The sequence below is a fragment of the Zingiber officinale genome, chromosome 4A (assembly GCF_018446385.1).
Source record: "Zingiber officinale cultivar Zhangliang chromosome 4A, Zo_v1.1, whole genome shotgun sequence".
NCBI classification, from domain to species: domain Eukaryota; kingdom Viridiplantae; phylum Streptophyta; class Magnoliopsida; order Zingiberales; family Zingiberaceae; genus Zingiber; species Zingiber officinale.
In genome coordinates this window covers 22,025,530-22,097,618 of record NC_055992.1, presented here as the reverse complement: position 1 = coordinate 22,097,618, position 72,089 = coordinate 22,025,530, and the positions used below count along the sequence as shown (strand labels likewise).

Sequence of the window (72,089 nt, the reverse complement as noted above, 5' to 3'; positions counted from 1 at the left end):
GAGAAGAGGAGGCCGTGGAGAAGCTAGCGGGCGTGGTGCCGGTGCCAGTAGCTGCGATGATGGAGGGCTCGGCCTGGCGGAGGAGCCACTCGATGGTCTGGCCGTCGGATTTGTGGCCGAGCTCGCGGGTGAGCTGGAAGACGCGGGCAGCGCAGATGATGGGCATGCGGATGCGGCGGCCACGCCCGTCCACCTTGCTGTGGCGGTCCTTGGCTGGGGGTTTCTTGAGCACCAGCGAGCCGTTCCCGGCTACGGGCGGCCGCGATGGCTTGTGCTGGCCCTCGAGGGCGGCGCCGCCGCCGTCGTCAGGGTTGCTCATGGCCTCGGAAGGAATAGAGAAAGGAAAGAATTAATATCGTTGTGTTTGTTTCGTTTCGGAAAAGAGGAACGGAACGGGTAGCGGAAGCGAAGGAGGAGTGGGAGGGAGGAGAGGAGAGTAATGATTGAGGAGGAGGAAGAAGAGCGAGAGGCAGGAGAAGGTGGAGACAGAGAGGAAGAGAAGATGCACATGGGGAGGTGGGGACCACAAGGCGCGCGCTTTTTTTGGTTTTTTAATTTTTTATTTCTTTTTCTCTCTGTGTTTTTTTCCTCCTGCCGCTCTCCCCTGTTTCCTTCGACACTCGGACTCCCTCGGCGGCTCGGCCACGGCCACAACCACGGCCTCGGCCGTCTCCTGCTTCCTCGAACACCGCCAGAAGAAGGAAGAGGGTCACAGTAGCTTAGCTCTTTTTACGCGATAACATTTATTTACCCTCCTACAGACCCCACCATTTGGATAATTTGGCCGTTACCATTTGCAATTTACTTTTCTTTACTGATAGGAGTATATATATATATATATATATATATATATATATATATATATATATATATATATATATATATATATAATTTGATGAGTAAACATAAAATAGAGTTTAAAGTTTTAGACCATTATAGTGATTTAGATAAATTATTTTGATGATTCTTCCGATCTGTAGTTGCTTAAGTTAGATAAATCCAGTGAGTCTCGTTCTCTACTTAAGTTGGATGATTAATTATCTCCAGTAATGGAGACGGTAAATATATGATATCGCTGATGTAATGTCAGGTTTATTTATTAGAAATTGATGATCTGAAATTTATCTTAAGATATATCTATTGTCTGTGTACCTACATGTACCTTCCTCCATATACATGTGGCCGACACTAGGGAACCGCTAAGGTAGCGGATCTACCTCAAGTTAGATGATTAATTTAATTAGTTTTATTGATTAAGCCTAATGAAATTTATTTATCGATCATCAGAGTAAATTAGAAAATGCGTACGATGTACAACTCAAAAATCCAACATCTTTCGATTGTGTGTCCCATTTAAAGAAAAAATTCCTATAAATATATCGTAACTAATGATCGAACTGCGGATACTTAGATAACCATCTAAATATTCTATCACAATATTATAATCCCAAGATGATTCCATAGAGCTGAGCCGAGAGCTGGATCAATTACCCAAAACTAATCAATAAGGCTAATTATATTTATCATTAACTTTATAAGGAAAAAGTACATAAAAGAAAATTAGATATACGTGTATAAAATTTTAAATATCTATTTAGTTAGATATAATAGGATTTTCAAAGTGAACATTTTACATTTCTTTTTGATCGATATAAAAACATTTACTTATAATAGATAATTAGATAAGGGGTATTTTGTATTAAAAGAAAACAATAAAGGGATATCCTTCACGAAAATTTAAAATCAGGTGCATCGATCATTATTCATGTCTGTTTAAAAAAAAATCAATTTAAATGTGCTCTTCAAATAAAGTAATCAAAATATTTATGTATATTGATATTGTCTAGAATATGAGTCAGTCGAAGATTGACTGAGATATTATTGGTGTTGACGAAAAGGTGACTTGGACACTCCTACATATGTGCCTGGGAAAACGGACCTCCGCGTGGGACTGACTAGCGACAGTGACTAAGCCGGTGGTACTTAGGCTCTGCACACACGTAGATAAGCACATAGAACATTAGAGACCAGAAACCAAGGAAAATGTCCCTGGCCCAGGCCCTCCGACGCTCAAGTAAGGTACTTTTTCCCCAGAAGAACAGTGTACGAAGGAAAAAAGAACTATAGAAGATAAGTGTGAATGTGCGAAAGAGCATACCTGCTCAAGGGAGAGGACCTCCCTTTTTATATGACCGTGAGTACCTCTGTAGCTTGACCGATGTCAGAAAATGTCGGGTGTCAGGGCCTATCGGGTGATGGAGGGCGCGTGACACCCTCCTATGGACTGAAAGAAGGTTTCATTCGCGGATGACAACAGACCCTTGGAATATTCCCTGACATATGGTAGTTATTCTCTTACAGGCGGTTACGATTCCCTGACATTGTTGTCGCCTAGTGCCTTCTGTCTCGCCCGGGTTTAGCTATGGGCAGCTCAGGATGACTTTTACGGTGTAGCGCCTTGCCCGAGTCTTGATGAGGGAGACGAGCTACGACCCGAGCCCCCTCCTTCACGCTTGGAGTACTTGAATGTCGGTCGGGAGCTGTCTTACTGAAAGTACCAGGCCTGTCTATGTAGATCGGGTTGAGGAAACTAGACCAGTTGGGGAAGGTCAGGCCTTACTCCAGGCTAGGTCTCATGTCTCTGATTTGGAATCCTGACATGTCAGTACCCGACCGGGAATTATGCGGCTGATGATGTCAAGCAGTCTACCTCCTTATTTCCCCTAACTACTAGCTGCCACATTCCCTTAATTTATGACTACCATGTCCTCTTGACTTCTGGCTGTCACGTCCTCTTGACTTATGACTGTCTGGCCTTATCAGACCTCACCTTTATGCACTGTATCATAAGTCTCCCCTCCAAATCTAGTTAAAGGAGACTTAGGTCTGACTGACTAGACCTAATCTCTTGGTTCATTTGCTTCGTCATTATGACTATAAATGTTGCTCCTTCTCCCAAAACCTTGGTAGTGTAACCTGTTTACTTGCTTAATCACCCGCGGGAGAAGGGTCACTTTAATTTCGACAGAAGTTGATCTCTCCCCCTTTCCTCCTCTTCAAAAGGGGTTAATCTTCATCCATAGAGTCGTACTTTCTTTCCACTGATGCCCCTTAATCATGAATTTAAATTCTGAGTCTAATGAACTGCAGCGCCTCCGTCAACAATTAGATCAGATGACTCAACTACTTACCCAAAGGGGTACAGCCTTAGCCGAGATGACACAGGATAGGGATCTTCAATCTTCATTTCGTCGAGAAATTGAGGAACTTTGGCTAGTTGCTAAATCTCGGGCTCGAGTTGAAGTAGATCTGAAACATAAAGCTTGTGCAGACCTGGAGAGTCAAGCCCAATTCCTGATCTACCTAAAGAGAAATATACAGCTTCCATATCCCTTCTTCAAGAAGAAGCCCAGATCAAACATGAAACCATTTCTCAACAACGATGTATCATTCAGTCGACTAAGGCTGAGCTAGCATAGGCTCGAGTCCATATCGAGAAAGCGAGTCAAATAGAACTCTTATACCCGAGGTGCCAGCTCGCAGCTGGTTAAATGCCCTCTATGCCTTTATGGATGTAAGAATGAGATTGTAAGGGGCATCAAGTGAATGTAGCTTTGATCGAATTTCAATCTTTATTTGTGTCTCTTTGCTCCTTTCCCACTGAAACTTTTCTGCTTCATACCATATTGTCATCGAAAGGTCGTTAGTGAAGGCCTTTTTGGTTTAGAACCCCCGAGGAGACGAGAGCTTGGAAGAAAGCTGGCCACTAGGCCGTTGAGTTTGGAGCGAGAGTCTGGAGCTCGACCGGGAGGTCGTTGGTCGTGAAAGCATGCTCACTTATACTCACGCTGGGGCGAGAGTCTGGAGCTCAACCAAGAGGTCGTTGGTCGTGAGAGCATGCTCACTTATAACTCGTACTGAGGTGAGAGTCTGGAGCCCGACCGAGAGGTCATTGGTCGTGAGAGGATGCTCACTTATAACTAGTGCTAGGGCAAAAGTTTAGAACCCGACTGAGAGGTCGTTGGTCGTGAGAGCATGCTCACTTATAATTCGCACTGAGGCCAGAGTCTGGAGCCCGACCGAGAGGTTGTTGGTCGTGAGAGCATGCTCACTTATAACTCGTGTCGGGGCAAGAGTCTGGAGCTTGACCGAGAGATCGTTGGTCATGAGAACATGCTCACTTATAACTCGCACTAACGCGAGAGTCTCGAGGTTGACCGAGAGGTCGTTCGTCGTGAGAGCATGCTCACTTATAACTCGCGCTGGGACAAGAGTCTGGAGCTTGACCAAGTGGTCGTTGGTCGTGAGAGCATGCTCACTTATAATTCGGGCTGGGGCGAGAGTCTGGAGCTTGACTGAGAGGTCGTTGGCCGTGAAAGCATGATCACTTATAACTCACACTGGGGCGAGAGTCTCGAAGTCGACCAGGAATTGGTCTGGAAGCCCGATTGAGAATTGGTCTTGAAGCTCGATTGAGAATTGGTTTGGAAGCCCGACCGAGAATTGGTTTGGAAGCCTGACCAGGAATTGGTTTGGATGCCTGCTCGAGAATTGGTCTAGAAGGGAAGTAGTTATGGATTAAAAGAGTTGTGCCCGGGGACTTAGCCTAATCCGCCTGCGATCATGAAGCGTATTGCATAAGTCAATAGTTAAATTTGAATCTTACTCAGATTCCGAAGATAAGGCGCCAATCTTGATCAACGCTTCACGCCACCTTCTTCTCCATTTCCCGAGATGGAATTTTTGGTCCTATAGGCATGATCTTCAGGAGGTAGGGGTGCCACTGTTTGCATATCACCTCCATGATTTTCCTATCCTTTTCATCATAAATGTCATTTTATAGGGAGCTGACATGTGCCATACAAACTTTCCTTGTTATAATGTCTAACGCATGTTTTCTGCATGCGACCCCAGGGTGCCTCTTTCTCTTGATCTGATGGTCATCGTGTGCTCCACCGTTTCGATTGTCTGACCCAAATCCCAATGCCCCTTAAGGGTTTTAGTTTAAAAACTCTAAAGGCCTCCAATAGTTGTTTATCAACGCTTCATCTTCCTTCATCCTTTCTTCCTCTCCTTGCTTCTGCTTTCAGCTCATTCGCTTTTCCTTTCATGTAAGTGCTTCTCATTTCTCATCTTCTACCCCTTCATTTGTTGATTCGATAATGGCCAGAGAGATGACGGTACCATGGTATGCATATTTTCATTCGGATTTGGATAGGAGTGACCTTAGGTCTGTACAATCTAGTTTGCAACTTTCCGAAGCATATACGCTCCCTTATCTCCCTCCCACCAGCTTTGTGATCTTCTTTAAAGATAAACTTCTCGGAGGTCTCTAATTTCCTATCCCCTCTTTCTTCTCTTCCTTGAGTCAGTACTTTGGTATCCCCTTGTCCCAGTTCTCCCCTAATGCCTTCCGCGCCATGTGCAGAATGGTGATCTTATATCATCTGTATGAGATCCCTTTGACTCCTGAACTCTTTCACCATTTCTATTCCCTTAAGCGCTAGGAGCCGGGTGTCTTCATGGTGCAATCCAAGACTGGGTATAGTTTTTTTGAGAGCATGCCTTCTTTGAATAAAGGCTGAAAGTCCCATTTTTTCTATGTCCAATTGTCTGAGGTCATGACCTGGCCTATTAAATGTCACCTCAATCTCCCTTCTTCCCTCGAGTTGAGAGAGCATCAGCACCAGTCCGCTTGTTTGACTGCCTTTGAAAGGCTGGATGGAGTGTAATTGTGACTCTCTTCTTTGCTATGGGAGAGAATGCTATATACTTTCGGGTTAAGCCCCATCCAGATGTCTCTAAGCACACCTTTTGGTAAAATCACTAGACTTTCCTTGCATATCTCCACTAACTGAGGTATTTTTCTTTGTCTGCAGAAGTCATCATGTTTCATGCCTTTGCCCTCGATTCCTCCACGATGCCTAGTGTGATCTTGTGGAAGCGAGGTAGGGAGATCATGGCTGGCCAGGAGGTTCCCTAGGCCAACGCCTCAGCAGGGGCTATTTCTCAATAGTCAGGAGACCCTAAGGCCCCCGAAGTTGAATCACTCCTCGATGAGGTAGCTGTTAGTGAGAGGGATCCCTCTCCATCTCCCGAGCAGCGCCTACGCCTTCAACGCAAAAGACGACGTGTGACCCCATCAGTCCAATCTTCACCTCAAAGGCTGCCCTTATCGCGGGCATCCTCCAAGGCCAAACTCCAGCTCGGGTGAGCACTACCCTTGCAACAGAGGCTACGGACTCTTCTCTTGTTCCAGTCCCCATCCAGGAGCAGGCAGCCACCTGAGCGGGAGGCCAGCCTGGGAGTGCTACGCCTTCAGCAACTTCATCCTTGGGCCAACAACTAACTTCCGCTCCTGCCTCCTCTTCTCACCCCAAGGAACGCCTCAAAGGGCGATATGCCTTCACCTCTTTATTCCAATTGTCATCCCTGCAGGTGTTGGGCTACATCTCTTTTGCCAACACCTCTCCCAACTGCGGCCAAGTGTAACTTCACAGTGCCCTGGTTTATTCATGGAAAAGTGCGGCCGACCAGATTTTGAAATGCCCCCAACTAGACTTGGACGACGAGTTCTCCCAACGACTAGTGTCAGTACGTTTTATTTTCTTCCCTTTCGCATCCTTGAAATACTGCTAATCCTGCCCGCGCTTTCTACATACCTATGTCACGGGGTTGAGCCTATCCCAATTCGTGGATGGTCTTCTCCGGGAGAACGAGTCCTTGAGGGATCGCATTCAGGAGATGGTGCCTCCTATGACCGCCAACTGTGCTTTTGACCTGACAACCACCGATAGCCTGATCCAATCTCATTTGCAGACGGTAGAGAAGCAAACCCAAATTGCCAGGAGCATGGCGCACACAGAGTCAGAGAAGATACAGTCCTTGCAAACCATCCTAAAGACCAGCGAGTCCAAGCTCAAGTCTGAGGGCTCGCAACTGCGGGAGCTCCAAGAGGCATACGCCTCTTTGAAGACAGACCTGACTGGTAAAATGGCAGATCTATCTACTAGCATTGATCGGGAGGTTTCCCTTCAAAAGCAATTTGATACGGCTCAGGCTGCTTTCAAATCTGCACAGACGGAGTTTTCAGCGGCTAGGACGGAGATACTTGTTGGAACAATCCCGATGGTCCGCGGGACTTTGTGTTTTGGTGTTTGGGCAAAATGTTTAAATTAGGTTCACCCTTGTATTTGATATATGTACTTGAGTTGTGCAGGACTGCAGGATACACACATGACTCAGGTTGACGGCTTCGGGTCCGGTGAAGGATGGAGCATCCGAGGGACCGTTGACAAGGCAGCAAGGACAAGGGACGAGGGAAGCGACTTCGAGGCATACGCGAAGGATAGCATTGGGGATGAGCCGCGGGCTTGAATGCATCCGAGGGACGAGAGCCAAAGGAAGTAGGCTTGAAGGCAAAAGGTCAAAGCTGCAAATGAAGCATCAAGTGAGTCATAAGGGTGAGGGTACGAGTGTACGAGAGATTGTACTCGGAGTAAAATCCTAATTTTAGGGTTTTACTGTAGTATTACTGTAGCGTTACTGTAGAAGTACTGTAGCAGTCGATTGCATGTTTTAGCAGTCGACTGGTGCAGTCGACTGGGGCAGTCGACTGGCAGCGAACAGAATGTCTTTGTTCGCTCGGTTAGTGTGGAATCGAGCAGTTGGGATGTAACGGTCGAATTTTCACAGAGGGCAGTCGACTGCATGTTTTAGCAGTCGACTGGTAGGCGGGGTTTTCCAACCCGTGGCCTATATAACCAAGCCTTGGGAGCTTGGTTGAGTTTGACAAAATAGAGGTGGTTAACCTCTATTAGTAGTCTACTTGTGCCCTAGCTTGTAAAGAGTCCTTGGTGAGAGTTGTGGTGAGGTTTCTCCACCCACAAGGAGGTTTGAGCTAGCCGGAGGTCTTCCGGGGAGTAATCCACTGACGGATAGGGATCGTCCTGTTAGAATTTTTCGGGCCACGAAAACCGCTTTTCGCGTCGCGGAAACCCCGAAACACCCTAGCCAAGGATCTCGTGCAAAGAAAAATCCGATTCGAAAAATTCCACGTATTTATATCATGCTTAATACCCGAATATGTTAGATCTACTCCTAGATCTATAGTTTAAAGAAAAACTACCTTTGATGCGTGCCCTTCGCTTATCCCGCTCGACTAAGGTTGAAGTTGGATCTAGAGGGCACAAAATAGAGCCCCTCTATATGTGTCCACACAAGCAATTAGGTGGAGAAGATGACCGAAACAAGGTGTGCTAGCACCTATGTGGTTTTCGGCCAAGAAGAGGAGGAAGAGAGGGAGAAGTTGCCGAGAGCACCAAGGAAGAAGAAGAATCAAAAATTAAATTCAAAATTCAATCAATCCACCATATCATGTGGCCGGCCACATAAATGTCATTAAGTGGGCAATTAATGCTCTTAATTGCCCCCTTAATGTGGCCGGCCACTCATGGGTAACCTCCCATGAGGTGGCAAGCATGAGGTGGCATGGTGATGTGTAGCATCCCCATTGGTTCTCCCATGCCACCTCATCAAATGTGGTGGCATCCAAGTCAAGTCAATATTGACTTTCAACCTTCCTAATTTGGCCAAAGTCAAACATGACCAAATTAACTCCCTTAATTGATTTATCCAACATTTGGATCATACTTGAGTCTAACTCATAGTCAAGTCAAACTTGTGGATTTAGGTCAAGTCAAACTTGCCTTTTATAGACTTTCCATATTTAGCCAAGTCAAACTTGACTTCATCTTTCCTCTTGGTTCATCATATGAACTAGTCTCCATCTATTGCTCTATGTGTGTGACCCTATAGGTTCTTGTCAACGTTGGCAATGTCCCTAAATCCAATTAGGGACATAAGCAATAAGAGGTATCTAGCAACACATCATTGCTACCCAAGTTACAAGAATGTTGAGATCCAACATCACCAATATGACTAATAATTGTGACTCTCACAATATGTGACATTGTCCTTCTATCCTTGATATCTAGATTGATCTTATATGAGGCATAGACCGTGTCATCCTCCAATCAATCTAAGTGTCTTGAACTCCAAGTAGACTCACTATAATCAAATAAGCACAATATCACATATTGCCTTATTTGGGCATGGCCATGCACTTAGTGATCTCACTCTATCAAGACTATGATATCACTCCCGTAATATAGGAGGATAGATCCCATCTACATCACTCACATCCCTTCGCATAATTTGTTACATACCCAGTAATCGCCTTTATAGTCCACCCATTCACGGGTGACGTTTGACGAAACCAAAGTACATAACTCCTTATGTAGGAACCATGGTGACTTCAGGTCTAAGGACTAAAGTCATACTAATAGTCACTTGAGAAAGTATATGACACTCATATAACGATCCATGATACTTTCTCATGGCGGGTCATTCAGTATACATTCTCCAATGTATACCCATGTGTCAACTTGATATCTCATATCCATGACTTGTGAGATCAAGTCATCATGTTGACCTACATGCTAGTCTCAATGCATTAACATTGTCCTTCTATGTTAATACTTGACTAGGAATAATTAAGTGTAGTGTTCTCTATATCATCTCACTATCGATTTAACTAATCGATTGATATAGATATGAACCTACTACCCTAGGACATTATTATACTTATTTATATAGCACAAATACACACAAGTATAATAATCACAATGCCTTTATTTATATATCAGAAATATATGTACAAGAATATGATACAAAGAGTCCAAAAAGTAACCATCACATGATTGGCTCTAGGGCTCTCACTAACAATCTCCCACTAGCACTAGTGTCAATCGCTGTAGTATCTAATACCCAATGACCTAGTGTGACCATCATGCTTAATCTGTGCCAAAGCCTTGGTCAAGGGATCTGCGACGTTAGCCTCTGTGGGTACTCTGCAAATCTTCACATCTCCTCGATCGATGATCTCTCGAATGAGATGGAAGCGCCGTAGTATATGCTTTGTCCGCTGGTGTGAGCGAGGTTCCTTAGCTGCGCAATAGCTCCATTGTTGTCGCAGTAGAGCTCTACGGGATCGATATGCTAGGAACCACCCCAAGCTCGAAATGAACTTGGGATCCAAAGCGCCTCCTTCTCGCCTCGATGCGAAAGAATATACTCAACCTCCGTTGTAGAACACTGCAATCGTGTCCCGCTCAACTCTTCCACTCACGGCTCCACCATTCAAGCGTAACACGAACCTCGATCGCGATCCGTAATCATCCAGTCGGTTTGGAAGCTAGCATCGTAACCCTTTACAACTAGATGCTCATCACCTCCAAATATCAAGAAATAATCCTTAGTCCTTCTCAAGTACTTAAGGATATTCTTGACCGCAATCCAGTGATGCTCACCTGGATCTGACTGGTATCTGCTCGTCATGCTCAAAGCATACGAGAAATCAGGACGAGTACATAACATGGCGTACATGATAGATCCTATGGCCGAGGCATAGGGGATCTTATCCATGCGGTCCCTCTCCTCTCTAGAAGAGGGACTTTGAGTCTTCAAAAGACTCACACCATGTGACATCGGCAGATTTCCCTTCTTGGAATTCTGCACGGCAAACCGAAGTAATACCGTGTCAATGTATGTATTCTGACTTAGGCCAAGCAATCTCTTAGATCTATCTCTATAGATCTTAATGCCTAGAATGCAGGCTGCTTCACCTAAGTCCTTCATTGAGAAACAATTCCCTAGCCAAGTCTTCACAGACTGTAGCGAGGAAATGTCGTTCCCAATGAGAAGTATGTCATCCACATACAATACGAGGAAGACAACTGTGCTCCCACTAACCCTCTTGTAGACACAGGGTTCATCTTCATTCTTGATGAAACCAAACTGTTTGATTGCATCATCGAATCGAAGATTTCAGCTCCGAGAGGCTTGCTTCAGACCATAAATGGCCCTATGCAGCTTGCATACTCTGCTAGTATGCTGTGGATCTACAAAACCCTCAGGCTGTGTCATGTACACATCCTCGAGGAGGTTTCCATTCAGAAACGCTGTCTTGACATCCATCTGTCAGATCTCATAATCATGGTAGGCTGCAATAGCAAGCATAATCCGAATGGACTTAAACATCGCTACTGGAGAGAAGGTTTTATCATAGTCAATACCATGAATCTGCTTGAAACCTTTAGCTACCAGTCTACCTTTATAGGTATGAGTAAGTCCGTCCATGTTAGTCTTTCTCTTAAAGACCCACTTACACCCAATAGGTTTGACCCCTTCAGGTGGATCAACCAAGGTCCAAACTTGGTTGGTGTACATGGAATCCATTTCAGATCTCATGGCTTCTAGCCATGACTCAGAATCTGGGCTCATCACAGCTTCCTGATAGGTGGTAGGCTCATTCTCAATGAGCATAACGTCATCCTGGTCAGGCAAGATAAATGAGTATCTCTCGGTGACGACGTACCAGACCTGCGAAGAGGTAGGTCTACATGAACAGGTTGTTGTTCCACAACTTCTTGTGCAACAATCTCATCATCCACAACTCTTTGTGGTTCCTGTTCAGTATCCATCAATGGCTCAGTGTTTTGGTCGTTGTCTTGAACTTCTTCAAGATCAAACGAACTTCCACTAGCCTTTCTAGAAACAAAGTCCCTTTCTAGAAAGACCCCAGTCTTAGCAACAAACACTTTGTGCTGACTAGGAATGTAGAAGTAATATCCCTTAGTTTCCTTGGGATATCCTATAAAATAACACTTATCGGATTTGGGTCCCAGTTTATCCGAGACTTGACGTCAAACGTAAGCCTCACAACCCCAAATCCTCATAAAAGACTCCTGGACATCTCTCCCAGTCTATGTCATATATGGTGTCTTTATCACAGCTTTGGATGGAACATGGTTAAGTGTGAATGCTGCTGTGTCTAGAGCATATCCCCAAAAGGATATAGGAAGATCTGTGTGACTCATCATAGATCGTATCATATCTAATAAGGTACGATTCCTCCTTTCGGATACACCATTCCACTATGGTGTTCCAGGAGGAGTGAGTTGGGATAGAATCCCACACTCGCTAGATAGTCACTAAACTCATGGCTTAAGTATTCTCCACCTCGATCTGATCGAAGTATCTTAATACTTTTGCCGAGCTGGTTTTGTACTTCATTTCTGAATTCCTTGAACTTTTCAAAGGATTCAGACTTATGTGTCATCAAGTACACATAACCATATCTACTGAAGTCGTCAGTAAATGTGATAAAGTACCTATAACCACCCCGAGCAGCGATATTGAAAGGGCCACATACATCACTATGTATGAGTCCTAGCAAGTCTGTCGCTCTCTCGCTATGTCCACTAAAGGGAGTCTTGGTCATCTTGCCTAGAAGGCATGACTCACATGTCTCATATGATTCAAAATCAAATGAGTCCAGCAAACCATCCTTATGGAGCTGGGACAAGCGACTCTCGTTTATGTGGCCTAGGCGGCAATGCCAGAGATAGGTTGGGTTCAACTCATTTGATCTCAACCTCTTGGTACTCACGTTATAGATAGGGCTCTCTAAATCTAGAATATAGAGGCCATTCATCAGATGTGCACTACAATAGAACATATCTTTCAAATAAACAGAACAACATTTGTCCTTTATTATGAATGAAAAACCTTTATTATCTAAACAGGAAACTGAAATAATATTCTTTGTTAGTGCAGGGACATAACAACAATTATCTAGTTCCAATACAAGCCCAGCGGGCAAAGATAGAAAATATGTTCCTACAGCAACAGCAGCAACCCTTGCTCCATTGTCTACTCGTAGGTCCACCTCGCCCTTTGCCAATGCCCTGCTACTTCTCAGCGCCTGCACATTAGTACAAATGTGAGATGCACATCCAGTATCTAATACCCATGATGTAGAAATAGAAAGGTTGACTTCTATAACATTTATACCTGAAGTAGAAGCCTCGCTTCTTTTCTTCTTAAGATCCTCCAGGTAGATCTTGCAGTTCCTCTTCCAGTGCCCTGTCTGACCACAGTGGAAGCAGGTAGCATCCTTTTGCACCCCGCCCTTGGGTTTGAGTGCTGAAGAGCTGGCTTTGCCCTTGGTCTGGGTCTTACCCTTACCCTTGGGCTTCCACTTGCCCTTACCCTTGCCCTTTTGTACCATCAAGACGGTACTGGTCTTGGTAGTGGTGAGATTGGGCTCAGCAGTTCTCAACATGTTGAGCATCTCGGGCAGTGGTTTGTCTAATTCGTTCATGTTATAGTTCATGACGAATTGACGGTAACTTGCCGGCAACGATTGCAGGATCAAGTCAGTGGCCAGCTCTTGGCCCAATGGGAACCCCAACCTCTCTAGGTTCTCGAAGTACCCAATCATCTTGAGTACGTGAGTTCCTACAGGGGTTCCCTCTTTCATCTTACATGAAAAGAGGGCCCGAGTCACTTCAAACCTCTCATGCTTGCCCTTGATATAATTGCTTAAGATGGCCAATCATATCAAAGGCATTCATGTTCTCGTGTTGCTTCTGAAGCTCAGAGGACATGCAGCATAGCATTAGGCACGACACGTCTAACGCATCATCTTGATGCTTCTGATGAGCATCCTTAATGCTACGAGCGGCAGAGGCTGGTGGTGCTTCAGGAACTGCTTGCTCCAGAACGTACAGCTTACGTTCCTGCATGAGGACTATCCTCAGGTTCCTGTACCAGTCCAGGAAGTTAGCTCCTGTGAGCTTGTCCTTCTCAAGGACAGATCGTAGGGAGAGAGTGTTCGCGTTTGGTGACATGGCAATCTACAACATATTAAACATGCAGAAAATCAATATCATATTCTATCATCTAATTAGGCCTTTAATTAAATGATGCTCCCACTGAATTTTGTGGGACAAGATCCACATCATACTACATCTTGAGTCAGCTTTGGCTGAATCGCCCAAGACCTAGTATGATCGGTAGGTAGCTAATTACCAATTACATCTCCATGCAACTCTTGTTTATAGGATCAAGATTTAACTTTTACAAATAATCTTGAGTTAGCTTTGGCTAAATCGCCCAAGATTATTTATAAACGTGATCTTGTCCTACCTTTCCAACTATTGGAATACGCCTATAGCTTCACTCGATCCAATTGAGCTTTGCTAGCTACTCAATCTAATTGAGCTCAATCTAACCCGAGCGTGATAGGCGGGACCAAGGTTGTCCCTCCGCATCCTACCAAGATTAAATGCGTTGCTCTGCTTTGGCAGATACGACAATCGCATATGATCGAGGTAGTGATGGGTATCATGGCCCGGTAGGCGTTTACGAGTTGATTTCAATTTAGATCTAATCTAATCGACGATGTGCATCATATTTAGGCGTAAATTAAATCTAATTTAAATCCTAAATGTGTATTGTGCACATCAAGATGTGGTTCCCACATCACATGTGCATCACATACACTCATGCAAATTCTATTCTACACAAACATGCATCACATACACATAAGCAAAAATAAAATATATACATTTAAATTATGTGATTGGTCATGGCCCTACTAGGATCCTCTCTAGCCAAAGAGAAGATCCAATGGTCATCCTAGGGTCTAGGTGGCAGCTTCTCCAAGCTCCTCCTTCCGATCCCCATGTGTTGCCGGCATGCTCCCGCGAGTCCGTCTTCTCCGGAATTTCGTCATCTTCAAATTTTGTACATTACAAAATTTATACTCGAGTTACATTCGAGTCTTAAAACTAATTTTTACAGAAATAAAATAATGGAAAAAGGCAACACGCAGGTCGCATCCACAATACAGCACACATAACACATGACGGCACGCAGGCCGTATTATGAATTACACGCATAATTTTTCATAAAAATTCTGGGACTTGGGCCATGACCAACACATACTGTACATAATTCAGAATTGTGTATTTTTTTTTTATTTAAAATTTTTCTACTGATTTTTCTGAATTTTTTTTGAGTCCCTTCTCCACGGCGGTCCCGCTAAGCGGGTTTCGGGCGTAATCGCGGGACAAGGCCCCTTGCGGGGTTAGGGGCAGCGCCCCTATTCGCGAAATAACCTTCGCGAGTGTCCTCTTGCGATTATACAGCGCCCTTACCTGCTGTCCCAAAATCTATTTGGGTGAAACTTGCCGTTTCGGAGAAATTTTTCTCGGTGACAAAAGTGTACAAGTGCTTCGCACTCGTTCTTTCGCCTCTACGAGAAAAATACCCAAAAATTCCTAAAATTTAGAAAAATCACAGAAACTTAAAAGCATCTAAATTTTGTATCTAATACAGAAAAAAAATAAATACGTGCTTCGCACGATGGCTCTGATACCACTGTTAGAATTTTTCGGGCCACGAAAACCACTTTTCGCGTCGCGGAAACCCCGAAACACCCTAGCCAAGGATCTCATGCAAAGAAAAATCCGATTCAAAAAATTCCACGTATTTATATCATGCTTAATACCCGAATATGTTAGATCTACTCCTAGATCTATAGTTTAAAGAAAAACTACCTTTGATGCGTGCCCTTCGCTTATCCCGCTCGACTAAGGTTGAAGTTGGATCTAGAGGGCACAAAGTAGAGCCCCTCTATATGTGTCCACACAAGCAATTAGGTGGAGAAGATGATCGAAACAAGGTGTGCTAGCACCTATGTGGTTTTCGGCCAAGAAGAGGAGGAAGAGAGGGAGAAGTTGCCGAGAGCACCAAGGAAGAAGAAGAATCAAAAAATTAAATTCAAAAATTCAATCAATCCACCATATCATGTGGCCGGCCACATAAATGTCATTAAGTGGGCAATTAATGCTCTTAATTGCCCCCTTAATGTGGCCGGCCACTCATGGGTAACCTCCCATGAGGTGGCAAGCATGAGGTGGCATGGTGATGTGTAGCATCCCCATTGGTTCTCCCATGCCACCTCATCAAATGTGGTGGCATCCAAGTCAAGTCAATATTGACTTTCAACCTTCCTAATTTGGCCAAAGTCAAACATGACCAAATTAACTCCCTTAATTGATTTATCCAACATTTGGATCATACTTGAGTCTAACTCATAGTCAAGTCAAACTTGTGGATTTAGGTCAAGTCAAACTTGCCTTTTATAGACTTTCCATATTTAGCCAAGTCAAACTTGACTTCATCTTTCCTCTTGGTTCATCATATGAACTAGTCTCCATCTATTGCTCTATGTGTGTGACCCTATAGGTTCTTGTCAACGTTGGCAATGTCCCTAAATCCAATTAGGGACATAAGCAATAAGAGGTATCTAGCAACACATCATTGCTACCCAAGTTACAAGAATGTTGAGATCCAACATCACCAATATGACTAATAATTGTGACTCTCACAATATGTGACATTGTCCTTCTATCCTTGATATCTAGATTGATCTTATATGAGGCATAGACCGTGTCATCCTCCAATCAATCTAAGTGTCTTGAACTCCAAGTAGACTTCACTATAATCAAATAAGCACAATATCACATATTGCCTTATTTGGGCATGGCCATGCACTTAGTGATCTCACTCTATCAAGACTATGATATCACTCCTGTAATATAGGAGGGATAGATCCCATCTACATCACTCACATCCCTCCGCATAATTTGTTACATACCCAGAATCGCCTTTATAGTCCACCCAGTTGACGTTTGATGAAACCAAAGTACATAACTCCTTATGTAGGGAACCATGGTGACTTCAGGTCTAAGGACTAAAGTCATACTAATAGTCACTTGAGAAAGTATATGACACTCATATAACGATCCATGATACTTTCTCATGGCGGGTCATTCAGTATACATTCTCCAATGTATACCCATGTGTCAACTTGATATCTCATATCCATGACTTGTGAGATCAAGTCATCATGTTGACCTACATGCTAGTCTCAATGCATTAACATTGTCCTTCTATGTTAATACTTGACTAGGAATAATTAAGTGTAGTGTTCTCTATATCATCTCACTATCGATTTAACTAATCGATTGATATAGATATGAACCTACTACCCTAGGACATTATTATACTTATTTATATAGCACAAATACACACAAGTATAATAATCATAATGCCTTTATTTATATATCAGAAATATATGTACAAGAATATGATACAAAGAGTCCAAAAAGTAACCATCACATGATTGGCTCTAGGGCTCTCACTAACACGTCCACCTTACGGACACGCCGTGGAGTAGGAGCAAGTTATCTCCGAACCACGTAAACGAACGTGTCAATTGGTTTGCTTGTCTTTCTCATTCTTAGTCTTTAGCTTTCGTATTTGTATTTGTATTGTTTGTATTCCGCTGTGCTAACAAATACGTAGGAAGCGAGTATTTGGGGGTGCCGTCTATCCAACCCCCCTTCAAGCCGGTCACCGATCCCCCAACAAGTGGTATCAGAGCAAGGCCGCTCTCCATTGGACTAACCGCCAAGGAAGAAAAGATGATCGACTTAATTGAACCGCTAAAGCTTGAAGGTAGGGGCTTGTGGGACATCACGTATTGGATGATGAAGATGGAGGTCTTCTTCAATACGGATTGGGACATCATGATGGTGGTAAAGGAACCGTTCGAAGTCCCGAAGGACAAGAAGGGAAAGAAGCTCCGACCACGACATTGGACAGAGGATCAAACCACACGATCAAAGGCAAACGACAAGGTAATATCTATATTAATTGATATTTTGCCTAATGACGTAATGAGCCTTGTAGGTAAATACGAGAATGCTCATGATTTGTGGAGCAAGATAAAGAAGGCTCAATGGGAAGAACCTATGCCTACACAAGAAGAAGAAAAATCCGAAGAAATGGATGAAGAAGCTCAAGTAGAGAAGGATCAATCGGATGTGGAGACCAATTCAACATCAAAAGAAGAAGAGGAAGTGAATTTGGTCACATTTGAGGAAAAGGATGAAGAAAGGTCATCCACAAGTGTGGATGAGGAAGATATAACATCTACATCCTCAAAGGTTGAAGAAGAATCCAAGACAAGCGAAGAAGAAGAAGAAGAAGTCTTGGAAATCAACCTAGCAAGCACCTCCACCGAAGTGAAGTCAAAAGACCATATAATATGCTTCGGGTGCAATGAGAAGGGACACTATAAGAATAGATGTCCTATGGGTAAGAAGAAGGTAAATCCTAAACTCAATCAAGTTATTTTAAACTCTAATGTGGGTTGTAGGAATGAAGAAGTCCAAAAGAAGAAGATGTGCATCATATGCCTCACGTGTGGAGAGAAGGGTCACTACCACACCAAATGCCCCAAAAAGGGGGAAATCAAGAAGCTTGCAAAATTGAAGAAATGGGAGAAAGAGAAGAAGAAGAAAAGCTCAAGTCAAGGGGGAGCTTCAAGGGTAAGGGAGGTATACCCTAACTTGAAGGTTAATTCAAATTTAAATTCTTATACTCCCATGCATGCTAGAAATAAGTGTTATTATTTGCCCATGCATAACTTCAGTTTTAGATATCATGATAGAAGTAGGGTTAAGGTAGACCATAACCCTAGGAGACCAATGCATGATAAATCTAGAAATGAAAGACCTAAGGAGACCCAAGGCATTAATCCCAAGAAGGGGAGACATATGCCTAGGAAGGGTAGGTCTAGGAATGTCCATTGTGGACATGTTGATTCTAGGTTTAGGAACCTAGAAAGGGAAAATCAAGTTTTGAAGGCAAAGCTTGATAAGTTGGAGAGAACCCTAGAAAGATTCAATATTGGATCTAAGGGTTTATGTATGGTGTTGGGTAGCCAAAGACCCAGCAATGATAGATCGAGTTTGGGATACCGATCTAATGTCTCCAATGCTAAGGGAAAGTCTTATGCTAGGGTTGCATATGACTATAGGAAGGAGAAGTCAATAAATGACAAGAAAAAGTCATTTAAAGGTAAGGAGAAATTAACCAAGGACAAAGTGTCCAAGGTTAAGAAAGTTAGATTTGTAGGCCAAGTGTCACCGGAGGTGCACCGGAATGGCCTAGCCATTGTGGATGAGTCACCTAGGGAGGTGGCTAAGGCTAAGAGCTCTAGGGGGAGCTCAAAGAATCAATTTGGGACCCATGGCCAATGGATCTCAAGTGGGTTTTACTTGGGAGTCTAGGTTAGGTCATGGAATGTGCCAAGTGGTTTGGAGACGGACTTGAGTCTCAAACCTAGGGAATTGACACACATGAGTTGTGTTTCATGCTTGAAAATATGACATTGGGGTTATATAGCATGATAATTGGTTTTGGATGTATAGATGCCATATAAACCAATGCTAGGGATGCATTGTGGGTTAGTATGGGCAAATACATCAAGAGGAAGCCAAAACTAGGACTTTAGGTCAAGGTTCAATTGAACTTTTTAGCTAGTTTTGTGTTTTGTGTCAATCTTGGGATTGATGATAGATATATTTTTATATATATTTTTCCCAAGTAGATATTGATATAATAGACTTCTCTACAAAATTTGGAGATTTTTGGAGGTCTGTGGAATTTCTGGCACATTTCTGAAGTTGGCCAGAAAAGGTTGATTTTTTCATGAATAGTGTACCAGTCGACTGGTAACACTGTTCACGAGCACAGAATGTCTCTGTAAGCTCGTTTTCATGAGGGCAGTCGACTGATACTTCTTGCAGTCGACTGATACCAATCTGAAAGTATTTTCAGAACTGGTTTTTGATCGGGTCAGCTCATATAGATGTATGAGATCCATGGGGGATACATACATGAGTTTAGGGTCATTTGGATGATAAGTTTTCAATAATTGGGATATTGTTGGAGAACTTTTTGGATGTTAGGCAAAGGGGGAGAAGTAAGGTTTAGTTTGGAAAACCTGAAAGTACCTTTGTGTAGGGGGAGCCTTGGGATAGGTTCTTAAAAAGCCCGTTGTAAAAATCCTAGCTCATGGGGAGCGCAGTTGTAGGGGGAGTCTTGGGATAGGTTCAAATGCATGATGCATTGTTACGGCGGTTGCCAAGTGTGTAGCCTTGGCAACGTAAGTCCATTCGGCAGTGTAAGTCCAAGTGTGTAGCCTTGGCAACGTAAGTCCATTCGGCAGTGTAAGTCCAAGTGTATAGCCTTGGCAACGTAAGTCCATTTGTTTTAACATGTTTATTTGCTATATGTTTTCCCTAACTTAAACGTATTGTCAAACACCAAAAGGGGGAGATTGTTGGAGCAATCCCGATGGTCCTCGGGACTATGTGTTTTGGTGTTTGGGCAAAAGGTTTAAGTTAGGTTCACCCTTGTATTTGATATGTGTACTTGAGTTGTGCAGGACTGCAGGATACACATGTAACTCAGGTTGACGGCTTCGGGTCCAGTGAAGGATGGAGCATCCGAGGGACCGTTGACAAGGCAGCAAGGACAAGGGACGAGGGAAGCGACTTCGAGGCATACGCGAAGGATGACATTGGGGATGAGCCGCAGGCTTGAATGCATCCGAGGGACGAGAGCCAAAGGAAGTAGGCTTGAAGGCAAAAAGTCAAAGCTGCAAAGGAAGCATCAAGTGAGTCATAAGGGTGAGGGTACGAGTGTACGAGAGATTGTACTCGGAGTAAAATCCTAATTTTAGGGTTTTACTGTAGCGTTACTGTAGTAGTACTGTAGCAGTCGACTGCATGTTTTAGCAGTCGACTAGTGCAGTCGACTGGCAGCGAACAGAATGTCTCTGTTCGCTCGGTTAGTGTGGAATCGAGCCGTTGGGATGTAACGGTCGAATTTCCACAGAGGGCAGTCGACTGCATGTTTTAGCAGTCGACTGGTAGGCAGGGTTTTCCAACACGTGGCCTATATAACCAAGCCTTGGGAGCTTGGTTGAGTTTGATGAAATAGAGGTGGTTAACCCCTATTAGTAGTCTACTTGTGCCCTAGCTTGTAAAGAGTCCTTGGTGAGAGTTGTGGAGAGGTTTCTCCACCCACAAGGAGGTTTGAGCTAGCCGGAGGTCTTCCGGGGAGTAATCCACCGACGGATAGGGATCGTCCACCTTACGGACACGCCGTGGAGTAGGAGCAAGTTATCTCCGAACCACGTAAACGAACGGTTCAATTGGTTTGCTTGTCTTTCTCATTCTTATTCTTTAGCTTTCGTATTTGTATTTGTATTTGTATTTGTATTGTTTGTATTCCGCTGTGCTAACAAATACGTAGGAAGCGAGTATTTGGGGGTGTCGTCTATCCAACCCCCCTTCAAGCCGATCACCGATCCCCCAACAATACTGTCCTCCCGTTAGGAGTTAGCCAAGGCACGGGCCGACGCAGATGAAGCTAGGGGAGAGATGAAGGATTATCAGAAGGGCAAGAGCTCTCGTCTAGTAGCTCACAAGGCCTCCTTCCTGGCCTCCAAAGAGTTTGGAGTGAAGATAGGCAATCTCATCGACCATGCTTTGTTATGGCTGTGCAAGGGTTTTGCTGCAGCTACAAGAGAAAGGCTTGCTCCGGTTGATTCCCCTTGAGAACTTCCTGGACCGGACCCGTCTCCTGAATGAGCTTCCCGACGAAGGCTTCCCTTTGGTTGAATAACTTGTGTTCTACTGTAACTACCTTTATTTTGTTTCTGAATGATGTAAAGCTTCAAACTTCTCTGCGACCTTAATCTTGAAATTTCGTTAAGAAGTTGTGTACAGTTTACGTGGATGGACTTGTTATCAGTATGACATGAGACGCCAGAGTGTCTAAAGGAGTCCGTCCAAGACCTTAAGGCATTTTACTTTATAGGAGTAAGTAACTTGTCAAGTGTCTGACCCCTTCGTGAATGCCTAGTCTGTTTGCCACCTAGGTAGGCATCAAGAAGGGTTTCTTTACCTGACTGGGTGTCTATCCCGACTAGCCTCTTTAGTCTCCTAAACATGCTACACGATTTAGCTATTTGATAAGTTGCAAGCCACAATGACCCCAGGGTTGCTTTACTGGCCCCAGTGGGAATTATTGTAGCCTCGCCTATCTCGATGCTATAGAAGCTCCCCATTCCCTTTTACCACGTGTCCCTCGACCTCACTTTTTCTGACACGACCTTTTTGCATGATTTTCTAAGGCGATCCCATGGCTAGCGTTGCTTCCACGCTCATGGCTGACTCCAGCTACCTCATTTACAGATCGTGTAATTGGCACTGATGTCGAGACGTCCTTCAAAACATCTCCTCACGCTACTATAAATAGCCTGCTTCTTCCATTTGGACTTCTTCGCTGATAGCTGAAGTCGCCTTCCCTTCTCCTCTTCCTTCCGTGCCTTTTATGGTCTTTTGCTTGTAGCCTTGACCTTCTCATGGATTCTCCCCTACCTAGGTATGCACCGGGAGTCTCCACCTTCAGTGGTGTAGATCTGGACAATCTCCACTTTGTCTATGAGGTATCCACAGCCATGCACATCATCATACCTCCTGAGATTCATCAACTCTTCCATCCACCTCAGGGATGCGTGACTTTTTTCAAAGAACAGGTTGCGGTCGGTCTTTGTTTCCCTATCCACCCCTTCTTTTCCAATGTAAGTCGCTACTTTCATATTTCGCTTTGTCAACTCACCCCCAACTCCATTCGGATCCTGTGTAGGTCCGTGCTTATCTGTGACTTGCGCGATATACATTGGACTCCTCGCCTATTTCACTATTTCTTCATTCCTCGGTGTCATAGTGAGGGCATTTTTCGCTTCCAAGCTCGTACCCAGACCAATCTTTTTGCTCCCTTACCTCCCTCAGGAGCAGAGTGGAAAAATAAATATTTCTTCCTTCGCTTCCCCTCTGCTGTAGAGTGGCCTACTGAGTCATGCCTCTCTGTCCCCTTAGCGCCTCCTATGGGATACTATCACTCAAACCCTACTTTTGTGGAGGCGTCGTCGTAGCTAGAGGGTTGGTACTTCGATCTGAGCATCTTGTTAATGGAGGATGTGTTGTATTTATTTAGGCTGAGTCTCGTTCCTTTAGAGTTATCGCACTCCCTTGGTAAGCATTATTGTCACCTTAACTTTCTCTCACCTTTCGCGCTAACTCTCATTCTGCTGCAGTCGACACACTCGCCCGTTTATATTTGATCAGGTCGCTCCCCTTAAGCGCTTTGGAGATAAATCATCGAGGGTGCATAATCTTGGGTAGGAGGAACCTTCCACATTCTACTTCAGTCGTTCCTGGGGTGGATGCCACTACTGTCTATTGTTCTGTTGCCTTTCAAGCGATGCCTCATGTATACTCTACTCCAGGTCCTATGAGGTGGACTCATCCTGCTCCTCCCACTCATCACTCCCAAACCTCAGAAGGGGGGTCCAACTCAGACAATCAGTCACTCTTGCATCGATCAAGGCGCAGATCTACTGGATCCCGTCTGGTAGCCAAGGCACATGTCATGAACTCCCGACCCCCGATAACGCCATCTTCTAATCCCGATCCACAACACCGAGGCAACCTTGTTATTCTTCCAGAACCCCGATTAGGAACTGATCGAGGGAAGACCTCGGTCGTTAAGGAAGAGAGATCCAGAGTGGCAATCTACACCGGCTGCCCCGATTGGGCCTTCTTCTCCCCAACCGTCCTCTTCTACTCAACCTGGCCCCTTCGCCTAACCTGGGCATACTTCCTCTCAACCTGACCCCAACGGTACCCTCCCAGATCATCTCGGTCCTGGCGCTTCCGCTTCTGTGTTATTATGCCTTCTGAGTGGGGTTTGCGTCGCAACCCCACCACCCAGGCTAGCTCTATCCTACTGCGAGGACAACTAGTGGTTCATTGGGAGCAGACTATGAAGCAAATGGATGTCCTCTCACTGCCTGCCCAGGTGGATCTATTCTCTGAAAGTGCCAGGGTGGTACGTCTTCGCTTTCTTTTACTGCTCCTCTCTTCCTATCCTGACTACCTCTTTATATGAATAGATATTTGCCAAGTCGATGTGCTTGAGTCAGACGTTCTCGTATATAAATCGGCTGAATAAGATCTTAAAGGATTGTGTTGTTGACCTGGAGTCTCAACTTTCTGACCCCTCTTCGGTCGTGTCCCAACTAAAGGCAGAGGTGGAGACCTTAAGAAAGGTAAATGCATCCCATGAACATAACCCAGGTCGAGCCCAACTGAAGACTGATTGACTCCGGGATGATAAGAAGAGACTAGAAGCTCTCCACCAGTCATCTAAAGCTAAGTATCAAGAAGAGCTTACCCTCAAGGAGAAAGCACAGTCAAAGCTGGCTCAACAAACTGCAACCTTAGAGGACTTCAGACTCATCCACAAGCAAAAGATGGACCACTTGACCAAGGAACTTAACTCTAAGGATGTGATCCTCATAGACCATAGAAGGGATCAGCAATCTTAGGCTATAGAGCTGGACTCCTTGCGAGCAGAGTTGTCTCAAGGCCGATCAGCATTGTCTCAGTCAGCTCAGGCCTTTGAAACTTACAAGGCGGGAGAGAACGAGCGTCGGTTGACTGATCGGGCAGAGTACTTGCGCTCTCTGGAGTTTGTCTCTCAGGTAGGAGATCGCTTCATCCGATCACTGACCTATGGAGCAGTAGGAGCAGTCTAACAACTTCAAGAGGGAGGGTATCTATCGTTTGATCCTCCCGAGAATTTCCTGGATCATCATCAGATCATTAGAAAAATGTCTGATGATGCTTTTTCTGAATTCAAATGACTATTTGCCTTAACACATTGTATGTATAAAAACTTGTCTGAGATTTTTAGTTCTCGCTTTGCATTGGGTTTTTTTGGATATGTGTGTATAAGGGTCTATAAGTATAAGTGGGGCAGAGCTCATTAGGTCATGAGCCCAAAGAGCTTGTTGTGAGAGACCTTTTAGATCTTCGCCTGCCTTGGATGAGGTAGCCAGAGCTTTGCTTGAGGTTGGTAATAGGACTTAACTAAGGCCTTCGTTTGGGACTTGAAGACTGTTAGGACCTTGACGTCCGCTAGAGGGGGGGTGAATAGCGTCTCACCCAAAACTTTACTTCCTATAATGTTAGTGCACAGCGGAATACAAAAACAAACTAACAAATACGAAAGTTAACCTAAACAAGAAAGAAGAAGACAACAAACCAAACACAAACCCTAACACAAGGTGTTTACGTGGTTCGGAGATAACTTGCTCCTACTCCACGGCGTGTCCGTAAGGTGGACGATCCCTCAATCCGTCGGTGGATTAGTCCCCGGCAAACTCCGGCTAGCTCAACCTCCTTGTGGGTGGAGAAACCTCACCACAACTCCAACCAAGATCACTTGGACACAAGAGATCCTTGAGCACTTTGGTGACTACTAATTAGGCTTTAACCAAGTCTAATTTCGTCACCTTGGCCGGCCATCCCAAGCTCCTTCTTATAGAGCTTGGAACAAATCAGTAAGCTGATTTGCCCGTTACCAGTCGACTGGTCCTTGCACCAGTCGACTGGTGTCAGCCCAACGGCTCTCTCAACGGCTATCTACAGTGCACCAGTCGACTGCTACAGTCACCAGTCGACTGCTACAGTAACGCTACAGTAACGCTACAGTAACCCTAATTCTAGGATTTTACCTCGAGTACATTTACTCAACACTCGTTCTCGCCCGACAAACCTAGACCTAGCCTTCTAACTTCCTCCATCAGCCTTGCGTCCCTCGGATACCTCCCCATCCTTCACGTCTTGCCTTCTGGAGCTTCCATCGGCCTTGTCATTATTGTCGGGTCTTCCTTTTCCAAGAGATCGCGCCTCCGGGACTTCATCCATTGCCAAGTCACACTTGGACTTACGTTGCCAAGACTACATGCTTGGACTTACACCGCCAAGACTCATCCTTGGACTTTCCTCCTTTGCCAAGATCACACTTGGACTTACGTTGCCAAGACTACATGCTTGGACTTACACCGCCAAGACTCACCCTTGGACTTTCCTTGTTGTACCTGTATCCTGCACACTCACAATGCATATCAAATACAACAATAAACATAACTTAAACCTTTGCCCAAACATCAAAACTTAGGGCACCTAGATTGCTCCAACAAAGACTTCATACGTGCCTTCTTGAAAGCTTAATCCAGGTCAGGCTCACCTGACCAGGGTTTTTGCTCATATGCTTGTAGTGTCCATTTCCAGGTCTTAGATTTTTCTATTTTTCTATCAAACAACCACTGTTACAAGGAATAATATCCCCAGACACGAAAGGGCTGGAGGTAATTAGCACTCTAGGGGTGATCCAAGCTTTTACCTTGAGCGTCCTGTAGATAGTAGGCACCGGATGCCAATTTCTTAATGACCTTGTAAGGATCGTCCCATTGGGTTGCTAACTTGATTACCTCTCCGACTGGTTTGATCCTTTTCCATATTAAATACCCTTCTTCGAAGAAGCGGGGGATTGCCTTCTTGTCATAGGTCTGTCGCATCCTTTGCCAGTATGCGGTTAACTGGCAGCCGTCCTTTTATGAGTTTCATTGATTAGATCCAACTCTAGAAGTCGTCGCTCAGCATTCTTAGGGTTATACAGTAATCACTGATTGGACGGGACTCCAACCTCGATCGGCACGACTGCTTCATTTCTATAGATGAGATGGAAGGGAGTGAGTCCCATACTTTCTCGTGGGGTTGTACGGTATGCCTAATGAATGTTGAGGAGCTCTTCAACCCAATCGCCACCCATATAGTCCAACTTAACCTTTAATCCTCGAACAATCTCCTTGTTGGTGACCTCAGTCTTCCCATTTCTTTGTGGGTAGGCCACGAACGTAAAAACCTGAGCGATGCCAAATCCTCGGTACCATTCTTGAATCTTGCATCCTTGGAATTGTCGACCATTATCCGAGACCAATTTGTGGGGGATTCTGAATCAACACAAGATGTTCTTCCATAGGAACTGGATGACAGCTCCCTCTGTTATCCTAGCCAGGGCTTCTGCCTCCACCCACTTGAAGAAGTAATCCACCGCCACAAGTAGAAAGCGTTTCTGCCCAGGAGCCATAGGGAAATTGTTGGTTTCTACTCGAAAAGTCTAACGGTTCCTCTGTACAAAAATTTTTGTACAAAGGTCTGAACCTTTTTCTAGCTACCATGTGTTCTTTTAAATTAAACTTGGATCGCATGCGGAACTTTACACGTTTGATCCTAAGTTTAACTTATTTGTTCTTTTAGGTTTAGACTTGGATCTCCTGCGGAACTTAACACGTTTGATCCAAATCTACCTATGTTATTAATTCCATTAAATATTAATTTCCAAAATTGGCTTCCAAGACTGCATGGCGAGGCACATGGCCTTCTTGGATATGGGAGCAACCACCACCGCCTAGACAAAGCCTTTTAAGGAAAGCTAATATTTAATTTCCTTAAATAACTCTAGGTTAACCAAAAGGAACAATCGAATCACAAGGAAAAGAAAAATAAAAGGACACCACATCGAAAACTAATTCGAAAAATTAGAATCGCATGCCTCTTGTATTTGGTATTTTTACAAAGAAATAAAACTAGTATGATGCGGAAATTAAATACTAGTATACCTTTTCTTTTGCAAGCAAAAATCTCTAAATCTGCTACCGTATTCCTCTTCTAACCTCGGACGTTGTGTGCGCAACGATCTTCCGAGATGAGAAATCACCAAAACACCTTCTTCTCCTCCTTGTAAGGTTCGGCCACAACATGAACACCTCCAAGGATGAAGAGATTCAACCACCACCAATACTCCAAGGGATGCTAGAAAAGAGGCTTCTTTTCTCTCCTTCTTCTCCTTCTTAGATCCGGCCACAAAAGCTATCTCCACCAAGAGAAGGTTTTGGCCACACAAAGGAGAGAAGAAGAAAAGGAGGGGCCGACCACACCCAAGGAGAAAAGAGAGGAAAAATAGAATAGAGTCGTTCACCATGAAGGCACCTCTACCCCCTCTTTTATAATCCTTGGTCTTGGCAAATAAGGAAATTTAAATAAAAATTTCCTTAAGTCCTTTGCCATGAAAAAGAAAAATTATTTTAATTAAAACAATTTTCTTTTTTCAATTACAATGGTCGGCCACCTCTTTCCCCAAAACAAGGAGAGTTTTAATTAAAACAAAAATTAAAACTTCCTTAATTATTTTCGGAAATTTATAAATTTCTCCAATAATTTTTATCCCTTCATGATTGGTTAATAAAAAGAAAATTTTATAAATTAAAATCTTTCTTTTAAACATGTGGATAATTTTCAAAAAGGAAAGTTATCTCTAAAAATTAAAATCTCCTTTCAATCTACAAATAAGGAAAGATATTAAATCTTTTTTTAATCTTTTGTAGAAACTAATAAAAGATAATTTTTAATTTTTAAACTTTCTTTTAAATCATGAACATGATTAAAAGGAAAGTTTTTACCAAAATTAAAATCAACTTTTAATCTACAAATAAGGAAAGATATTTAGCTCTTCTCTTAATCTTTTGTAGAATCTTATAAAAGGAAATATTTAAAATTTTAAACTCTCTTTTAAATCATGTTATCCACATAAGAAAAATTTTTAAATTAAGATTCCTTTTTATTTTAATAGGGTCGGCCACCTAAGCTTGAGTTCAAGCTAGGGCCGACCACATGAATTCACCCATGAACCTACCCATGGCCGGCCCTAGCTTGCTCTCCAAGCTAGCTTGGCCGACCCCTATAGGATGGGTAAGAAGGTGGGTATAGTACTCTATAATTAAGAGGCTACGATAGGGACCGAGAGGAGGAATTGGTTTTGGTCTCCCGATAAAATTAAGCATCCCGTGTTCGCTCCGAACACACAACTTAATTTTATCAATAATAATTCATTCCACTAGAGAACTATTATTGAACTACCGCACCAATCCCAAATTACATTTTTGGGCTCCTTCTTATTATGAGTGTGTTAGTCTCCCTGTGTTTAAGATGTTAAATGCCCACTAATTAAGTGAGTTACTGACAACTCATTTAATTAATATCTTAGTCAAAGAGTAATATCACTCAACCTTATCGTCATGTCGGACTAAGTCCACCTGCATGGTTTAACATAACAATCCTTATAAGCTCCTCTTGGGGGCATTCTCAACCTAGATTACTAGGACACAGTTTCCTTCTATAATCAACAACACACACTATAAGTGATATCATTTCCCAACTTATCGGGCTTATTGATTTATCGAACTAAATCTCACCCATTGATAAATTAAAGAAATAAATATCAAATATATGTGCTTGTTATTATATTAGGATTAAGAGTACACACTTCCATAATAACTGAGGTCTTTGTTCCTTTATAAAGTCAGTATAAAAGAAACGACCTCTAATGGTCCTACTCAATATACTCTAAGTGTACTAGTGTAATTATATAGTTAAGATAAACTAATACCTAATTACACTACGACCTTCCAATGGTTTGTTCCTTTCCATCTTGGTCGTGAGCTACTGTTTATAATTTATAAGGTACTGATAACATGATCCTCTGTGTGTGACACCACACACCATGTTATCTACAATATAAATTAATTGAACAACTACATTTATCATAAATGTAGACATTTGACCAATGTGATTCTTATTTCTAGATAAATGTTTATACCAAAAGCTAGACTTTTAGTATACATCCTAACAGAAAGGTTCCACGATGTCCATGCCTCATTGGCCGAAGGGGCATGAGATTATGGAGGTTCTCAAAATCTTAGTTTGCTGATGGGTTAGGTTCTGATGTTTTACCAAGAGAGATAGGTGGTTACTAACTGTTGAGCATCTCTTTGCAGGGTGGGCTAAAAATACCCGGCCAGAAGTATCTTGTGAGTCAACGTCCTTTCTCTTGCGTGGTTATAGCAACATCCTTATTGAACCTCTTACAGGGCGTATTCTACCTCATCCGGGTCTAAGCATTTAAGCAGTGGTTGAGAGAATGCCCTCTTGTACAATTGATCCTCGATCAGTGTATACGCATGCGCTCTTTTTCTTATCGATCTGGATTCTTCCACCTCGGCAGGTAAGATGCCTCGTTGAAGATAAATGATTATTGGTGCACTCCAGTCAATTGACTCATCCATGTTATTCTACAGGTCAATATGAGCTATTAGGAAGCTCTGAGATATTGACCTATCCAATACCCAAGTGGTCAAAGAGCTGGCCATTTTGGCTAGTTCATCTGTCCTTTGGTTGTCTACTCGGGGAACCTTGGTCACTGTGACTTTCTTGGATCTCTCCTTCATTTTCTCATATGCTTCTTTGTATAGCTGCAGCTTCTCATTGTTAACTTCAAAATTTCCAGCCATTTGTTGAGCTACCAGCTGAGAATCTGAATAAATGACCACCCATGTGGCCCCGATGTGCCAATCTGCCTGTAACCTGGCTAGTAGTGCCTCATACTCCGCCTCATTATTAGTAGCTCTGAAAGTTAGCCTAATGGCTAGTTGTATGATATCTTCTTGAGGGGATATCAGGAGTATCCCTACTCCGCTTCCTTGTTGAGTGGACGATCCGTCTACATATACCTTCCATGTTTCTTCAGCGTCAGGCTGATGGATCTCCATGAGAAAATCTGTCAGGGCTTATGCTTTAATCGCCGTTCAGGGTTGATATTGTATATCATATTCTCCTAGCTCAGTCACCCATTTGATGAGACGACCAGCTATCTCCATGTTAGTAAGAGCTCTCCCCATGGTCCTATTGGTCAAGACTGTAATTGAGTGTGCCAAGAAGTAAGGTCTTAACGTGAGTCATGAGGACCAATCCATAAATAAAATTTTCCAAGGTCGTGTATCAAGACTTGATCCCTTTCAATAGATGGTTGAAGAAGTACACTAGCTGATGTATATCATCCTACTCTTTTACTAACACTGCCCCATGACCACAGGGAAAACTGACAGATATACCCAGAGCGGTTCTTTAGCATTAGGCTTAAACAATGAGGGGAAGGTCTCCAGATGTTGTTTTAATTCCTCAAAAGCTTTGCTGCGCTCGTCATCCCACTGAAACTTAGCAACTCTTCTGAGTACCTTGAAGAAAGGGAGCACCCAGTCTGCAGATTGAGATATGAACCTGGACATCACAGTTATTTTCCCTACCAGCTTCTGGGCTTCTTTCAAACTCTGAGGCTCCTACATGTCGCGGAGGGTTTGAACCTTCTCTAGGTTGGCTTCGATTCCTCGCTCAATAAAGAGATACCCCAGGAATTTTCCCCCTCGAGCTCTAAATAAGCACTTCAATGGATTTAATTTCAACCCATAGTGTCGCAGCATGCCGCAAGTTTCCTCTATATCATAAATCAAATTTATTGCCAAGGTGGATTTGACGAGGATGTCATCTACGTAGACCTCTACGTTCCACCTTATCTGCTCTCGAAAGATTTTATCCATCATCCAGTAATAAGTAGCTCCCGCATTACGTAGATAGAATGACATAACTATATAACAGAAAGTATCGTCGGCTGTGATGAAGCTAACATTCTCCTGATCCTCCTTGGCGAGAGGAATTTGGTGGTATCCTTGATAGGCATCCAGCATGTAGATCCTCTTGCAGCCCAAGGTTGAATCCACCATTTGGTTGATCCTTGGTAGCGGGTAGCAGTCCTTAGGGCTAGCTCGGTTGAGGTCTCTCAAGTCGATGCAGACTCTCTACTTATTATTAGACTTGGACACCAGGACCACATTAGAGAGCCAGGATGGGAACTGTATCTCTTTAACGTGTCATGCTTTCAAGAGCTAGTCCACTGCAACTCGGATGATCTTATTTTATTCGATCGAGAAGTTTCTCTTCTTCTGCTTGACCGACCAAGAATCAGGTAGGAGGTGTAGCTTGTGCTCAGCTACCTCGGGCTTGACTACCGGTAGCTCCTTAGGGGACCAGGTGAAGACGTCTCCATTGCGTGTCAGACATTTGACCAGATATGTCTTGATCTCAATCGGCAGATCGCCTGATATGCGAGTGATGCTCTCCAGATGCTTTGGATAGAGAAGGACCTCCTCCCAAGGGATAAGTTCCTTTGCTATAAGTAGAGGCTCCTCTTGGATGATGTGGATTCCGCCATCCTAGTGAGCCTTACGGGCCTCCACTTTCACCATGTCAATATAACACTTGCGAGAGACTAATTGCTCACCTCTGACTTCCCCAACTTAGTCTCCCACAGGGAATTTAATCTTTTGATGGAAGGTGGAGACTGCCGCCCGGAACTCGTCCAATGTTGGTCTTCCCAGGATGATGTTGTAAGAGGATGGTGAATCCACCATGATGAAAGTGCTCCTCCGCATCCTAACCAGGGGCTCGCTACTCAGATATATGACTAGCTTGATTTGATCCATTGGTCTTACCTCATTGCCCGTGAACCCGTCCAATGAAATGGCTATGGGCTAGAGCTCACTGGCGTCGATTTGCATGCCCTCAAACATATTCTTAAACAACATGTTGATAGAGCTTCCGATATCAACGAAAACCCTAGCTACACGGTTGTTGGCTATGACGGCTTTGATTGTCAGGGCATCATCGTGCGGGAGCTCCAGTCCCTCCATGTCTTGCGGCTCGAAACTGATTATGGGTTCGACAACTTGTTTCTGGCTGCATCCTATAGCATGTATTTCCAAGCGGCATTCATGAGATTTCCGAACCCTAGTGGAATCTCCATTTGTGAGCCTTCCGGAGATCATGCTGATCTCTTGGATGGTGGCATTTCTCCTGTTCTCCTCCTCTAGGGATTCCCCTAGCTTCTTGCCCCGGCCTAGCTACTGGCTTCCCTGACCTATATTTTCGGGTAGGGATTTACCTGACTGACCTGCTGTAGTAGGTTGGCTAGCTAACAGCCTCTGAACCTTGGGCGTGATCTCAGGTGGTGGCATGCCTAGTTCAACTGCTCGCCGAGAGTCACGGGCAAACTGGACGTAATCCCTAGTGGCATGGGTGTGGGACCTATAGTAAGTGCAATATCGGGGCCCCCACTGATCGAGTCTTGGGGCTTGGACAACTTCTACTCGTTAAGCCGCCCTGGAGTCCTGACCGGGTGGGAATCCTGGTCGGGCATCCTTGAAGCGGGGAAAAGGCTGAGTTAGAGGTTGGGGCGGCCTTTTCTCTGGCTTTTTGGAAAGAGCAGGCGCCTTGTATGCTTTCCGCTTAGCTGCCTATGCTTCTTCTATATTGATATAGCTAGCGGTCTTCCCTAGCATCTCATTAAAGTTCTTCACAGACTCTTGGATGAAGGATCGGAAGAACTCTCCTTCTACCAAACCATGGGAGAAGGCGCTCATCAGTATCTCCGAGGTAGCGGACGGGACGTCTTGGGCTACCTGGTTGAAGCGTTTGATATAGCTTCTCAAGGGCTCGACAGACCCTGACTTGAGGGCAAAGACACAATTGTCTGTCTTCTGATACTTCCTACGACTAGCGAAATGGCACAGGAAAACGGTCTTGAAGTCTTGGAAGCATGTAATGGATCCGTTCGACAATCCATCGAACCATTTTTGTGTCGAGCCGGAAAGAGTGTTTAAGAACACTCGGCACTTGATGGCATCACTGTATTGGTGCAGTATCGCAACGTTCTAAAATTTTCAGAGGTGATTCTCCGGGTCCTTGCTACCATTATACTCTCCAATAACTGGGTGCTTGTATCCTTTCGGTAGCTTCTCCTCGAGTACCCTTAGAGAGAAGGACATTTGCTCCTCAGGCTCCTCCCGGAGGACTATGGCTTTCCCCTTTTTTGAATCTCTAGGCGGGTAGCTCTCGGGCATGGAGGTCTGTGGTTACTCTTTCTTATTATAACAGTCCAGACTCTTATTGTAGTAGTTCGGGAAGGGCTCCCGATAAAAGGCTTGAGGGAAATCCTTGGGCAGTTTTCTTTTAGATCCCCTATCTGAGACACGGGTTGGGTCCTTAGAAATTGCGGGCATCTTGTGTGGATGTGAAGAAGTGATATATTTTTCGGAAGCCGCTCGCCTGTTGGCCTCCTTGAATAGCTCATACTCTCATATTGTCATGGTGACGTTGATTCTTCTGGTCTCCTCCATCGTCACATTCCACAACAGGTGAAGGAGATTCCCACAGACGACGCCAAATTGATCCTGTTCAGAATCTGAGTCAGACGAATGTCGGCTGAGATGTCACTGGCGTTGACGGAGAGGCGACTTGGACACCCTTACGTATATGCCTGGGAAAACGGATCCTCGCGTGGGACTGACAGGCGGCGGTGACTAACCCGATAGTACTTAGGCTCTGCGTACACTCAGACAAGCACACAGAACGTTAGACACTAGAAACCAGGGAAAAAATCCCTAGTGCAAGCCCTCCTACGATCAAGTCAAGTACTTTTTCCCCAGAAGAACAATATACGAAGGAAAAAGAATTGTAGAAGATAAGTGCGAATGTGCGATAGAGCGTACCTGCTCAAGGGAGAGGGCCTCCCATTTTATATGATCGTGTGTACCTTTGGAGTTTGACCGATGTCAGAGAATGTCGGGTGTCAGGGCCTGTTGGGTCATGAAGGACGTGTGACACCCTCCTATGGATTGAAAGAAGGTTACATTCGCGGATGACAGCAGACCCTTGGAATATTTCCTAACATATAGCAGCTATTCTCTAGCAGGCGATTACGATTCCCTAACATTGTTATCGCCTAGTGCCTTCTGTCCCACCCGGGTTTAGCTATTGACAGCTTGAGATGACTATTACAGTGTAGCGCTTGACCTGAGTCTTGATGAGGGAGACGAGCTGCGGCTCGGGTCCCCTCCTTCACGCTTGGAGTACTGGAAGGTCGGCCGAAAGCTGTCTTACTGAAAGTACCAGGCCTGTCTATGCAGATCAGGTTGAGGGAACCATACCGGTCGGGAAAGGTCAGACCTTACCCTAGGCTAGGTCTCATGTCTCTAATCTGGGATCCTGACTTGTCAGTACCTGACCGGGAATTATCCGGCTAATGATGTCAAGCGGTCTACCTCTTTCTTTCCCCTAACTGCTGTCTGCCGCGTCCCTTGATTTCTGATTACCACGTCCTCTTGGCTTCTGACTGTCATGTACCCTTAACTTCAGATTGTCTGTCCTTATTAGACTCCACCTTTATGCACCGTATCATATATATTATTTTATTATATTCGTCTGATAATTTAGAGCATCTAAATTTATTTATTTATGATATCAAATTATACTTTTAACAAAATATACATATTTGATTTCGTCCTAGAAATTAGATCATTTAAATTTATTTATTTGTGATATCAAATTATATTTTAATAGAATACTTTATTACTATAAACCATAACAACTAAATATTTATCTAAATACCTATTCGATTGATATTTTTATCTATATTTAAATAATTTTTTATATTTTTTAATTATTTTTTATCTTCTTAAAACTAAGATTGATTATTCAGTTAAAATTGAATTGAATTGAAATAATCGAAACCGAATAAATTGATTTTTTTTAACTAATCAAACTTATCAAATTTTTAAATAAAAATTAAACAAATGGAGCAGATAAAATATTGATTAATTAGATTTAAAACAGAATTAATATAACTGAAATTTTCTAATTATTGTCTAAAAATTTATCAAAATTATAGTGGTATTAGATTTCAAAATTCATTATCATAGTTATGTTGGTTTTGATGTGAGTAGATTATATACATTTTTATGCATAGTTCAACACACATCTACTTATATTTTATGAGCATAATATATATTTATTGTATCATATTTTATTATAATATCGTACTTCTATTATATTCTATTTGGAGATATGCTCTTTGCTTGTTTTGATTGACAGGACATCGTTTGGAGCGAAAATGGAACAAAAATACACATTGGAGCAAACATTGAGAAGATCAATCTCAGATCGCATGAAACCACATGGCCATGTGGTCTTGCCCATGGCAAATCAAGCTCTGGTCGTGTGAACTCACACGGTCGTGCTATAGTCCAAAAGAGAAGAAGACCATGACTGTGTGAATCCAGGTGGCTGTGTGGACTTTCCAGAGCAGAAGCAGACCACGACAGTGTGAATCTACACGACCGTGTGACTTCCCAAAGGAGAAGAAGAATACAGTCGTGTGACTCCACACAACCATGCAACCTATTCAGAGACCAAGCAAGACACGACCGTGTGAAATCACATGACAGTGTCACCTGATTCGAGGCTAAATAAAAGTTGGCCATGTGGATTCCACACTGCCGTGACATGGGTGGTGTCAGGCCCGTGCCCTGCCCTATTTAAAGGAGTTTTCTCTTCTTTTTGGGAGATCTTTGGCTTGGGGTTCATCTCCATTCTTTGGAGAAGAGTTTTCCCCCTTGGGAGAACCCTAGATCTTTCATCTTCGTCGATCTGTCCACCTCCAAAGCAAGGGAACACCTCCAAGGATGTCACGCTTCAAGGATAAGCATTTTCTTCTCTCTCTATCTCTATGTATTAAGTTATAGATGCTATATTTATCGTCACTTGGTTGTTTCTCCTTTGTTATGGAGTATATTCTCTAGATCTAGGATGTATGAAGTAGTTGTGATGTGTTGTGATGTATGAACTATATATTTGGACATTTTCCTGTGCTATGAAGTATTTATAACATGTTCTATGTGGATTGTGTCTTGTATATGTTTGACGAAATGTGTATGAGGTCAATTCATGTAAGATGTGAGGGATTTGTCTCTATGTTAAGGTTGCTACTAGACTAGATAACTAGGGGATCTTTAGTGACAGAGGATACCTATTCAACCAGACATATTATGCCCTTAGTGACAGAGGACAACGATACTTACCCACTTTCTAGAGTCAAAAGATCTTAACATAGGGACTAATCCTTGTTAGGGCATTCTAATTGGAGTCGATACTTCAGTGCTACCATTAGGAAGTACATTAGATAACTCTAGTGATTGTATGATCGGGGGGCCCTGTGATAGAGGATAACTTTTAATCAGACTTTCTAGAGTTGCTTTTTTATTTAATAGCATTAGAACTTTGGTAGACTATCTAGTTCGACTTTCGCGGGGTTGTACCAGATTCTAGTTAGAAGCTCTACATAAGTATAAGCATGTAATTAGGTAGATGAACAATGCATAGGGATATTAACTAGCATTATAATAAAATCGAAATCCTACAATCTATCATCCATCCCATTCCAAGATCATCCCTTCTTCTCTCTCTCTTTCTTCTTAGTCTGTCTTTTACTCTCTCTTTTCCATCCTACCTTTCATTTGTCTAGGGAATTCATTGTGTGAAATCAATTAGTATTTAATCAACAATCCCTATGAGTTCGATATCTTTTATACTACGAACGATGTAATCGTGCACTTATAGTTCGTAACAATTTTTGAAATCCAACATCATAGCGGTGATGATTTTCAAAATATAACACCACTATCATTTATGATAAATTTTGTATCAATTCATTATTATTTTGATTTATTTGGTTTAATCGAATAAGAGATTTTAAAATTGAATATGAATTAAATTAACCGATATAATCATTTTTTTTAAAAAAAATCAAAATTCTAAAATAATCTAATCGAATTTTTAAATTCCGTCGATTTATTCAATTTAACTAAATTTTTGTACACCCCTAGTTAAAGGTATCTCTTGGAGTTTCTCTCTCAATAAGCTCAACTCTAATTTTCTTTTTGATATTTTCAATTTTTATACTATTTATTTATTTATTTTTTTATGTTTCCTCATCCAATTTATTTTTTTTATCTCTATGATTCCTATCTTTAGTTAGGTGCTTACTTTATATCTCAACATTCAACTCATGTATTATAGTAAATCTAATTATCATTTTCTAAAATTTATTATAAAATTTAGAGATTTTTTTATAATCACAAAGAATATTTAATGCCTTTCTTCATTTTAATAATCCGATTTGTAACCATATTTTTATAAAAATAATCTTACATATTTAAAACTCTAAGCTTAAAAAAAAAACTTATTATCTCTTAACTTGACAATCATTTTATTACATCTATTACTACTAGACCTTAAATTCTTTATATTCAATCTCGACACTTTCAACTCTATTACCATCCGAATATTAAAAATGTAAACACAATATTGGTAACATCATTATGTTTATGAAAATTTAAACATTTGAAACTCTAGTAACTATTTTTCAATTGCCATCTGCCTTTTGTCTGTAAACTTGGAAGATAAACCAAATACTCTGAGAAGCAGCTAGCGTAAAAGACATTTAACAAAGGGGACCAAGTGCATCGTGCCAACTGAAAAATGTGAAAATGCTCCCCGTTGTCAATTAGCAATAAACAATTTAATACACTACACTGGCTCTCGATCTGTCTATTTATTGAAAATTTTCTATTTTAAAAATTTTATTTTTAGGGGAAAAAATTCAGTTTTTTTATTAAAAAAACTATAGCAACTATTAGAAATAAATTATAGCACCTAAAAATGCTTTCAATTAATATAGGTAGTTGTGGCTGGTAGGATGAGTAGCTCATCACCATCAAGAAATTGTAATTATTGATTGAGAACCACAGCATTAAGGATTGAATGAGGCTTCATGAAAATGAAAAAAAGTATAGTAAATATGATAATTGATCTTAAAATTCATATGAAATTTGTAATAATTAATTGATATTCTAAATATTTTGGAGTTAATGAGATTGGTTGTATCAAGAGAAGAATTATTTTGTGAGGATTCATTGTCTTCAGTGACTTTATTGAACAAAGCAATCATCATGGAGGGGGCTGTAATTTCCTCTCGTGAAATGTGAGAATTGTTTTACGATTAAAATCTTTATCTTATATCAATACTGAAATATTGATAAATAATTATTGTATAAGAGGTTTTTTCTACCTCACCTAGCCGACACCAGATCCTCCTATCTATAAAAAAAAAAAGTAGACTAGGAAATAGATCACTTATAATTATGATCGGATCATGATCGCAATCCGATCAAAATTGATTACGATCTCTCCGTAGATTCACTATCCCCTAGATTATAATTTGGATTGGGATGGATAGCTGGGGACTACCTGTGGTGGGCAAGTGGCTAAGCTGTCGGGTGCCAAGCGAGGGGCGGCCTCCGGCCATCTGCCTAGATCCAAACTATAACCTAGGAGGACGGTAAATTTAGAGAAGAATCATTATTAATTATGGTTAGATTGTGATCATGATCCAATCATTATTATAAATGATTCATCCCTGATTATGAACCAGGGATCCAGCTAACTAGATTGAGGAAAAGTGTAGAAATTTCGATGAGGTTGTAGGATCATGGAGTAGCAGCATTAAAGACAAAGTTAAAGTACGTGCATATATAGGATTGTAAAAAATTAAAAGTGTATGCAAGATTTATTGCACCTTCCAATGTTGACGTTAACTTTATTAATTAACCAACAAAACAAACTGATAACTACATATGATGGCAATTTAGCTTTAAGAGTTCAACTAAATCTTGGTTTGGGGAGTGGTCAGAGGAGATTGAGCTGAGAGGAACTCAGTGGAATTGTGAACAAGCCAACACAAGCATCAAACTGCCAATTGATATCTTAAATTAGCTCACATCTCATTTATTCAGCTTACATTAATTCAAATACGCCGTGATACACTGATGCTTCTCATTCTGATTGAGACACGGGAGTTAAAATATACATCTTGCAAGAATGGCCGCTGACTTGGGCTCTCAATTTACCCACAAATTCCCTCTCCAGTGTTATATGCTGCATTAAAAGAGAACAAGAACAAATTAATAAACACATGAACTCAGCAGTGAGCAGAGTGCTAGTTCTGCAGCAGTAATACCTTCCACAGATTTCTTGCTTGCACATAAGTATTGGGTGGAATGCCAATGTCATCCCAGTGGGCCGTGATTTGGGCCGCGAAAACGGACCGGTTCAGTAGCACTACAACTGTTCTATATCCAGATAAAGGCCCGGCCCAAACCTGTGAATGAATCAATTTTATTTAAAAAAAATAAACAACAACAACTAGAAAACAGTGTGGCTAACTAACCTCAGCACTGCCCATCATCCTGACCTTCTTAGCTTGAACACCCAGAGGATCTGAAGGGGAGACACCATTCATTATTTTGTAAATACAGTTAGTTAATCAGAAACAGAGAATAAAGGGGGGACTGCACCTTGGTTAACAGCAATCACTTCCTTGTTTCCAAGAATGGCCATGGTTTCCTGTGTCATATTTCTAACATCACAGCCAATGAGGAGAGGAGCCTGCAAGGCAAGCATCACATAATTCTCAAGTATTTCAGATGAATGCATGGTAATTAAGCTGGGAGTGGCTACCTTGGAGATAGCCCAGATGCTGAAATGCACAATGTATTCATCATTAGTCATCCCACCATTTCCAACTTCGAGCATATCAGGATCTAATAATTAATAGAGATATAAAGATGCAGTGTGGGTATATATATACATACTGAATAGTTAATTAAAGATGCACTAACCATTCCAGCCACCAGGCCTTGCATACTCAGCATAAACTTCATTCTGATCAGCCCTTGAGACCATACTGCACGACCATATATAAATTCTCCTCTTCACAATCAAGGTAATCAATTCAAAACTTTTCTTTTCTATTGTAGTTCTAAACTGTAATGTGCTTGAATTTTTTATAACTACACTGCACCAGACAATTTAATTAAAGTGTTAAACCTTTCCCATGAATCATTAATGTCATCAGTAGTTCTCCAGCTATTCCCTAGTTTGCTTCCCCAGGTAGCTGGGTGCATGTCTCCCCTGAATTTCATAAACAAATGACGAGAAATAGGTAATTAATAAAAGAAGAAGAAGATGATGACGACGACGAAGAAGAAGAAGAAGAAGAAGTGTTTCGCTTACCATTCACAAAGGGAGATAAAAATTAGTCGATCAGTGCTCATTATAGCTTGAGTCATTTGTGGATACCTATATGAACAAGATTCCAAGTTTAATTACTTACTTTAACCATGCTCATTCAACCAATGACCTTTACAAATCTACCTCTCCATGGGTTTCAAATCTCCATTGTTGCAGTTGTCATACTTGAGGTAATCTATTCCCTGACCCGGAAGATACTATTTAGTGAAAATTGCTTTTCCATTATGCAATATTATAAAAAAAAGAAATATCAAGTCCAAGATACACATATTGCCAAAACAGCTTACCCATGCAGCAAAAGTTTCAGCATCTTTCTTCTCATACCCCAGTGAACCAGGCATCTCTGAGCTACACGTTCGGTATCTGTAGAAACCACAAAGCTGAGTAAATGTGTTGGCTTTTTACAGAAACGAATAATACTCCATCATACTCACCCTGCATCTGAGTAAATGCCAAGCTTAAGCCCCTTGCTGTGCACATAATCTGCAAGAGCTTTGATTCCTGATGGAAATGTTCTTCCGTTGGCCACTAGGTATCCCTGAACACATTACAGAGTTACAGTTCATGCTTATTGTGGATTCTGTAGACAAAAACTAAAGAAAGGCATCAGTATAATGAACCTGGGAGTCGCGGTCGTGCTCAGCCCAGCAATCATCTGCAAATCATTCATGGATTAGAAATTACAAACAATCAAAAGGAAGCTAAGTTAAACAACTGGTGAGAGACTAACCGATGTTGACGTATTGATATCCAAGCTTCGCGAGTCCAGTTGACACCATTGCATCGGCTGTTGCATAATTATAGAAAAGATTGAAGGAGAATAGAAAGTAGCAAATAAAGGGTCAGCATCCGTCCATCTACCTGTTTCTTTGATTAGTGTCTCATTGATTTGGCAAGAGAAGTGATTCCAACTATTCCAACTGAACAAGAAGAATGTACAGAGCAGTATGAATCCAGGCCGAAAGGCGAAAAATGAAACACTCCTCCATGATTAAGTTGTTTTTTTTATCTTTTTGGTTAAAAATTGGGGAGGAAGACGAGAACTGAGAACATACCCCATGGGAGGAGTCGACCCGAGGCCATTCGCAAGTGATTCGACCTTAACAAAATCAGTTGTGGCCATTGCAAACGCCAGAATTAGCATCAGCTGAAACCTTTGCTTGTCCATCGATCTCCTTCCTCTCACGGGCGGTCTCCAACTGTTTGCTTTGCTTGACGATCACCGTGAGGATGCCTACCAAGCTTTATATTGAGGCCAACGCCATAATTTAATAATTTGTCTGGAATGCACTTCCGATTCCCAACATTTTTTGTATTCTTCCTGCAGGATTATATTGAAATTCTTAATTTGTAATGCAAATTAGAAATAAATATCCAAAAGTAATTACACATAAATTTTAAATTCATTCATCCGCAATAGATAGAAAGAAATTGAAAATCTTCAAAATTGGAAGATAGTAAAGATTTACACATTGCGGTAAAAGGGGGAAAAAATTAAAAATCTTCAAAGATAGAAAATAAACGGAATTAAATTCCAAAATATTCAAAATTTATGCATATTAATTTTTATTAAATAAAAAATAATTATAATCCTAGATTATCTTTTTATTTAAAATATTTATTTTTATATTTACTATGGAGTCGAGGAGATATATAAAAGAAGCTCTAAGTCTTGTATTTTAATTATTTTTCAATTAATATAATTTTTTATTTTGGTTTAATGTGTGAGGATTTTTCTATCTGAGTCTTTATTTTATATCCACTTGACTGTTAAGTGACTAAGAATGCGAAGATTTTTTTTTTCTCAAAATATATGTCAATAGAGAATTAATCTTTACCTTATTATAATAAAATTATTACCCTTTAATTAATTGGGCACCTTATCAATGGGGACAATTATCTATCATCCTTAAATTTTATTTTAATCTTATCTACAATTCATTTATAATTTGACATATAATTTGTTTCTTTAAAAAAAATTATTTATTATGATTTCACTTTCTTCTTATTATCACGCATCCATAATCTCTAATTTTCTCCTAGTTTCTTCCATAATTTACATGTTGGATTACTATTGGAATTTGATCAAAATTGGCTACAATCTACTATGAGTTCACTTTCCTACCCAGGTTGTAGTTTGGATTGAGACAGGTGATCGGAAGCTGTCAACAGTGGACGGACTATATAGCATTGAGCAAGGGATGACCCGTCCACCACTAGAGGCCTCCGGTCGTCTGTCTTGATTCAAACTATAACTTGGATAAGAAGATGAACCCAGGGGAGATTGCAACAAATTTTGACCGGATTCTAACTACGATCAGATGTGCAAATTATGGGAGGAATCAGAAGGGGATGAGAGATTACGAATCAGAGGATTTGAACTCGTTGTTAGAGCATCCATATCAGCTTTTCTAACACATAGAATTTACCTAAAATTTTATATTTTGTATAATTTCTTTTTACATCAGTTATCCTATTTATTCCCTAAATTTAGACTTCATAAATAGTATTTCTTAAAATTTAATTAATAAAATTTATTTTCTAAATATTAAAATATTATTTAATTTGGTGGAGAGATAAAATAAATGGAATAGATTAGATATTATATATAGAGAAAAGAAAATAATAAAAAAATAAAGATAATAGAAATTTTAGGATAGTTGATGCATGGAGTATATTAAAAAATGATTCTTTAAATTTAATAATAAGATGATTATCTTATAGAGACATTGATGTTGATGCTCTTATCTCCGCCCCATCTATCACGTATGTTTTTTTTTTATCTTCAACTTTTGTTTTTTATTTGACTTTCTTAATTGCAATCAAGAGCCAACAAATTCGTAGAAAGATTCGCCCCATCTATCATGTATGTTTTTTTTTATCTTCAACTTTTGTTTTTTTTATTTGACTTTCTTAGTTGCAATCAAGAGCCAACACATTCGTAGAAAGATTCAACCGTGCTTTCGTATTTTAGTTTGCAAGAAAATATTGGCTCTTCCAGATTCAACACAGAGCAGATGAAGTATCTCTCTATGTATTACTACAGTTCAATAACACTCAGCAACTTCAACATGAGCGAATCTCGCATCATCTGGGTATAAACATATTTCCTCTTTCCGAAATTGAATTTTATTTATTTAGTTGATAATTTTAAATTACTCGTATTTAGTTAGTTTTTATCACAAATTCATATATATTAGCATATAATATTCATAAAATCCAAATATCATCAAAAATTTCAAATTTAATTTAGACATCATTCATAAAAATATATATATTTTTAGTTTAACCATCATCCATCAAAAAATATCTTTCATATTTAGTTTAATTACCATCTATTAAATAAAATATTTTCTATTTTAATATCATCATTAGTTTAATTATTACTATCCTTGTCAATAGCATCATATCAGATTCTTCATTAATTATGCTGCATATTTATTATTTGGTTTAGTTATCGTACATGTTAGTAATTAATTTTTTATATTCTTCTACATCTCATTTAAGTTATCATAATTTTTTTAATTTTTTAATTATCATTATTTATCCATATTTTAATTAACTTAATGAGGAAAGTACTAAATATATATGAGATTTAGATTTTAGAAACGTACCCCATATACTACGTACTATATATACAATAAATTTAGGAATGACATTTGTATATAATGCCAAGTGAGAATTATAGTCTATGCAACAATATGCATGAGACAAGGAATAAGGACTCCTAATTGGTTGAATAGACCAATGAGCAAGGTGACGACCCAACTAAATTAATTATAATTAACAAGCCCCAAACCCTTGTGCAAGTTAGGCTAGTCAAGCTAATCAGTCAAATTGGACAATTTGAGCGTGTGAATGAGTCAAGGAGTACTTATCGGATCAAATGAACCAACCATGCATCAGCCAGACCCTCATGTTGAATAATTGTCGTCTCCCGATTAGTGAAAAACATTCTGTTGGTCTTTCTGTCAAATTATTTTCCGATTTATTATGTCATAACGTAATATATATATATATATACTGTCAAGACATGCATGCATGTGACGCAGAATCCCCGGCCCGTGTAGGAAAAGGACAAACAGTAATCAACGCACGTCCGATAGATTTGCAATTGATTTATCACGGGCATTCAAACGCATGCTGCACGGTCCTTTATTTTATTTTATTTTATTTTTTCATTTCATTTCATGGATCTTCTAATTTTTGTTTTCAGAAAAAGAAAATCAGCTGTGGGTCAAATCATTTTTTTTCAGCTGTGGGTCAAACCATTTTTTTTTTTTTAATTCCATGGAGAAGACGAGTAGTTGAGTGGAGAGTGCAGTGAAGTGAATAATATTCTCCGTGAACTTATCCAGAATTAATACATGGGCAGCTGGTTTCATATGACCATGCGCGTCCAAGGACGTTTGGATCCTGGCTCTTGGCTCTGTTCACTTCTGACGGTAAATAATAATAATAATAATAATAATTAATAAATAAATAAATAAATAATGTAAAAGCTAAAGTAAATGAGACTAAGATGAAGTCGTCTGAAGGGTAAATTTAATCTGTCAAGTTCACACTGGAAAATTCCTCCGTATGATTCATCATGCAAAGCGTAAGTACCCGTAGGGTGCCTAGTTAATTAGAGGTGCATCGGTGACATCTTTATTATAATGGAACAAGAGTTAATTCCGGTGGATCTATGTTTTGGGAAAAAAATTCTTCTCAATTTTGAATTATTTGATGATGGGCTATCAACTAATATTATAATTTATCTTTGTTCATATAATCTAGAGATAGACGATCAAAATAAGTAAAATGAGCATAATCATTGTTTGTTTTCCTACATACTGTTACAATCATGCAAAGCATAAAGTAAATATATCGTTTTCCTGTTAATCTAATTCCAGATTTGTTAAATGTGAAGCCTTAAATTACACATTTATGACACAAACAGATTTTTTTTTAAAAAAAAGAAAATAAAACAAAACAAAAGGCGCCAAGAGCTTTTTAATTAACAAAGCTTGAGACAAGTTTAATCCAAAGAGACAATTCAAATTTGTATTGTTAAGAAAAGTTAATTGTGGACTAAATACATTAATTCATAAATTATTTTTGTTTTAATTAAAATTGGATTGCAGCGGCGACAAGGTTTCCGTGGCCGGAGATTTTTCCTTGTGACAGCGGCACCCAGCATGTGGACACCGCCAGGCTGGCAACGGCCAACGGCAGCCGCCAGTGGCAGTGACGTACGTTGGCCGGCCTTGTGCCGTCGTTTGGAGCTAGGGAGCTATGTTACGTCGTTAGGAGTTAGGGAGCTATGTTAGTTCTTGGAAAATTTAAATCGCATTGATTCTAAAATAAACAACTCAGTATAGAAAATATAAAAATAAAAAATCTAATTCATCAATTAAATATAATATAAGAAAATAATGTATAAATATAAAGACAAGTCATTGTCCTTGTCTTGGTATCATCGACATCCTTGTAGAAAAAGATGCAGTAAACAAAAAAGTAAGATCTTCTAAGAGACTTAGGGAGTGACGATATTGAAAAGTTTCTTGTCGATGATGAACAAGAAACTAAATCAAGATTCATCTGAATTCTTGGGGACTTTCTTTTATATATAAATCTAATTTATTATCAACTCATATATATATGATAATAGATTAGGCTAAAGGTATAGTATTCAAAATTAGTTCACTTAAAACCCCAACACATAATTAAAATAGGTTAAAATATTTAATCTAAATCTCAAAATACGACTACTAAATACACTCCTATTATGATTAATAATTGCACGTATATAATTTAATAAAATTGGTATTAAATCATTTAATTATTGAACCTAATAAAGTCGACCCCACCTAGTAGGAAAAGGCTTAGTTGTTGTTGTAATTATTGAACCTAATAAGTGTTTAATAAGTTTTTATTAAGACTTCGGGCCGTAAAATACTGAACAAATAATAATTAAATAATAATGTTATTTGAGGAAATAATCTTATTAGAATTTTTAAAAATTTTCTGAGGATTTTTAGAAGCTCGTATGACGTATGTTAAGGGGATACATTTATAGGCTTGGGAAAAGCCTGTTTGAGATACCCAAATGTGGGAGTTGATTGAGTTAATAAAACTTAAGTTTCAATTAAAACCTAGGTTTTTGTTTTTATTTTTGTTTCTTTTTCTTCTCCTTTTATCTTCTCCTCTTCCCTGAGCTCCTCATCTTCCCCCACCCGGCGCCACCCTCTCGACGCTTCTTCTCCCACGCCTACAAAGCCCTTCGGTCAAGGGAAAGCCTCGCCCTTTCTCTTCTCCCCGCGTCATCTTTCCCTCCCCTGCCGTCGCCTCCTCGTCGCGGAGATCCCGATCGCACCAATCGCCACGAGATCATTGCCGGCAATGGTCTTCCCCTCCGTGTGCCTCACCAAAACCAAACACTCTTGGCTACCAGGCGGCTCGACTTTCTTCTTCCTTTCCTCCTCGCGTCTCTGCCCTAGAGTGATCGTCGCCGGCCACCTATGCTCTCGGTCCCCCGTCGCGTCAATCAGCAGACACTAGGCATCGACGCCGATGGAACTTCCCTCGCGCTGTTGCCTCCTCTCCTTCCTTCCTCACTATGGTCACGTCTTTGTGGCTACTCCGTGCCCTAGCCCCCAACCATCGCCAACCATTTCTGGGCTTTCCGATCAAAGGCGCCACCTCTGCATGAGGCGACCTTCGGCCAAAGGAGGAGGGTCCGAGCCCTAGTTAGGTCTCCCTCCTCCCGTGGGTTGGTGTTGAGGTATTACCGGTCCCTCTATGTGCTTTTGCCCCTTCCTTGTGCGCTATCTCTAACTCATACTGTTAGGATGTATACTAAAAGCCTAGTTTTTTGTATAAATATTTATTTTGAAATAAGAATCACATTGGGCAAATGTCTACATTTATGCTAAGTGTAGTTGTCCATTTAATTTATATTATAGATAACATGGTGTGAGATGACACACAGAAGATCATGTTATCAGTTTCTTATAAATTATAAATAGTAGCTCACAACCAAGATAGAATGAGACAAACCATTAGAGTGGTTGTAGTGTGATTTGGTATTAGTTTATCTTAACTATAAAATTACACTAGTACACTATGAGTGTATTGAGCATGACCATTTGAGGTAGTTTCTTTTTATACCGACTACATAAAAGAACAAAACCTCTGTTATTATAGAAGTACGTACTCTTAATCATGATATAATAACAAGCACGTATACTTAATATTTATTTTTTAATTTATCAAAGGGTGAGATTTAGTTCGTTAAATTAATAGGCCTGATAAGTTGGGAAACGATATTATTTATATGGTGTGTTGTTGATTATAGAATGAAATTGTGTCATAATAATCTAGGTTGATGATGTCCCCTTGAGGATCTCATAAGGATTGTCATAGAAACCCTGCAGGTGGACTTAGTCCGACATGACAATAAGGTTGAGTGGTACAACTCTTGGAGCTAGATATTAATTAAGTGAGTTGTCAGTAACTCATTTAAATAGTGGGCATTCGATATCTTAAATACAGGGAGACTAACACACTCATGATAAGAAGGAGCTCATATTGTAATATGAGACTGGTGCGGTAGTGCAATAATAACTCTTTAGTGGCATGAGTTATTATTGATGAACTTGAGTTGGGTGTTCGGGGCGAACACGGGAAGCTCAAGCTCATCGGGAGACCAAAATCAATTCCACCTCTCGGTCCTTGTTGTAGCCTCTTATTTATAAAGCCTTATATCCACTTAAAGCCAAGCTTCTTACCCATCTTGTTGTGGCCGGCCAAGCCAAGCTTGGAGCCCAAGCTAGGGCTGACCAAGCCAAAGAGTGGAGCCAAGTTATGGTCGGCCAAGCTTGGAGCCCACGCTAGGTGGTCGACCACATTAAAATAAAAAGGTATTTTAAATTTTAAAATATTTCCTTTTGTGAAAGTCATGGTTTTAAAAGAGAGTTTTTAAATTTTAAAATCTTTCCTTTTATAGTATTCTAAAAAGAATTAAGAGAGAGGTTTGATATCTTTCCTTATTTGTAATTAAGAGAAAGATTTTAATTTTTGATAAAACTTCCCTTTTTAGTAACCATCCACATGTTTTTAAAAGAGAGATTTTAATTTATAAAATTTTCCTTTTATAACCAACAAGGAATTTAAAAGAGAAATTTTTATTAAAATTTCTTACTGGAAACAAATAAGGAAGTTTTAATTTTATGTTTAAAACTTTTCTTGTTTGGAGCACAAGTATAGGGTCGGCCATGACAAGCATTAAAGGAAGTTTTAATTTTTTATTTTAAAACTTTCATTTTTAGTCATTGGCAAGGAATATAAGGAAGTTTTAATTATGTTTAAAACTTTCCTTTTTTTTGGCAATACCAAGGATTATCAAAGAGATAGAGGGGTGCCTCATGAGATAACACACCTTCTATTCCTCTCTTCTAATCCTTTGGTGGCCGACCCTTGTCGTTTTCTCTTCTCCTTTTGTTTTCTCTCTTGGAGGTCGGCGACATCAAGGTTGGTCTCTTGGTGGTCGATTGCTTGAAGGAGAAGAAGAAGAAAAGGAAGCTCTCTTGTCTAGCATCCCTAGGAGGTTAGTTGGTGGCTGAATCTAGGAAGAAAAGGAAGAAGCTTGGGTGGATTCCATCTTGGAAGATCGTCATCCACACGACGTCCAAGAGAAGGAAAGGAATACAGTAAAAGATCAAGAGGTCTATAAGCTACAAAAAGGTATAACTAGTCATTTGTTTTCGTATCATGACTAGTTCATCTTTTTGTATAGATCTTGAAAAATCAAAAACAAGAGGTTATCGGTTTTAGGTTATCGTTTTTGTTATCGATTTTATTGTTCGATTTCATGTTTCGATATTGTGCTTCTATTGAGGTCTCTATAGTTAAACCTAGTTTACTGTAAGAAGTTAGATATCTGATTTCTTTTAAAGGCTTTATCTAGGAAGTGATGGATGATCCCATACCCAAGAAGGCCTAGTGCTTCACCATGTTTAACCTAGAAGTTGATCTTTGAAATAGATATTTGATTAACTTCTGTAATATGGTTTAACTTAGGAAGATCACATCGATTAAACTTGGAGTAAAAATGTTAAGTATCGTTTATAATCCAAGTTCAACTTCTGAAGAACAATTTGGATTAATAATGTTAAGCATCGTTTGCAATCCAAATTTAACTTCAGTAGAGCACATGGGTAGCTAGGATAGTTCTATGCTTGTACAAATTTTTGTACAGGGGAATTAGGACAGTATTCTGAGTAGCAACCAACAGATACATCTGGGATCATCATCAAGCATTGCAGATATGAGAGGAAAGCTCCCTGTTCATTGTAGCTGCACTTGGGGTCTCCTTCGAGCAGTTGCGGATCTGATTAAGGGGTAAGTTTTGCTGATTGGCTGATTGCATACTTGAATTGGGATTTTAGTGGATTAACTATGCTTAGCTATAGGTCAAGGTTTGATTTGAATATTGTAGTTAGTTGTTTATTTGTGATTAGGTTATCTGGTGGTAAGATTGAAGAATGAATTGTTAATAGAGTTGATTTAAGTCTAGCATGATATGAGTTGTTGGAGGTCAGTTCATTGTTTGGACTTAACAATGCAAATTTGATTTAAGGATAGTTAGATTAAATACGAATGGTAGAATGATTAGGGTTAATGGAGCTAATCCTAGTTGACCGGTGGATTATAACTAGATTTGGGGGATTTTATTTAGCTACTTAATTCATATGAATTTAGTTAAATAAAATATATGTCTTGATTGATGCAGGACTCTGATTCGAGACGAGCGTCTCGACATTAGATTGGTTGGATACGATCTTCTTTTTAAGGCGGGTACCTTGACTTATCTTTTTTTATAATGTCATTTCGATATGCGTAGTAGATTATAGCCACTAGTAATAATTATGTTTATCTTTATTTTGGTATATCACTACTTAATACCTATAGCATGCCTTTGTTTATTATTATCTATATGCATTTAGACTTATATTCTTTTGTTCTTGCCATGTGTACTTATGAGCTTATAAGTAGTGACATACATTGCCTTACTGTGTACATGACTAGTTACAAGACATATTTGACATGTGTACCTAGTTTTATGATACTTAGATCCTTGTTGAATTTCTTTACCTTTTGGTATATATTATGGAGGTATCATGATTTACATGCTTAGTGACATGCATCATTTTGCATGATTGCATGCTGAGCGATTGTCTGCTCCATTATTGTTGAGCACATCGCTTCAGTTACATAGATCTGCACACACAACCACTCATGGGTTAGTGGTATATCAGGCAGGGTGCGTTGCAGCAGGTTGCTCTGTCAAGGGCTCCGTTGGCCTGCTCATGGGTAATGGTAACATGGCGTGGTAGTAGGATAGGGATCCCTCCTCTGAATTGTCTCAGGGAGATGAGAGCATTGAGCTCACCCACTTATGATTTGGGGTAGGAAGATAGGTGTACTCCAACAACATCCTGTCTACTCGGTTACTCAGGAGTAGTGATAGCAGAGTGCACAGTTGTCATAGCTCTACCCACTCGGTCTCACCATTGCGTGTGAGATGGTGTCAGGGGTGACCAGGACATTTTGCATCATATGCATGGATTGTATTTATTGCTTGTGATTACTACATATTGGATGTTACATTTTTGTAGATGCATATGATTGACATGCATACAGGAGACATGATGAGTTGGGTCTGACGACCTTTATGTCAGGATAAGAGGCCTAGGTGAGTACAATTTTCTCCTGTCTTTTCAGTTTTACATTTTCAGCTATTGTCCAGGAGACTGTACGACATAATTATTATTATTGGATATATTATACTATGCATGTTAGCTTGATACCCGCTGAGTGTTGGACTCACACCGTTGATATATTTTCTATTTCAGGTTGAAGCTGTTAGGAGGTTCCAGTCACTAGTCCCCCACTAAGTGTCGAGATGGGTTTCTGGTTTCGGACTTTCGTTGTTTCCTTGTTTTGTTATGTCTACATACTTATGATGTGTAGTTCTTGTACTTATGGATTTTATGTCGTGTTTCGGGTATGATGCTGATGTTTTCCACTACAAAGGCTTTCCATTGTGTTGTGTTTTTCCTTGTAGTAGTGGAGTAGATTTTTACCTTTATAATTGTGTGGTTGTGTTAGCTGGATGCTGAATTATATAAACTGGGTGGAATGCTTATCATATTTTATTGTATATGTTTCGGTCGTGTTGGCCGTGGATTGAGCGGCCCTAAGGGTTTTATAGATAAAATTCAGATTGTCACCCATACAGGGGGGGATGCTGTCGGAAATTTTTTTCTAGCAAAGACTCCCCTGGGGCGTGACACGGGCTATGATACAGTGGGAGATTATCCATTTGTCATCCAGGCACCCATGGTTCGATTCCCAACTACGACGTATTTGTAGGAATTTTTTCTCTAAATGAGACTCGTAACCAAGGGATGTTGGGCTTTTTTGCTGCTTGACGCGAGCGCTTCCCGATTTATCCTAGTGGTAGATGAAAAACTTTCGTGGGGCTGAGTCGATCGCCTCAGGTTTGACATTACCTGACTTGGTTAATCATTGTTTATAAGTCTTTATTAATTGCACGTATAGGTTTTAATATATTTGGTCTTAAATTATTGGACCTAATTTTTAAGCCATAAATAAATAAACTTAGTAATAAATCATTTAATTATTGAACATAGTCTTTATTAATAGGTGTTTGATAAGTCTTTATTAATTGCAATCATTGGACCTAGTCTATCCATAAATAAATAAACTTGGTAATAAATTATTTAAATATTAGACTTGGTCTTTGAGCAACCAATAAGTAAGACCTAGAGGGTAGAAGGGGGAGAGTGGTTGCCCCCTACCTTAAAAGAGAAAGAAACCGTGAGTTTTTATGGTGAAAAATCGAAGGCATAGTCGTGCCCCGATCATACCCCTAGTTCTCTGGCATCCAAAGTGGATTATGCGGGTGTTTAAACACAAAAGGCATGTTCTATACTTTTTTATATGCATTAACCAGACCGTATAATAACTCAATGTCATGTTTTAGTGTAAAGAACATTTTATGCATCGAGATTTTTTGTTGTTTAAGTACTTGTCGGTCTCAGCCGATGTCTCTGTCTCGGTAGTGTCTCAATCCTGGCCAGCGTCTCTATCTCGGTAGTGTCTCAATCTTGACCAGTGTCTCTGCCTCGACACATTCTAACCCTTTTCTCAATGTATTAATCAGATCGTATAGTATGTAAATACCATGTTTAAGGGCAAAGAACGTTTATGCATTGATCTTTCTATATTGCTTAAGTACCTGTTTCTTGATGTGTTATCCATAACATATTGTCAGATCCAAAAGAATTTAGATATCTCCACAATGGTATGATATTGTCCATTTTAGGCCTAAGCCCTCATATATTTGCTCTTGGGCTCTACCCAAAAGGTCTCATACCAATGAAGATATATCTTTCTCTTATAAACACATAATCTTTCCCATGTGTTTTCAATATGGGACTATGTTTAAAATTTTGCAACCTAACATCCCCCCTCCTCAAACAAAGGACCAGAGGGTCCCCCACGTCCGACTCTTGACCCACCCCTCGGTCCAACCGACTTACTAGGACTTCCTTACCTAGTTACATTTAGGACTTCCTGCTTGGTGTCCGGTCCTCTTGTTATGGACATGGGAGCCCTCACTTTCTTTGTTCAAGGTTAATATTATACTCACATGACTCAATTAGACCATAACTCTTGTGCACATTTAGCGGTTTGACCTTCTGGTAGTTCAGACTCTGATACCAATTGTTAGATTCATAAGAATTATAATATCTCTACAATGGTATTATATTATCCACTTTGGGCCTAAGCCCTCATGGATTTGCTCTTGGACTTTACCCAAAAGGCCTCATACCAATAGAGATATCTTTCTCTTATAAACTTATGATTTTTCCCATGTATTTTCAATGTAAAACTATGTTTAAAATCTTACAACCCCAACACATATAGGGTATAAATACTATGCTTAAAGAATGATTATGTATTGATCTTTTTATGTTGCTTAAGTACCTATTTCTTGAAGCGTTATCCAAAACATATAGGGTGTAAAAACTATGCTTAAAGAATGCTTATGCATTGTCTTTTTATGTTGCCTATGTATTTGTTTCTTGATGCTCTATCTAAAATATATAGGATGTAAATACAATGCTTAAAGAACGCTTATGCATTGATCTTTTTATGTTGCTTATGTACCTATTTCTTGATGCGTTATCTAGAACATATAGGGTGTAAATACCATGCTTAAAGAATGCTTATGTATTGGTCTTTTTTATGTTGCTTAAGTACCTATTGTTACATTTTTAGGGATGCCCTAAGACAACCGCATTATGATTTTACTATTTATTTGATAAATATAGATTCACTATTTGAGTGTATATTATATGTTTGAATAGTCTTAAACTCATTTATTGTAATATAATTCATAGTATGAGAGAATTTGTGATTGGATCACAACTTGTGATTATCTCTACATATGTAATTATGAACGTATTAGAGTTTTTCTAGTTATCGAATTGATGCATTCGGGTATCATCAATTCTGTAAGACTAGCACAGATTATACTCCTTAGTTCGGCCAAGCACTTGTTTCTCACTAGGTGGAGATGTTGGGATGTCGAGAGTTAAAAGTGGATACTAATTATGGTAACTGTTGGATCGAATAGGTGCGATAGAGGGGGGGGGGGGGGGGGAATATCGCGCTTTTAAAACTTTTCTTTTACTCATTAAAAACAAAGTCGTGCAGTGAAAAAATAAAGAACAGTTCGATTACTTGGTTCGGAGACTAGGTCGACTCCTACTCCAAGGCCCGCGATCCTTGACCGCACCGATGGGCAATCTACTAAGCCTCTTCTTTCCGAAAGCCTCGGAAAGAAGCAGTGTGTACAACAAGATGAGTAAGATAGTAAGTACAATACAATCAGTAGACGAGTAGGCAATCTACTATCTTACTTGAATTAAGTACAATACAATCAAAAATAAGTTATACCGACAGTATGTAAAAGTTGAGGCTCAGTCGACACTTCTTAAAGCAGTAGACGAGTAGTCGTAGCACAAGTCGCAGCTTTGTACAGAGATGAACTTCAAACCAATCAGCGCTGTCTTCAGCCTCAGACCTCGAGCTCTCTTTTATAAGAATCGTCGATGTTCGATTGACCGATCCCTGGGTTTGGTTGACTGAATCCGCTCCCTTCCTTCTTTGCTAAGATCTAATCTTTGAGTATTAACTGATCTTTAATGGTTCAGTCGACCGATAACCTTGTTCGATCGACCAAATGGTGAACTTCCCTTCTCGCCGAGATTCTCACTTAATGCTTCATTAATGCTTTCATTGTTCGATTGACTGAACCTCATTTTCGGTTGACTGATCATGCTGTGATACCATGTTTGCGAGCCTGATCTGTTTGCCAATTTTGCCTGTTCGATCGATCGAACCTTCGTTCGGTCTACTGATAAAATGCTTTTTTTGGTCAACTGAACCTCCTGTTCAATTGACTGAACCCTTGGAAAAATGAAGGTTTATGAGTGCTGGACGCGTGACCACTGACAGAGCCTGATTCCGAGTTATGAGTCAAAAGTTATGACCCTTTGAAGTTCAAAGGGGTCATATGATTCTGCAACACAAAGTTAGTTCGATATAACAATCATATTCCTGTAAAAAAAAGTTAGCACAACTATATATGAATAGTTAGATGCATGAGTAGTATTAGACAGTAGAACTATCTTGATCTCAACTTGGAAACATTCCCGGTTTCTTCAGTTGGATCAGCGACCTTAGGTTGTTCCTAACAGGAACACGACCTCACTGTCGTTCCTCCAGTTGCTTACCTCAACTTACTTGCCAAACATTGGTCCTCCAAACTTGTTTGTACTTTCTCTGCTCAGTGTCTGATCACCTGATCCACTAAGACTTTTCCTGCAATACTACATTAGCCAGCAGCAATAATAGTAATACAGAATGCTATGATAAAACTAAACTTAGAATCACCAAGATCCGCCGATCAACTTTGCTTGGAGTTCACTCCTCCAAGACTTCTCGTTACCTAAGGTTATATCCCCCTAGGATTTTCTCCATCTGGCTTCACTCACCATAACCTAAGGTTACCACCCCTTAGGGTTTTCTCCACCAGGCTTCACTTACCAAGACTCAGTATTTGGCTACCCAGGGATCAAGTCCTCCAGACCTATCCACCCGACTTCCACGATCTACCGATATTTCTCTTGACTCAATATTCGGCTACCCAGTGATCAGGTCCTCCAGACCTATTGAATCCACCTATCTTCCATGATATACTGAGATTTTCCTTGCCTAGCCTACAACTAGGACTTCCCTTGCCTAACCACAGTTAGGATTAGTCACTCGGTTGACTTCCTACCCTTGCTTAGCCATGACTAGGACTTCCCATGATCAAGATCCATTAAACATACTTAAACATATTTGTTGAACATTAAAACCTTGGAGGTCGATTGTACCAACAGTAACTAGTTCATTAGAGCTACTTGTTGTAAGACTTCATATGGTTCTCTATATATATAGATATGTCTGTGAAGTTCTTACTGCTACTCGAGTGCAAATTTCCTTCAACTTGAGGTATACAAGTCATCTTGGTTATGGAGACTTATATTTTGACATCTTAAGCAAACATCTCTTAGAGGTGTGGACCCGAGATGATTGGGTATAAGTCGAAGTGTCCGAAGGTGTTTGGATAATCTATAGAGGATTCATCGCTCCTTGTGAGTAGACGTATATCCTATGGCCACACGTTAAGATTATTATTCAGTCTTTGGCCAAAGCATCATATGTTAAGAGTATGAGACTCTTGTATACATGTATGAGTAATTTAAATCCATAGAATAAGGAAGTATTACTTGGGCTAGGTGTCACATAGTCAGCCTAGTGGGGGTAGACACATAAACCATGTCATAAACCAAGTGGGTATAAGACGAGTGAAACGAACAAGACACGACTCACTGTAGCTGCTGAAGGGTTCAAAATTAATTTTGAGATCAACTATGATTTTTTAGTTAATTGGGGATCATGATGTACTATTAGGTGTCACTCATGATCATTCCATAATTAAGTAGTTAATTATGGGCGATCAAGATAAATCGGGAACATATTGGGTCACATGCACTACGAGTCAATAAAAGACGTATAACAAGTTAGAGAATAGGATTATCAGATCAAGAGATAAATATTTTGTTGGGCCATACATAAGACAAATATGGAAATATTTGTCAAAAAGGAAGCTCGGATGAGCCACAACTCTTATGAAAGAGTTAGACTCTATTTGGTTTAGCCATTAACCAACTTGATTTAGTTGTGAACCAAATCAAGGAGTTAATGGGTAAATTTTTAGTTAAGACATAATATGTTAGATTTGGAATTTCTAATCTAACTTATTATAGGAGACTATATATTGATATGGTTAAGAGAGAATTAATATATAATTCATTATTGGTTTGATTAGGTTTTTAAAACTTAAACCCAATTCCTCTCTCCCTCTCCCTTGCCCTCTCTCTTGCCACCGACCATAATAAGAGGATCTCCTCTTGTTGTCGTGAGCCACCTAAAGAAAGATCTTCCTTTAGAGGCGAGGTTCGATAACGTCGCAAAAGGTTGATGCCCTTCTCATTACAAGTTATTTGTAAGGTATACCTAGAATAATTGTTATTCGATTTTGTTTTATTTTATGATCTTGTCTGTGCGATTGTATCTTGCATGTATGTGGGGGGTTTCAAAAAGGTTCTACATATTGAGCCCGCATCCAATAACCCGAAACTCAATAAACATAAGTTAGATCATTTTAAAGGGTTATATTCACATGTTCAATTTATAAATAAGTCCACCTAATAGGGATAATAAAATCCAACAATCTCTCACTTGGGCTATATTTAAGTTGTATGTGAAATACAAGTAAAACTTTAGTTGATACCAAATTTTATGGGTACAAGATACCCCTGTAAATAATTTGGTCAATTAATTTCATTGGTATAAGACTAAAGAAGTCATAGCTATTGTATATGGTCGTAACTGTTGGTACAAGAAGCACCAAATGATCGAACCTGTATTTTGATAATGACAAAGAGTTCAAAGTTAAGTTGTCTTATGATCTAGCAAGGGTTAAACCAAGTGTGTCGGAAAGTCCTAAGTATACATAGACAAAAGTTCTAGTCGATTCTAGGTAGATGGAAAATCCTAGGGGGAGGTAACCCTAGGTCCTAGGGGTAGTAACCCTAGGTTATAGAATGTCTTGGCGAATCGTGTACTTTGGGCGAAATCCTAGAGTCAGGGACTCTAGTGGTCGCAGACCAGGTTTAAGATTGGATGGATCGGGGATCGGACGTCTAGCGGGAAAGTCCTGAAATCTAGGGCACTGAGTAAAAGTCCAATCGGTCTGGAGGATCGATTTAGCAAAAGGTAAACTCTCCTAAGAGGAGTAGGTGAGGACCTATTTCCCGAAGAGGAAACAGTAGGCATCGGTTCGACTTAAGGTTTCAGCGAAATCCGAAAGTCAGAATCGGATAGTCTGAAGGCTATCAAGTTATCTATTGCTTTATTATGTTCTATTTGTTTAATTCCGCTTTGCAGGAAAACTAACATTTTTACAGGGTTAGATTTAGTCGTGTTCGATCAACCGAACGTCTGGATCGGTCGACCGAACCACTAAGTGAACAAATCATATTCCAACTCATGGTGAAGTGTTGACTAGGGGATCGGTCGACCGAACAGGGAGGTTCAGTTGATTGAACGGTGGATTAGCTTCGGACTGGGTTGATCGGGTCAGATAAGCTAGCAAGATCAATGAGATCGGTGGACTGAATAGCGGGATTGGTCGATCGAACGAAGACCTTATCCGAGCAGAAGCATGTGGACGAGAAGCTGGGTAGGTTTAGAGGGTTCGGTCGATCGAACACCTAGATTGGTCGACCGATGAGTGTCAAGCCAAAGATTGATCCCGAAATCAATGGATCTAGATTAGGTCTGGCTCGACTATAAAAGGAGGGTCGACCAACAACTTCTAAATAACACATTTAGAACGGTCATCTTCCATGTGCGTTGCTCCGAGATGATTCAACGATGTCCAAATGCTCTCCAACAATCGACGACCAACTACTAATCCTTTGTTGTCAGTATACTTTAGTTTTAATACTTATACTTGCATATTTGTAAAGCTTTTACGAATTGATAGCAGATTGCCCAACATAAGCAATGAACGATCGCGAACCTTAGAGTAAGAGTTGTCAAAGGCTTCGTACCAAGTAAAGCCAAAGGTGTCAACTTGGTTTTTGTTCTCTTACTTTTTGCTCTTTAATTTCTGCTGCATGAACTCTTACACGATCGAGTTTTCCAAAACGAGTGAAAAAGACATGAGTGCTATTCACCCCCCCCTCTAGTATGCATCGATCCTACAATTGGTATTAGAGCAAGGTCGCTTCGAATTGATGAAACCACCATTCAAGCAATTTTTTTTTTATTTTTGTGGTATTTTTTTCAAAGTCAATCGGAATCGGTAAGTTTTGTCGATCAAATTTTTTGGTTCTTGAGGTCGGTGTAAACACTACTCGAGTGTTACTATATTTTACTCTCGCACTACTAATCCAAGACCAAGTCTTGGAATATTTGTTATTTTTTAATGTGCGAGATTTCTCTTTAACAATGGCATACCAAGAAGGTTACAGCACAACACGCCCGCCTCTCTTCTCTGATGAAGACTCTGGCTACTGGAAGGGTCGAATGGAGTACCACCTCCAGACGCAAGTCGAGATGTGGATGATCATCCATACCGGATTAGTACTTCCACTCGACGACACTAGAAAACTAATATCATGCGAGAACTAGGACACAAATTTGATGAAGAAGATCGAAGCCAATGCCAAGGCAACATGTACTCTACGATACGACCTAACAAAAGAAGAACTGAACAGAGTTGGTCCATTTTTAAGTGCAAAGGAGTTGTGAAAAAAATTGATCGAGCTACACGAGGGTACTTCCGACACGAAAGTAAGAAAACAAGATCTACTATTAAAAAAATTATATAATATAAAAATATAGGAAGGTGAGTTAGCGAGCCAGCTACATACTCGCATCCAAGATCTTCTGAACGGACTCTATGCGATCGGACAGAAAGTGGAGAATCACGACATAATCAGGTACGAGCTAAATGCTTTTTCGAGGAATACCTTGTGGACATCGATGGTAGATTCTTACAAAGTATTCAAGGATCTTTCAACAATTAGAATAGCTAAATTATTTTCAGAATTCAAATTACATGAACAGAATAATACACCTTCAGTCGAGAAAAGTATTGCCTTTGTTGCAGGTACAAACAAAATAAAAGAATCAAAAGTCAAGCGCCTAACCAAATCTAAGCCCAAATACGAATCAGAGTCATAAGACAATGATGAGATCACCATCGAGCTAGTTAATCTTGTATGAAAATTGTGCAAGAATAAGAATTGCTTCACAAAACACGAGATCAAAAAGATGATCCAGGCAAAGATGACACAACCAAGTCTAAACTCAAAAATGAAGTTTGAAGTCACCTACTATGGCTGCAACCGGACACATTAAGGCAAACTGTCTAAATCAGAAGGAAGCAACGGAAAAAGAAGGCGCTACAAGCAATATGGGACTAATCATCATCAGAAGACTCTAATGAAGACCGTGAACAAACCAACTTCCTCGTACTACTAGCCTAAAAGCAAGTCGTCGAATCTGAGTCCGAGACAGAATCAAAAGCCGAGTCCGAGGGAATCCAAGGATCTATATCCGATTCATAAAGTTCTCAAACCAATGTAAGTACCTATCTAATTAGATCACATAACTTGATTTCTTACTTGTCAAGAAAGTTAGCTAAGTCCAATCTGTTGGATCATGGCGGTTGGCTAGAAGGGGGGTTGAATAACCTGCAAATACAAAAAGAGACCCTTCTCGAACTTTCAACAGAATACTTGCATAAATTATAAAAGTAATAAATTAAAACTGAAAAGAAGAGGCACAAGATGTTTACTTGGTTACAACCGAGGAGGTTGTTAATCCAAGGAAAGTGTAGCACTAGTATCTCCTTCAGGCGGAGAAGCCTCTTGGAATACAGAAGCTCTACTAACAAAGAAGTGCACAAGTGTTGGAATATAGAATTCTTGAGTTGATTGGAAACTTCTAGACCAAGGCTGTATTTATAGCCTTGGTCGGGGCGCCTGGAAGGGTTCCATGCTCCTGGGAGGGGATAAACTTTTATCCCCTTCGCAACAGATCGTGTTTGACTCGATCTTGGTCAAAGTTCAACTCCGGGCGTCCGGACCACTAAAGTCAACAGGGTTGACTTTTGGTCTGGTCCCTCTGCTCTGGTGCTGCTCGCCTCGGTCCGGGTCTTCTGCTCCGGCTCCGCTCACTTGGGTGATTTCGACCAATCGAAATAAGGCTCACCCGAACCCAATTTTGTCCTTCTCGAGCAACCTTTCGCTCCAGCTTCTCATCCCTCTGAAATGTCGCGCGCCTCCTTCTCATCCACTCGCATACTCTTCCGTAGTGCAACGACCACCCTTCTTACTACTACTACTACTCTCTAAGAGTGACCGTTACTTATCTACTAACTCTACTTAACCGGTTTATTAAAAGTCTCTAGGAAAACCCTAACGAAAAATTTCGGCAGAGTCTCCCCTGTACCGGTGACCATTTTCCATAATACAAGCATAATATACTCAGCCACAGGCGGCTGGAAATATATTTCAATCAACCACGCAGTTTAATAAGAAATGAAAACTAACCACAACCACGCAGTTTAATAATTCAAATCATGCAGATAATGAAAAACCGAAAACATAACCTCTTACTACATAATTTTCTTATCAACTTAATAAGAAATTAAACTAAACAAATTCTTAAACTAAATGAGTTCTTTAGCTAAGTCCCAAGGACCTCCATAGTCCACACATCACACACTCCTCTTGCATCTCCTTGTCGCCTGTAACACCCCAAATTTCCTCAATTAGAGACCTAAAAGTAATTTAAAAATATTTAAAAATGATATAGAAATATTCTAGGGATTTTTAGAAATTTTTAGAGTAATTTTATGTAATTTTTGGAGGTCGTTTGGTATTTTTACTAAACGAAGGAAGTTTCAACAAAAAAATGTCCAAGCCGAGAATTGAACCCACGACCTTTGACTCGGTCAAAACCGAGCTGACCAGGTGGGCAAACAGATTTTTCTGTTTAGAAAAGGTAGCGAATTTATTTAAGATAGTTAACAGAATATTATAAAAGGGATAAGATGATCTTGGATTTGTTTGTTTAGAAAAGATAGTGAATTTATTTAAGATAGTTAACAGAATATTATAAAAGGGATAAGTTGATGTTGGATTTGTTTGTTTAGAAAAAGTAGCAAATTTATTTAAAATAATTAACAGAATATTGGATTATAAAAGGGATAAGTTGATGTTGGATTTGTCTATTTAGAAAAGATAGCGAATTTATTTAAGGAGTTAACAGAAATATTAAGTTATAAAAAGGGATAAGTTGATGCTCTATTTTCCCATGACTTAAACCATTCTCTCCTTCTCTTCTGCGTACGATGGCGGAGCTCGGGCAGAAAACGAAAGGGAGTTAGGGCATCATCTTCGGAGGACGGCTAAGGTCCTAGAAGCCCTTTTTGTTCGGTTGTGAGTCCAAGAAGCAAGGTAAGTTGCTTACTCACCTGCTGTAAGAGTAGCTATCGAGTTTTTGCTTTACTTGTTGTTTTCTGTGATGAATGCCGTAAGGAGCCTGTTGTGAGGTTGTTGCCGTGAGTCTCAAAAGGGAACGAAGAAGGGAAACAGATTGTATTTCTTTGAATTGAAGTTTGAATTCGGTGGATAAGATTAGTAGCTTGTGATCCCTTGCTATGAGATTTGCTGTTTCGAGATGGTTTTGTTTCGTTTCCAGAAATCATTACAAGGTTTTAGATTGAATTAACAATTTGTTGTTTTCTGCTGTAACCAGTTATGTTGTTAGGGAATTAGTGCACTTTGTCTTTGCTTTGGAACCTGTAACAGATTTAGTCTTATTGGTTGGCCTCCTTGTAGTTTACAAGCCTGCACAGTTGGGTGATTTGGAAGTTTAGTTTCAAAATCTTGTAGTAAATTCCGAATAAGAACAACCCATTCCTTTTGTGCTATAAGTTGAACAAGAACAGTCCATTAAACCTATCCTAGCTTTAGAGCTTGCATTGCAGATTTTTGATTGTCTAGCATAGCAGATTTTGAATGGTTAGCATTGTAGATTAGCATTTCAGTTTTTTTTTGGTTTATTCTAGCATGCTGTTTGGACTTTCCCATTTGCTATTGAATATGGATGATTAGATTTCATTTTCTATTTCGTTGCTATAGGTTTGAGCATGAGTAGATTTAGAGTTCTAGTTCCTTAGGTAATTAAATGTGCATGAGTGGCATCCCTTTAAAGCAATCAGTTTCTGGTTTCTTTTGTATTGGTTAGGTATGCAGAATTTGTCATTGTAGCTTAGTTTTCCTTGCTAATTCTATACACATGATTAGTTTTAAGGTTGGTTTCTCCTTGTTAATTCCTTAATTGAAGCATGTGAACTCAGATTATGAGCATGGACAGTTTATGTTAAGTTCAGCAAGTCTAGTTTTGTGTTACGCTTCAATTTCAGCAAGTTTAAATTCCAGTTAGTAGATCTTGTTGTTTCATTACTACCTCATTTAGCATGGACAGATTTATTTCGGCTTTAGTTGTGGTTTCCTACTAAAGTACCAAATATAAGAGTAAAAGGGGATAAAGAAAAGGAAAGAAAAGGCCGAAACCTTAAGTAGATCCCAAAGTCAAGACTTTAGGGATTTTGGCACACAAGGTGCCTATTAAAATGCCGAGGCATTTAAAGAAGAAGTAATTAAGATTATAAGTATTTTACTTTTAAGAAGAGGCTAGTACCCGACTTCCGAGGTTGTCGTTAAACAAATCCAGGTGTCCAATTCCGAGGTCTTGGCCCTGGTAGACCGAGGTCTGCTCTTTTAGGATTGGTGGCTCGCTACCCCAACCTATTAGGGAACGCGCATAAGATGGTACTATGCCTGGGCCCAAGAAGAAGTTGATTATTATTTTGAAGTATTATAAGTATAAGCTTTTGAACTAATAAAACAATGTGTTTACAAAAGTTTACAAGTATTAAAGAATAAGTTTTAAATAAGTAAAATAAAAGAATAAGTTATTAAGTAAGTTTAATAAGAATCAGAAAGTGTTTAGAATTCAGTAAGTTAAATTCTTTATGCTAGCATGATAGTATAGACTTGTCTTACATGTTTAGCCTTTCAGTATGTTTCTTTACTATTAGGAGAGCATGAGTTAGCTTACTGTTATTTGCTATTTATGAGCATGAGTAGCTTTGCATGTTAGCATTCAGTTTTAGCATGTTTTTATTTATATACATGCATATCGAGTTTTTGTGAGTTAGATAGCGCTTACTAAGCAAATTTTGCTTATAGACTACACTTCCTCTTACTGCAGATACAGGAAAGGAAAAGATATAGAAAGGAAGGCGACAAGGAGGTGTTCGAGGGATGTGTGATGCCAGGACTATGGAAGCCTTGGGACTTAGTTTAAGAATTTATTAAGAATGTATTAGATGAGTCATTTAGTCTTCCGCTGTTAGTTAACTGTATGTTTTTATTTTGTTTCCGCTATTTATTACTTGCATGCTTTGACTTCATTAAACTGCGTGGTGATGTTATTCCTTTTGGTTGTGAAAATATATGTTCCAGCCGCCTGTGGCTGAGTATAGTTTGTTTGTATTGTTGATTTGGTCACCGGTACAGGGGAGATTCTGCCGAAATTTTTCGGTAGGGTTTCTTCAAGGATTTTAATCATACCGGTTAAGTAGAGTTAGTAGTTAAGTAACGGTCATCCTTAGAGAGTAGTAGTAGTAAGAAGGGTGATCGTTACAGTTGGTATCAGAGCAGTTCCCATTCTCCATCATCGCACATCAGCACCATCCTTGCCGTTTTCAAGTAAGAAAGTATTTAATTTTCTTTTATGCTTTCTTCATTATTTGCAGTATAGAGTATCTGCTTATATGTGCTTAGGAAAGAAGAAAATTCATGTTTTAATTTTCTATGTTTTGATACATATGCTTAGAAAGAATAGAGACAATTTTAGTTTTGTTTCTCTTATATTCATATATACATAAGTATGTTTAGAAAGGATAGAGAAGATACCAAGTCTTTCAAAGACCACTAATGGGTACGATGCGAGATAAATGATAGAGGACCGAGAAGTTAAGAAACTAAGGAACAAAGAGTATCATTAGTGGGAGTCATTTAGAACCAGAAGCATGAGGAAGTTACTTAGGAGCGTGAGGACAGTATGAGACAGAGATGTCCAGAATTATTCTAAGTTCGAGGACGAACTTTTTATAAGGTAGGGAGAATTGTAACACCCCAAATTTCTTCAATTAGAGACCTAAAAGTAATTTAAAAATATTTAAAAATGATATAGAAATATTCTAGGGATTTTTAGAAATTTTTAGAGTAATTTTATGTAATTTTTGGAGGTCGTTTGGTATTTTTACTAAACGAAGGAAGTTTCAATAAAAAAATGTCCAAGCCGAGAATTGAACCCACGACCTTTGACTCGGTCAAAATCGAGCTGACCAGGTGGGCAAACAGATTTTTCTATTTAGAAAAGGTAGCGAATTTATTTAAGATAGTTAACAGAATATTATAAAAGGGATAAGATGATCTTGGATTTGTTTGTTTAGAAAAGATAGTGAATTTATTTAAGATAGTTAACAGAATATTATAAAAGGGATAAGTTGATGTTGGATTTGTTTGTTTAGAAAAAGTAGCAAATTTATTTAAAATAATTAACAGAATATTGGATTATAAAAGGGATAAGTTGATGTTGGATTTGTCTATTTAGAAAAGATAGCGAATTTATTTAAGGAGTTAACAGAAATATTAAGTTATAAAAAGGGATAAGTTGATGCTCTATTTTCCCATGACTTAAACCATTCTCTCCTTCTCTTCTGCGTACGATGGCGGAGCTCGGGCAGAAAATGAAAGGGAGTTAGGGCATCATCTTCGGCGGACGGCTAAGGTCCTAGAAGCCCTTTTTGTTCGGTTGTGAGTCCAAGAAGCAAGGTAAGTTGCTTACTCACCTGCGGTAAGAGTAGCTATCGAGTTTTTGCTTTACTTGTTGTTTTCTGTGATGAATGCCGTAAGGAGCCTGTTGTGAGGTTGTTGCCGTGAGTCTCAAAAGGGAACGAAGAAGGGAAACAGATTGTATTTCTTTGAATTGAAGTTTGAATTCGGTGGATAAGATTAGTAGCTTGTGATCCCTTGCTATGAGATTTGCTGTTTCGAGATGGTTTTGTTTCGTTTCCAGAAATCATTACAAGGTTTTAGATTGAATTAACAATTTGTTGTTTTCTGCTGTAACCAGTTATGTTGTTAGGGAATTAGTGCACTTTGTCTTTGCTTTGGAACCTGTAACAGATTTAGTCTTATTGGTTGGCCTCCTTGTAGTTTACAAGCCTGCACAGTTGGGTGATTTGGAAGTTTAGTTTCAAAATCTTGTAGTAAATTCCGAATAAGAACAACCCATTCCTTTTGTGCTATAAGTTGAACAAGAACAGCCCATTAAACCTATCCTAGCTTTAGAGCTTGCATTGCAGATTTTTGATTGTCTAGCATAGCAGATTTTGTATGGTTAGCATTGTAGATTAGCATTTCAGTTTTTTTTGGTTTATTCTAGCATGCTGTTTGGACTTTCTCATTTGCTATTGAATATGCATGATTAGATTTCATTTTCTATTTCGTTGCTATAGGTTTGAGCATGAGTAGATTTAGAGTTCTAGTTCCTTAGGTAATTAAATGTGCATGAGTGGCATCCCTTTAAAGCAATCAGTTTCTGGTTTCTTTTGTATTGGTTAGGTATGCAGAATTTGTCATTGTAGCTTAGTTTTCCTTGCTAATTCTATACACATGATTAGTTTTAAGGTTGGTTTCTCCTTGTTAATTCCTTAATTGAAGCATGTGAACTCAGATTATGAGCATGGACAGTTTATGTTAAGTTCAGCAAGCCTAGTTTTGTGTTACGCTTCAATTTCAGCAAGTTTAAATTCCAGTTAGTAGATCTTGTTGTTTCATTACTACCTCATTTAGCATGGACAGATTTATTTCGGCTTTAGTTGTGGTTTCCTACTAAAGTACCAAAAGATAAGAGTAAAAAGGAGATAAAGAAAAGAAAAGAAAAGGCCGAGGCCTTAAGTAGATCTCAAAGTCGAGACTTGAGGGATTTTTGGCACACAAGGTGCCTATTAAAATGCCGAGGCATTTAAAGAAGAAGTAATTAAGATTATAAGTATTTTACTTTTAAGAAGAGGCTAGTACCCGACTTCTGAGGTTGTCGTTAAACAAATCCAGGTGTTCAATTCCGAGGTCTTGGCCCTGGTAGACCGAGGTCTGCTCTTTTAGGATTGGTGGCTCGCTACCCCAACCTATTAGGGAACGCGCATAAGATGGTACTATGCCTGGGCCCAAGAAGAAGTTGATTATTATTTTGAAGTATTATAAGTATAAGCTTTTGAACTAATAAAATAATGTGTTTACAAAAGTTTACAAGTATTAAAGAATAAGTTTTAAATAAGTAAAATAAAAGAATAAGTTATTAAGTAAGTTTAATAAGAATCAAAAAGTGTTTAGAATTCAGTAAGTTAAATTCTTTATGCTAGCATGATAGTATAGACTTGTCTTACATGTTTAGCCTTTCAGTATGTTTCTTTACTATTAGGAGAGCATGAGTTAGCTTACTGTTATTTGCTATTTATGAGCATGAGTAGCTTTGCATGTTAGCATTCAGTTTTAGCATGTTTTTATTTATATACATGCATATCGAGTTTTTGTGAGTTAGATAGCGCTTACTAAGCAAATTTTGCTTATAGACTACACTTCCTCTTACTGCAGATACAGGAAAGGAAAAGATATAGAAAGGAAGGCGACAAGGAGGTGTTCGAGGGATGTGTGATGCCAGGACTATGGAAGCCTTGGGACTTAGTTTAAGAATTTATTAAGAATGTATTAGATGAGTCATTTAGTCTTCCGCTGTTAGTTAACTGTATGTTTTTATTTTGTTTCCGCTATTTATTACTTGCATGCTTTGACTTCATTAAACTGCGTGGTGATGTTATTCCTTTTGGTTGTGAAAATATATGTTCCAGCCGCCTGTGGCTGAGTATAGTTTGTTTGTATTGTTGATTTGGTCACCGGTACAGGGGAGATTCTGCCGAAATTTTTCGGTAGGGTTTCTTCAAGGATTTTAATCATACCGGTTAAGTAGAGTTAGTAGTTAAGTAACGGTCATCCTTAGAGAGTAGTAGTAGTAAGAAGGGTGATCGTTACATCACCTTCCTTCACTGTATCTTTTCTTTCCCTTTATCTGCAGTAGGAGGAAATGCAGTCTATAAACATAAAGCTTAGTGAGCGCTATCTACTCACAAAAACTCGATATGCATGTATATAAATAAAAACATGCTAAAACTGAATGCTAACATATAAAACTACTCATGCTCATATATAGCAAAGGAAATCATGCTAACTGAAATGCTAATCATTGTATAGCTAAATATGCTCATAAACCAATAAGCATACTAAACATGGAAAGCTACTAAACATGTAAAGCTACTAAACATGTAAAACTACTAAACATGTAAAACTACTAAACATGTAAAGCTAAACATGTAAAGCTAAACATGCTCATAAGAATAAAACTATAACAGCATGCTGAAAGCAAATAAAACTAAACATGCTGAATAATCTAATAGCAAGAAACAAATAAAACTACTACTGAATGCTTCAAACAACAAGAAACTAAACTTTCTAATTCTAAACATATTTGAAGCTTGTTTCATTTGTTTCAAAACTTATACTTTAATACTTCAAAATAATAATAAACTTCTTTTGGGCCCGGCATTGTACCAACTTTTTGCGCGCATCCTTAATAAGAGTCGAGGTAGCTAATCCTGAAACTACTAAGGAACTTCTAGGCCTTGTGCCTAGGGGCATCTTGGAGCCCATCCCTTGGACCTTGTGTCCGGTACATGCCCTTTAAAAGTAAAATACTTTCTTTTTAACTATAACTTCTTTAAACTTGCCCTTACTTGGCATTTAAGCAAACACCTTGTGTGCGCTTTTGATATTCAATCTTCTGGAATTGAAATCAAGTCTAGACCTTAGTCTTTCTTGCTTATAGTTCTTAAAGATAGAAACTCATGCTTAGGTAAAAGCAAAGAAACTAATAATTGCATGCTCAAGATATTCAAATAGCAAAAGAGACTAGAAAGTATCACCGTGCATATCTAGTGGCAAAAGAAACTGATCATGCTCATTGGATAGCATGGAAATAACTAAATCTGCATACTAAAGAGGAAACTGTGCATGCTTTTCACATCTAAACCGAATAAAAAGATTCTAATTGAAATGCTTAAGGAAAAGGAAAACATTCTGTTCATGCACTCTAAAATTCTGCACAAAGTCGACTAGGTTTCCCTACAACCTCAGCAATTCAATTAAGCAAATGCAGCAGCACACTTCTAATTGCAACTTATCTACTCAATGACATTGATAAGAAGCACAGCGGAGAAGAACTTCATTGTTCCAATTTAAAACCGTCCAGCAATATCAGAACCATAGGAAAACAAAGTTTCACCATTCAAATTGCACAACACTAACAATACCAAAACCCAATTGTACCTAACCGAGCATCAGGAATAATCGTATCCCATTGAAACTTAGCATGCACCACCAAAACCTAATTTTGAAACTTAATCTATGAAGAAGAAGCAAAAGAAAGCGTTTGAAATCTCGAAAACTACTCCTACTGCAGGTGAGAAGCAACTCACATTGAGTTCTTGGACTTACAACCGGAGGGGAAGTGCTCTAGGGTTTCGGCGGAGCTTTGATTCCACCGTTTCCTTGTATTTCCCGAGCTCTCCTTGTCGGAATGGTCACCCACGGGTGAAAACCAGCCGGAAAAACCCTTTGCCGACGCCGGAGGGAGGAAACCCTAGCCTTGGCTGTGGTTTCGCCCGAGAGAAGGAACGGCGCCGCGTGCGTGAGGAGAAGAGAAATTTCGAGAGAAGTTTTTTATTTTCCGAAAAGAAACCTAAATTCCTTTTCTTATACTAGGGTTTAAATCGAAACTATACCTTAAATAAATTTATTCCCATATTTAGTTAACAAAACGAGCTTAGCTCGATTGGTCTGGCCGGTTGTGCTTGGGTCCGAGGAGCTGGGTTCGAAACCTAGCTTCTACAACTTTTTTTTTAAACTTCTTTCTTTTTTTTTAACCCTACTAAACGACATCCAAAAATTACGTAAAAATACTCTAAAAATTCCTAAAAATCTCTAGAATATTTTAAAAGTATTTCCAAATATTTTTATGGACTTTTAGAACTTGAAATAGGGAAAATTGGGTGGTTACACGCAGCGCCTAGTACCTCAGACTTATCGAGCCCGTCGGCTCCCTCCCATATCGTCCTTCTCGCTAGTTGCGTCTTTTGCTCGACTCCCTGTGCTCCTAAGCTCCTACACACTTAGACATAAGGTTAAAAACACGACAGGACCTAACTTAACTTGTTAATCACATCAAAACAACCTTAGGGTTCCAACACAATATCTGGATCAAGTCACTCCAAAAGGAGATAACAACCCTTAAGGAAGTGACTAACCCAAGCTCTTTGACTGAATCAGTTCAGACTGAAACTTCAACTCAAGTCCAAGAGCTTGAGAAAGAAAATTCTAGCCTGAAAAGTCAAGTCAAGGAACTGAAGGATACATTGGAATGGTTTGTTGTGGGTTCCAAGAATCTTGATTTGATTCTTGGAAAACAAAGAGCCGTATGCAATCGATCTGGACTTGGATACAAGGCTAACCGTAAGTTTAGAACTTATTTATCACTTGTTAATTGAACAAATAGAAAAATAGTCTTCCCAAGTCTAACTTGATTAATCAAGTTGGACTTGGTCAATATTGGACCCTCAAGGGTCAAATCCATTACCTTGATAGACCTTATCAAGGCTATGATCCAAGGGGTGCCCATAGAAAGACCGTATTCATTAGATAAATTGTGTGATGTTTGCATTACTGCTTTTTATCGCCGAACTTCGAGCTTGGATGATAAGTGTTGTTGCACTTTCCAACTAGTCCAGACGCATCTTCATCAATAAGAGATCAATCAAGAAGAGGTTTTTCATTTGTATTCCTGTATTTACTTCTTATTTTGAATTGTATCTTGTTGTTTGAGTTGTACGAGGTTTCTCCACCTCCGGATTGTTCCGAGTGTTGGTGCAATCAACCTCCAAGGTTTTAATGTCAGACAAATATATTTAAGTATGCTTAAGTATGTTTAAGTATGGAGTTTGATCTAGGGAAGTCCTAGTTGTAGGCTAGGCAAGGGAAGTCCTAGTTGGAGGCTAGGCAAGGAGAGAAATCTCGGTATATCATGGAAGTCAGGTGGATAGGTCTGGAGGACCTGATCCCTGGGTAGCCGAATACTGAGTCCTAGTTGTAGGCTAGGTAAGGGAAATCTCGGTATGTCGTGGAAGCCAGGTGGATAGGTCTGGAGGACTTGATCCCTGGGTAGCCGAATACTGAGTCTTGGCGAGTGAAGTCAAGTGGAGAAAATCCTAGGGGGTGGTAACCTTAAGTAATGAGAAGTCTTGGAAGAGTGAACTCCAAGCAAGGTTGATCGGATGGGTTTCGGTCGACCGCGCGCGTTAGACCGGACCAGCGGATCTCGGTAAATCTAGGGTTAGGTTTACCATTATTTTCTGTATTACTATTATTGTTGTTTGGCTAATATGGTATTGCAGGAAAAGTCTTAGTGGATCAGACGATCAGACACTGAGCAAACAAAAGACCAAACATGTCTAGAGGATCATGTTTGGCAGGTAAGTTGAGGTATGCAACTGGAAGAGCGACAGTGAGGTCGGGTTCCTAAAGGGAACAACCTAAGGTCGCTGATCCAACTAAAGAAATCGGGAAGGTTTCCAAGTTGAGATCAAGACAGTCCTAACTGTCATACTCATGCATTATATATTACTGTGCTAACCTTTGTGTTGCAGGGATACTTTGCTTAATACTGTGTTGCAGGTTTGGCCGGATCGGTCGACCGAACCAGAGGATCGGTCGACCGAACCAAGATGACTCAGCACAGATCAGTTTAATCAGCAACGATCAGATGTAGAAGGAAATTACACTGATCGGTCAACCGAACCTGAGGATCGGTCGACCGAACCATCAATATTAATGGTGCAGTAAATACAGATCACAGCAAATCTCGATGAACAGGGAAGGAGCCTGTTCGGTCGACTGAACAGCCATCATACCTATAAATTCAGACTCGAAGACAGAGGCCAAGAGAACAACTTTTCTG

General features: G+C 40.1%; 4 protein-coding genes and 1 long non-coding RNA gene across 5 annotated transcripts in view; 1 reads left to right on the top strand and 4 right to left on the bottom strand.

The window, feature by feature from the left end:
* Positions 1-770, bottom strand: part of LOC121969693 (transcription factor TCP7-like) — a 1,569-nt gene extending 799 nt beyond the window's left edge. Inside the window, exon 1 of the mRNA XM_042519918.1 lies at positions 1-770. This exon is cut by the window's left edge and continues 471 nt beyond it. Within this exon, the coding sequence (XP_042375852.1) occupies positions 1-319 (319 nt within the window). The 5' untranslated portion in view covers positions 320-770.
* Positions 771-29,875: 29,105 nt separating this feature from the next.
* Positions 29,876-32,650, bottom strand: LOC121972298. The gene is made up of 4 exons (XM_042523983.1): positions 32,578-32,650; positions 32,179-32,379; positions 30,658-30,840; positions 29,876-30,360 (listed from the first exon to the last, which is right to left on the bottom strand). Exons 1-4 carry the CDS (start codon positions 32,648-32,650, stop codon positions 29,876-29,878), a joined length of 942 nt encoding a protein of 313 aa, XP_042379917.1.
* Positions 32,651-32,929: 279 nt separating this feature from the next.
* LOC121972297 lies at positions 32,930-33,535 on the bottom strand. The gene is made up of 2 exons (XM_042523982.1): positions 33,393-33,535; positions 32,930-33,320 (listed from the first exon to the last, which is right to left on the bottom strand). The coding sequence occupies exons 1-2, from the start codon at positions 33,533-33,535 to the stop codon at positions 32,930-32,932; spliced, it is 534 nt and encodes a 177-aa protein (XP_042379916.1).
* Positions 33,536-39,275: 5,740 nt separating this feature from the next.
* On the bottom strand, positions 39,276-69,787 carry LOC121969691 (alpha-galactosidase 1-like). The gene is made up of 16 exons (XM_042519917.1): positions 69,556-69,787; positions 41,675-41,940; positions 41,481-41,539; positions 41,350-41,406; positions 41,240-41,274; positions 41,054-41,157; positions 40,907-40,982; positions 40,743-40,801; positions 40,602-40,667; positions 40,416-40,499; positions 40,208-40,272; positions 40,047-40,129; positions 39,884-39,974; positions 39,757-39,806; positions 39,547-39,687; positions 39,276-39,464 (listed from the first exon to the last, which is right to left on the bottom strand). The coding sequence occupies exons 2-16, from the start codon at positions 41,785-41,787 to the stop codon at positions 39,363-39,365; spliced, it is 1,185 nt and encodes a 394-aa protein (XP_042375851.1). The 5' UTR covers positions 41,788-41,940; positions 69,556-69,787; the 3' UTR covers positions 39,276-39,362.
* LOC121969692 lies at positions 64,053-66,004 on the top strand. Its single transcript, XR_006108614.1, has 2 exons — positions 64,053-64,104; positions 65,798-66,004. It is a non-coding gene; the product is annotated as an uncharacterized LOC121969692 (long non-coding RNA).
* Positions 69,788-72,089: the final 2,302 nt, after the last annotated feature.

Excerpts from the sequence above, each read along its gene's own strand:
- LOC121969691 (XM_042519917.1), bottom strand. The coding sequence starts at position 41,787 with ATGGACAAGCAAAGGTTTCAGCTGATGCTAATTCTGGCGTTTGCAATG. Across the intron at positions 40,983-41,053 it reads GGCATTTACTCAGATGCAGG|ATACCGAACGTGTAGCTCAG; the intron begins GTGAGTATGATG and ends TGGTTTCTACAG. Across the intron at positions 40,273-40,415 it reads ATTAATGATTCATGGGAAAG|TATGGTCTCAAGGGCTGATC; the intron begins GTTTAACACTTT and ends ATGGTCGTGCAG.
- LOC121972298 (XM_042523983.1), bottom strand. The coding sequence starts at position 32,650 with ATGCCACCACCTGAGATCACGCCCAAGGTTCAGAGGCTGTTAGCTAGC. Across the intron at positions 32,380-32,577 it reads TACTACAGCAGGTCAGTCAG|GATGCAGCCAGAAACAAGTT; the intron begins GTAAATCCCTAC and ends TACATGCTATAG. Across the intron at positions 30,361-30,657 it reads CCCTGTGGTCATGGGGCAGT|ATTTTCTCATGGAGATCCAT; the intron begins GTTAGTAAAAGA and ends AAGCCCTGACAG.
- LOC121972297 (XM_042523982.1), bottom strand. The coding sequence starts at position 33,535 with ATGCCCGAGAGCTACCCGCCTAGAGATTCAAAAAAGGGGAAAGCCATA. Across the intron at positions 33,321-33,392 it reads AAGCACCCAGTTATTGGAGA|TGATGCCATCAAGTGCCGAG; the intron begins GTATAATGGTAG and ends GCACCAATACAG.